Source organism: Carassius auratus, chromosome 7, assembly GCF_003368295.1.
Source record: "Carassius auratus strain Wakin chromosome 7, ASM336829v1, whole genome shotgun sequence".
Classification (NCBI taxonomy): domain Eukaryota; kingdom Metazoa; phylum Chordata; class Actinopteri; order Cypriniformes; family Cyprinidae; genus Carassius; species Carassius auratus.
Window position 1 is genome coordinate 11,109,831 of NC_039249.1, and position 63,024 is coordinate 11,172,854.

The 63,024-nt window shown below is 38.5% G+C and overlaps 4 protein-coding genes and 5 non-coding genes across 12 annotated transcripts; 2 read left to right on the forward strand and 7 right to left on the reverse strand.

The window, feature by feature from the left end:
- The first annotated feature begins 8,232 nt into the window (after positions 1-8,232).
- Positions 8,233-28,696, forward strand: LOC113105863 (fragile X mental retardation syndrome-related protein 1-like). 3 transcript variants are annotated; one of them, XM_026267218.1, is made up of 17 exons: positions 8,233-8,817; positions 11,625-11,677; positions 13,217-13,310; positions 14,357-14,428; positions 15,679-15,827; positions 16,310-16,403; positions 16,490-16,606; positions 16,933-17,103; positions 17,193-17,271; positions 17,391-17,548; positions 17,748-17,834; positions 18,716-18,935; positions 19,234-19,413; positions 19,702-19,905; positions 24,348-24,443; positions 26,167-26,261; positions 27,176-28,696. In XM_026267218.1, exons 1-17 carry the CDS (start codon positions 8,767-8,769, stop codon positions 27,284-27,286), a joined length of 2,031 nt encoding a protein of 676 aa, XP_026123003.1. In that variant the 5' UTR covers positions 8,233-8,766; the 3' UTR covers positions 27,287-28,696. The 3 variants fall into 3 exon arrangements, with proteins under 3 accessions (XP_026123003.1, XP_026123002.1, XP_026123004.1); XM_026267217.1 differs by having other exon boundaries at positions 8,234-8,817; positions 24,345-24,443; XM_026267219.1 differs by lacking the exon at positions 24,348-24,443 and having other exon boundaries at positions 8,234-8,817.
- Positions 28,697-30,174: 1,478 nt separating this feature from the next.
- LOC113105895 (cornifelin homolog) lies at positions 30,175-32,831 on the forward strand. Its single transcript, XM_026267271.1, has 4 exons — positions 30,175-30,274; positions 31,376-31,498; positions 31,618-31,778; positions 32,575-32,831. The coding sequence occupies exons 2-4, from the start codon at positions 31,387-31,389 to the stop codon at positions 32,782-32,784; spliced, it is 483 nt and encodes a 160-aa protein (XP_026123056.1). The 5' UTR covers positions 30,175-30,274; positions 31,376-31,386; the 3' UTR covers positions 32,785-32,831.
- A 1,250-nt stretch (positions 32,832-34,081) lies between these two features.
- On the reverse strand, positions 34,082-34,153 carry trnan-guu (transfer RNA asparagine (anticodon GUU)). Its single transcript has one exon. It is a non-coding gene; the product is annotated as a tRNA-Asn (tRNA).
- A 1,306-nt stretch (positions 34,154-35,459) lies between these two features.
- LOC113105877 (uncharacterized) lies at positions 35,460-37,041 on the reverse strand. The gene is made up of 2 exons (XM_026267245.1): positions 36,868-37,041; positions 35,460-36,757 (listed from the first exon to the last, which is right to left on the reverse strand). The coding sequence occupies exons 1-2, from the start codon at positions 37,018-37,020 to the stop codon at positions 35,789-35,791; spliced, it is 1,122 nt and encodes a 373-aa protein (XP_026123030.1). The 5' UTR covers positions 37,021-37,041; the 3' UTR covers positions 35,460-35,788.
- Positions 37,042-40,207: 3,166 nt separating this feature from the next.
- Positions 40,208-41,837, reverse strand: LOC113105884 (vegetative cell wall protein gp1-like). Of its 2 annotated transcripts, XM_026267253.1 has the most exons (3): positions 41,574-41,837; positions 41,122-41,430; positions 40,208-41,034 (listed from the first exon to the last, which is right to left on the reverse strand). In XM_026267253.1, exons 1-3 carry the CDS (start codon positions 41,574-41,576, stop codon positions 40,558-40,560), a joined length of 789 nt encoding a protein of 262 aa, XP_026123038.1. In that variant the 5' UTR covers positions 41,577-41,837; the 3' UTR covers positions 40,208-40,557. The 2 variants fall into 2 exon arrangements, with proteins under 2 accessions (XP_026123038.1, XP_026123039.1); XM_026267254.1 differs by having other exon boundaries at positions 41,122-41,837.
- A 1,846-nt stretch (positions 41,838-43,683) lies between these two features.
- trnak-cuu (transfer RNA lysine (anticodon CUU)) lies at positions 43,684-43,756 on the reverse strand. The gene has a single exon. It is a non-coding gene; the product is annotated as a tRNA-Lys (tRNA).
- Positions 43,757-46,380: 2,624 nt separating this feature from the next.
- trnan-guu (transfer RNA asparagine (anticodon GUU)) lies at positions 46,381-46,454 on the reverse strand. Its single transcript has one exon. It is a non-coding gene; the product is annotated as a tRNA-Asn (tRNA).
- Positions 46,455-46,530: 76 nt separating this feature from the next.
- On the reverse strand, positions 46,531-46,603 carry trnak-cuu (transfer RNA lysine (anticodon CUU)). Its single transcript has one exon. It is a non-coding gene; the product is annotated as a tRNA-Lys (tRNA).
- Positions 46,604-47,671: 1,068 nt separating this feature from the next.
- trnak-cuu (transfer RNA lysine (anticodon CUU)) lies at positions 47,672-47,744 on the reverse strand. The gene has a single exon. It is a non-coding gene; the product is annotated as a tRNA-Lys (tRNA).
- Positions 47,745-63,024: the final 15,280 nt, after the last annotated feature.

The following is a 63,024-nucleotide window of genomic DNA, read 5'->3' on the forward strand; positions in this document are numbered from 1 at the left end:
TCTGAAGGAGAAAGGCTTCAGGATGTTGCTGCTCAAAAACAGTAGAAGTGACCTCGTGCTGGAGAAAATGATCAAAAAGCCCCTGGTCGGACAAGGCAGAACTTTCCGCTCTAATGTATACACAGGTTCATGCACATGTGCTGGAGCTGGACATGCAGAAGACACTCTCCAGACCTACACGAGGGGAGAATATTTATCATGGGCGGCAGTGGCTCATGTAGGTTATCTTCAAACCTGAAGGTTGGTCATTCAATCCCTGGCTCCACCTGACTAAGTGTCGAAGTGTCCTTGAGCAAGACACCTAACCCCAGCTGCTCCTGACGAGCTGGATGGCGCCTTGAATGGCTGACACCGCAGTCTGGCAACTTGTAAAGCGCTTTGGATGGCCATGGGGTCTGTTGAAAGCGCTATATAATTGCAGTCCATTTACCATTACCTTTTTAAGGAATATAAGCACAGGTTCTGGAACAACCGGTGTTTTGTCTGGTAATTGCTGTGGAGTCTCATGACAGACATTTATTTCATAGTTAAAACGGTATCGTGTGACATCTACTCAGGTTGCTTAACCATTGTCTGAGGTTGCTGGGAGGAGTGGTTAGATTGAACATGTATAATGAACATTTAGAAGATTCAAATGTCGTGGACGAGACATGCTTCTGAGTAAGTCAACATCCATCTATATGTCAAAGAACAACTGGAGATGAAAAGTATAATATTTTTGTCTGATGTTGAGTTTTCTCATGTTATGTTTGATATTAATATTTAGTATGGTTTGTCTGAATAAAAAAAAAATAAGTGAATTTAAACATTACAACATAAAAAAAATACAAAATATGTTTTTGAAGTAATTGTTATTGCATTTATTTGCTGTATTTATATGATTAAAATACAGTAATTTATTCCTGTGATGGCAAAGCTAAATACTTCAGTCGTCAGTGTCTCATGATTCAGGCTGATTTGCTGCTCAATAAACATTTCTTTTCTATATTTAGTTTTTCTTTATAAAATTTATGTTATGAATGTTAAAAAACAGCTGTTTAATCCATTTGGAAAACATAATTGTTTTATTTATTTATTAATTTTATTCTTTGATGTATAAAATGTTATATATACACAACATTTAATTGAAATAGAAATCTTTGGTAACAATGTACAAGTCTTTAATATCACTTCTGATTATTTTGAAAAGTATTATTATTTTTTTTTTAAAGTCTTACTGACCCCAAACTTGTGAGTGGTAGAGTATATTAATTTATTAAACATAACATTTTAAATGTTGTTAAATTCTTAGTGTTTTCAAAGATTCACTCTGTGTGTTAGATGATGGCAAAGGTAATGTCTTCTCAATGTACCAAAGTGATCATTTTTTCATTCGATGATAAATTGATAATAATAAATCATAAATCCGTTAGTCGTGACTGTCAGGGCTGCGCTTTACGAATCAGCTCACGTGATGCGCGCGTCCGTCAAACGATTCCGAACAGAAGCGATGCGCGCGACTCGATGAAGGAGAGGAAGCGCCCAGAAGAAACAGTGACCAGTAGCAACATCAGTGACCAGTTCAGGGCTTCAGGTGCGGGTCAGGTCCATCTGGAAATACGCTAAACACTGCTCTTATACATTGTATCAGATAAATGCAGGCTTTGTGAGCAGAAGATAAAAAAATGTTGTCTGAATATTTGTATGAAATATAAGTTTATTAAATCTAGGGTATTTAAGTAATTTTAAGATAAATAACCTTCTTTGCTAACAGATTGAAATGTAGACCTGCTGGTGAAGAAGTGACAGGAAAGAAAATTACAATTTCTTTAAAAATGCAGTTCACTTGTGCATTGCACCTCTTCTACATTGAGCATGTTTTTAACTTCTAAATAAAATGTATTTATATTTTTATGGGGGGCAGGGGGTAATGAGGTCAATCTCGGGCGATGCTAGTCTCAGCCTCAGACATCAAACACATGGATCATTGGCTAAACATCTGATGCATACGGCACACTTTACTGGAAACACTTCAGGAGTTTCAAAGTCCTCATCTGATTGGTTGAATTCCACAGAATTTCCAGGAGACGTGTGCTGCATTTATTAACCGTCCACCTGGAAACAAAGATGCCAATGGCACCAAACCCCCTCTAATGGAAGAACAAAGCCATCATGTTTATAACTGTGTCAGTGAGCATTTATCAGGATCTACCAAACGCTAGATTAGTATGTGAGAAATGTCAAGATTGTGGCTTAGAGATTTACACACTGGTCTGTTATTGTGACATTTCCACGCCCATAAACATGACGTGGCACAAAATGAAATGTGATTGGTTGCATATGGCCTCTCGGGGCGGTCCTTGGCCATTTAAAGCAGCCAGGGTTCCCAGAGCTTTTGCCGTCAGACATATATTAAATCGTTCATTTTATTATTATTTCTTAGAAATGTATGAATATTATTAATCAGCCAAATCAATCTGGTGCAACCAAAAAAAAAAAAAAAAAACTAAAACTAAAACAGGAAGTGATATCACAGGGAGGGCATCTGCTGACCCCGTGTGTCAATGTCAACAAGTCTTTTAAAATAACAACTTAATGACAAGATAGGGATAGTTCGGGTTGTAAAATGATGTATATGTATAAATAATTTATCATTTAAAAAATATTTTAAAATGGTTTTAAAAATAAGAAATGCACATGTATTATGCATTCATGGTGTAAAGTATATATTTTCATATTTTACTTCTGTATTTGATGTGTGTGTGTGTGTGTGTGTGTGTGTGCGCGTGTGTGTGTGTGTGTGTGTGTGTGTGTGTGTGTGTGTGTGTGTGTGTGTGTGTGTGTGTGTGTTTGTGTGTGTGTGTGTGTGTGTGTGTGTGTGTGTTTGTGTGTGTGTGTGTGTGTGTGTGTGTGTGTGTGTGTGTTTGTGTGTGTGTGTGTGTGTGTGTGTGCTCTTGCTCTTGTGTCATATCAGGACACAACTCTGTATAATGACATGGGTATGACACAGGTATTACAAGAAGAGGGTGACTTATGAGGACATAACCCATGCCCCCATTTTTCAAAACGCTTATAAATCATACAGAATGAGTTTTTTTGAGAAAGTAAAAATGCATAAAGTTTCCTGTGAGGGTTAGGGTTAGGTGTAGGGCCATAGAATATACAGTTTCTACAGTATAAAAACCATTACACCTATGGGATGAACCCACTTTTCACAAAAACAAATGTGTGTGTGTGTGTGTGTGTGTGTGTGTGTGTGTGTGTGGTTTTAAATTTATAGTATAAGATAAATAAAAAGTTTTTGAAACCCTATGAAACCAACATGAATACTGAGAGTACAAGTACATTTCTGAGAACTTGGCACGTGTGATTTGAATCTTTATTATCGCTGACGCTCTAATTTGTCATTGACTCCACCTGCATTGTTTACCTTAGAAAAACTTTTAACCAGCCCGTATTTATTGGCACATTAGTAACATGCTGTCTCAGCACACAGGCCTAGGAATGAATTAGTATGCCATGAAAAATGCCACTGCACAGATGACAAACACTGATACAACGTCTGTCTCTTTAAAGGAATGTACTGTAAACACAATCATAACTAAACCATGCATAACCTTTTGGCCTTTCTGTCCCCTTATTGACAGTCAGGTACACCTCTGCTTGAATCGGACTGACTCTATACGAAACTCCCCGTCTGTCGCAGATCATGAACGCCGCAGGAATCTCACAACCCTGGTCATCATCACAGTCATCTTCATTGTCATTTTTGGTTTCTATCACCTGGTGGTCGGCTACAGATTTGTTGAAAAGTGAACAAGATCAGTGTGCGGTGGAAATGTCCCTCTACCTTTACTATCAGATCTTCTACGGACTCAACACCCTTCTAGACCCTCTTTTCTACATCTTTCTTTGTTACGATGCTCGTCAAGGGCTTCTCTGCCCGTGCACCAGGGATCACGAATAACATCTTGTCCCAAAAGTCGCCTCAACCGCAGTGCAGATGTGTTGCTGTCTCATACAGATGCTAATCAGAGTTGGAGTCTTTGTTAATGTCTTATCAGGCTGAGATTTGACAAATGATCTGTCTCCTCTATGACAACATCAGTGATGTCCTTAAGACACGGCTGGTATGAAGCAGTGGCACTGTCAGTAAGAACCACACGTGTAAGAGCCTCAGCATCTCCCAGACGGCCTGAGGAGATTCTAATGCATTCTCTGTATTGCTTAAAATGCTGATGCATCTGATGAAAAAAATACAGTAAAAACAACAATATTGTAAGAAAAACTTCTATTTAAAAAAAAAAAAAGTCTATTTTAATGTATTTTCGTTTATGTCTGTGTTTGCAAAGCTGAATTTTCAGCAGCCGTTACTCCATGTGTCACATGATCCTTTAGAAACTGTCCTAATATGCTGATTTGGTGATCAAGAAACTTTTTTTTATTGTTATTGTAAATGTTAAAAACAGTTTTGCTGCTTAATATTTTTGTGGAAACCACGATGGTCAGTTTTCAGGATAATTTGATTAATGTGTGTTTAACCTGTTAACTGTCACTCACATTTTGAACATAGACTTGAATGTGCATGATCCAAACCTACATTTTTATAAATCATGACGGAAAACATTTTGTAACATGATTTTGATGGTAATGCAATGTCTGATTTTAAAATGGGATTCAAAGGATGAATTTTGAGATTTTAAGTTTTCAAGTGATATATAATTTCTGATGATTTCTAAAGTGTGATAGAGAAAAAGGCAACAAAGAAGACTTATTTTATGACAGAGGTCAGAACTCCTGTTATGATCTAGGTTTTTGAGGTGCACTCTTGCCATAAATAATCTATTACTTTTCCTACATAATTTTTCACAATAAAGATTGGTAAAATATCTATTTCGGAGTCTTAGACATCTCCAACGAGATATAGTTTGTCATGATTAAATTAGGATTTAATTGTAATATAGTGAAGTATAGGTACAGTGACAGTTAATAGGTTAAAAAGACAATGTTTATCTGCAATAGAAATGTATTGTAACATTGTAAAAGTCTTTACTTGCTTGTTTCCACATTGGGAGAAAAAAAGGAAATTGCCACTTATCTCATATTTCATACTTTTTTCTCAAAATCTTGAGTTTAAATCTCACAATTTACAGTCGGAAGTGTTAGATTAAAAGTTGCAATACCTTTTTATTTTTATTCTGTGGCTGAAACAAGCAAAAGGAACTGCGAAATATAAAATCAAGAGAAAAATCTGAAATTGTGAGAAAGAGTTGTAACTTGTATTTCGGACTTCTCTTACCTGTGAAATCTGAAAAAGTCAGAATTGTAAGATAAAAAATTAGGATAAATAATAATTTAAAAAAAAATCCTTAACAGCCAAAGATCCCGGATCACAGCCATAGACAGTAAAAGTCAGAGACCAGAGCAAAGGAAAAACTCTTCTGAAATGGTTTTAAGCATTTCCAAAACAGGTCTGACACCTACTGGAGGATATATGCAAAGGCGGGATTTGATCAGATTCTGCTTTGACTTTATGAATGTAACTACATGCCTACAGTGAGACTGCATGTGCTTGCTTTGGATGCATTTATACCAGTGGGCTGAAATGTATGCAGCTATCATACGTTCACCTCCGCAAGAAACTGTCTATATTCAGAATAGAAGAATGATGTACTGCTTACTGTGCAGTGTATGGCGCCTACTCTTTTTAAAATAGATTGTCAAACAGTACACAGTATGAGAATACAACAATAAGCACTAATAAACAGGAGTGTGCTGCATTGTTTTATACACTTCTGGTTCGATTGTCACACTGAAAATGAAAGCTCACATTAGATGCATAAGTGCATAGTATAGTGAAGTAAATGTTTTCAGTTCCCAGTTAATAAGGGGCATTTTACATTATAAATGCACATATTGAAAGGATTTATGTGCATTCTTATGACGTTATCTAACAATACAAGAATGATGTTTTTCTGTGCCTCTGGAAAGATTAGTCCCATGCCATTTACAGCCCAAATAACTGGCTCAAAACAAAAACCTGATGGCAGACATTAAGGAAATTTGACAGATTTCCAAATCAGTGTCTGCTGTATATACAATAATAACACTGAGTACCTTAAAAATATGTACTGTATAATACAATCTTTTCAATTTATATGTTCCTTGCAAAAAAAAAAAAAATATATTTAAATTTTGTCACAGCTGGTTTTAATATACAGCTATTGAATGGATGTCAATAGAGAAATATGCTATTTAGACCCAGATGGTATAGTTACTATTGAAAAACCTCTTCAAAGCTGTACCTAATTGCAAGACCACTTGACCAAATCAACAAGCATTGATTAATCCTTCATTTATAGATGCACTCAATGCTGATGCTCGGTGGATGAAAAAGGATGTCATTCAATTTGATTGATTCTACTTAAGCTCAAGATATTTTCTCTAGTTTCTACTATTATCACCATCCAAGACCTTGTGAGAACACACATATGGACATTGTGGGCTACATTGCCCTCTGCTGGTGGTGAAATGTCTCTACATATGAGTGTGTTTACTACTGAGAGTTGTTTTCTTTGGCTGAGCATCACAGTTTATGTCTGACTGTGTTTTCTTGCACCTGTTGGGCAGACTGACTGCGGTGTCATGTAAAATGATAAATCTGCCCCAGTGGGAAAGTTCTGTCATCAGCCTTTCGTGTACAAACCTTTTTGCTTGACTAATGCTTTGGGATCATCAAAATGTTTTTTGTTTTTTTTGTTTTTTTTCCCGTTGGAAAACTTACATGAAGTCTCTTATGCTAAGAAAGTTGCATTTATTTGATGAAAAAAAACTAAAAATAAAAAAAACAATTAAAATAGCAATATTGTGAAATAAATGGTTTTTTTTTAAATATCAGTGTTAAAAGCAATGAAGCTTAACAGTTTTTCAGCATTCTTTGGTTAATAAAACGTTCAAAAGAACATAATTTAATCAAAATAGAAATGTTTTTGTATCTTTTTTGATAAATCTTTTGATAAATGATGTATTTATTTTAATATAGTCTTTTCTGTTACTTTTGATCAGTTTAATGAACCAATGTTAAATAAAAACATAACATTTTTTTCTTTTTTTAAAGGCTGGTTTCTTGAGCACAAATTCATCATATTACACTGATTTCTGACGGATCGTGTGCAAAATGTATCTTATAAAACATTATTAGAAAAAAAAATCCACATTCACTTTATATCCTTGGCAAATGCACTGACTTAAATCTGTCGAAAAGTCCTCACATCCTCTGTTTTTTGACCCATGTCCTCCAGCATCTGCTGTCTTCAGCTGTTATAAGTCTTTAACCCCTTACTGAGTTTCCTCTTCCTCTCATTTGGTCAAACTGTTTGACGTGTCATTTCTCACCCATCAATAACTGACATCAAATCAGCCAACATCCTGACATTCACACCTTCCACAACTGTTGTTAGAATCCCAACATCCCGTGGACATCTGCTTATTCATGTATTCATCTATTTACCTTATTGATACCTTTGTTCCCTTTTATATCAGATATCAGTTTGGTGAAAATGTCATAGCAAGTGCAAGATAATAATAAAAAAATACATTAGTGTCCCTGTCGTGAAACAGATTTCATGATCCAACATCTGTTACACAAAAGTATTTTGGGAATATATTAGTGGTTATTCCATGTTGTTTGATTACAAATTGCATGGTATTGAAATGTTGCCACAAGGTACTTCAGCAAGGTACTTCAGTTTCATGCATTTTATTTCAGGTCTTGAGTCAAAAAGAAATATGCAGGATATTTGACATAAAAAATCAGTCAGTTCTGCCTGATGAATCAAAGCATATAAAGTGAAACCAGTGTGTTTCAAATTCAGTACCATTCATGATTATTTATCATGCGGTTGCACAGTGTTTGAGATTATGAAAGGCCCCAAAGCATCTGTTCCAAAAAAATCTGCGTAATATACATTTTCTCCCTAAGGTATGATATCGGTATACATAAAAAGAGAGCGTTTGGAAACTCGTCTTTCTTTACATAACATGCATCACAGTTTTTGTGAATCATTGGGTCTCCTCAAAAACAAGAGCCACCCAAATATAGCAACTACAAACCGGGCGAACCAAGAGCCGCGAGCGTTGGGTCCGTGTCGAGCGTCCCCCGACGGTTCCGCCAATCACAGCGCGAGGCTGTGTGTGAGTGACAACGCACTGGACCAATCACGGGGCGTGAAATGACGAGGGGTGGGGAAATCAGGATCATTCACAGTCTGGCTGCTCCACTCTGACGGCGTGTGTTGGAGGTAGCGCAGCGCTACAGTCATATTAAACAACAGACGTCCTAAACAACAGCGTTTTCAGACAAAGCACAGAGGACTCTCACGAAACACCCCGATATATGCAGGAACAACCGTGAGTTCAAGTGCTAGAAGGTGTCGGTGACCGTTGATTAGCGGCTGCGCTAGCTGTTTTGCTAACACCTCGTTCACATTCACCGTCTTCAGACAGCATCACTCCCGCTCCAGAGTTGCCTCTAACGGCTTCTCTCACGCTCGAGGCAGTCGTTATTGAGTTATTGACTGGTCCCGCTGGAATTGGCGTCGGAGCTGAACCCCTCCTTGTGGCTCCTGTGCTCCCCTGTTACCTTTGCCCCCTCTCCCACCCGAAACACTGGACACACACAAGCGGCCGGAGAAAGGCGAGAGGCCCGTGAAGCTGGGGGTGGCACCGGACTCGCACGCTGTCGGAGCGCCTGAAGAGAGGCACAGTCGTGGGGACGCGCCGGAGAACATGGACGGGCTGGCGGTGGAGGTGCGCGGCTCTAACGGGGCCTTCTACAAGGTAACTTCATTAGAAAAACAACAATATTACACCATAAGGGTCTGGTGTACGCGTGCATTGATGCATCAGGACAGCTGAGGTGTGATGCAGCGATATGTACATCTCTTTCAAAGAGGCCCGAGACGTAAGCGAGCTCTGTTGTTTGGACCTGCTCGCTAGTTTTATTTTATTTTAGCTGGAGAACCGCCGAGTACTGTTAGCAAATGAGTCTGTTCTAGTGAGATCTAGTGTGCTAACGTACCCTACATAGGCAGGATGGGATAAGCGCACTTTGTTTTGAGACACACAAGGAATTTTTAGGCAGAAACGAAATCTCTGACATTTATCATCCTTGTGTTGTTCAGAAGCCCTGCTTGCTTCTGTGGGCCACAAAAGGAGATTTAAGAGACTGACATACTACTTTTTTTTTTTTGCATTCTTTCAAGACATTGAAAGTCAATAGTGTCTGACATAGTAGTTCTCAATCATTTTTACGAAACTAAGGTTGTGAGCTTGTATATCAAAGTGCCAGGCTTATTCCATGCAAAATAACAGTAGTGCAATGATATTTTTATAGAAATAGTTTACTGTGCTTTGTACAGTAACAACCTTAGATTACAGTGTAGTAGTTTGAACAATGTGCAGTCTGTGCAAAATATGAGTAGTGCAATACATGCATGTAAAGTATAAATTATATTGTTTAATATGTGCATATGGGAAATGTGGTGCCACTGGTTGTGTATTCACAAGCCTGTCCTCTTTGTTTGGTCAGCTTGAGTTTAGATTAGACTGAGGGAAACCACTCAGTCCGGCTTTTGTGATTAGAAAACATGATGATATTTATGAAGAGAGAGCTGTATCAACTAAATGTGCTATCTGGACCAAACACTCATTTCTGAACCGCTGTGTTGCCTGTGAAGGTGAATTTGTTCAGATTGAGATCGGTCCCATGTTTAGATGTTGTAGTTTTTGACCCTCCAGAATTATCAAACTACAGCTGCAAAGTCATAAACCATAACCAATGTTTCACAAGTTGAATCCAACGCTGTGGAAGTGTGAACTCCTCAGCTAAAAAATAAAAATCACATCCCATATATATATATATATATATATCTGCAAGTTCAGTTTTTTATTTAGGGATGTACTATTTTGCAGTAAGGTGACAGTGACGGCTGTCTCGAGCTGTTAAAATCTGAGGGACCGAAGCAGGTGTGAGAGGAACAGGTGATCTCGTTGCTGACATCCAACACTTTTCAACCCCCACCAAATACTATTACGACCTCTCTCCTCTCTAGATATATCCCTTTCTCTCTCTACTTTTTCCCTTTCACGACCCCTCCTTGTAATGTTATGTAAAAGAGGAATTCTTGCCAATTTAGTCTCTCCTCTCTTCTGTTTATACACACCTCCTGCATTCTTCGCTGTTTATATTAGCAGGTGTGTTCTTTCAAGTCTGTATTGACTATTTAACAAATGCTGACGATCTGAAGTGTTCGCTCTTTCTCCTGTAAATATCTGGGGTGAGTTTCCCAAAACCATAATTGCTAACCTGTTAGCAACTTGGTTGGGAATGGGAAATTGCATTGCAACCAACAAAGTTGCTAACTTGGTTAGCAACTACGGTTTTGGGAAACTCACCCCTGGTCGAGAGTTTAAGGAGTGCAACATGTTTCCAAAGTCTTAGTGTTGTTACCAGGATAGGAGTGGATGAAAACTTTTAGCATGTTTACAACTCTTTGGACAACAAGTAGTATTAAAAAGGGAAGTCTGCCCCATTATATACAGTAATCAGCTATATGTGCTGATTCTTAAATGATTATATTTGATCCTGTCTTGAGTGTGTATTTCCATTCTTGTGGTCCCTTTAATAAATGGACGCTTTATTAAAATTAGACATAATTCTGAAGTCCTAGCTCTTTGATTAACCGTTCCCTTCAAACGGGGCAATGAATGGAGGACGCAGATGGCCAAGAGTCTCCGTCATAGATAGTTATTTGCCACTCTTCCCATTGGGTCCTGCGTGTCTGTAGTGTCACATTCCCAAAATTGGCACCCTAACGTAAGACTGTGCCTCTCCTGGTCATAGACGTCAGCAGACACTGGAGCATGTGACTTCACAATCTAGTATGTTGGAAAGGATTCAATACAGGACAGTCTATATTAAAAGCCTGCCCAGTTGCTCTCAGGATCCTTTGCTGACTTGTAAATTGGCAGGCTTTTAAAATCATATATAATATATTCACTTTTTTTTCTGGTTCAGTGCCATGCCCTTTAGACATATAGTAAAGAATACTGTAGAAGCCCCTCTCAGTTGGATAATGTGGATTTGAGAACCGTGATGTGTTGTATGTGAATTTAATATGCCTTGTGGAATAGACACTAGTTTCTTTCCAGCAGGTTACACACTGGCACTCGCTCTGTCGAATTTCCTCTCTTTCTCCCATCTCAGTCTCTCCATCCCATATTAGGCATTGTCTGTATGTAGCTAAGCTATGATGGGGTGGAGACTGGAGTAATCGTTTTATGGCAGATCTGATAGATTTGTGGAAGGAGGAGGAGGAGTGACGGATGAGGAACAGATTTTAAGGAGGGGACATTAGGTGCCTCCTCCTCTCAACTGCCCAATTACGTCTTGCATTCACAAGCTAGCACATACTACACCTGTGACATACGGAAAATATATACTTTCACGTGTAAAAGCACATGCTTTTGTACCACCTTTGCATTTCGCACAGATATTGCAAGCAATGTAACTCCCTCAACAACAGATGCTAACTTCCTTCCATGTAAAGCACATATGCTGAACATATCTTCTCTCCTTTTTTTAGGGTTTCATCAAGGATGTACACGAGGACTCCCTCACAATAGTCTTTGAAAACAAGTAAGTTGGCGGGACATGCTCTTTCCTAAACGCTCTGCCTGTTTGACAAGGTTTTGTTTGGGATGCGTGTTCACACTCTGCCACCTACACAACCAGCAAAAATAAAGGTTGGCCAAGACCAGAAGAGTTTTAGCCTGTTAAAATACAATATATATATATATATGCCTCTACGGTTTTTAACGGGGTATTTAAGCAGTGGTACTGCAGCCAGTCCATCGGTTGTATTGATTTGATATCAAAATCTATGTATATCTTTGTATGTGTGAGAGATATATTTTTATATAGGTCCAAAAGGGTCCACTTTTTGGAAGGTATCCAGTCATGTTATATAAAAAAAATAAAGAGGTTTATCATAGAAGATACAAGAAACACTGTCTAGGACAGTTATGCATCCGTCCCCTTCAAAGGGGTTTTAGTTTTGGGAAAACAAAGAAGCCGCTGGACGCCAAGTCTGAGCTTTATATTAAAACTTCAAAGTTTTTATTTATTATACATGCATATAAAACGCACAATATGTTCAATAGCTTGGGGTCAGTAGATTTAAAAAAATACTTTTATTCAGCAAGGATGCATTAAATGACAGTCAAGTCATTTAATTAAGTCAATTCAATTAAGTGACATTTATGTTACAAAATTGCGCTGTCATATAATTGCTGATGGATCTTATTACACTAAAGGCTGGAGTAATGGAAATTCAGCCTTGCCATCACAGGAATGAATGACATTTGAAAATGCATCATAGTAGAAAACATTTTTTTTTTTTAATTGTAGTAAAATATCACAAGATAATATAGCTGTTTTTACTGTATTTTTGTTCAAATAAATGGAGCCTTGGTGAAAATAAAAGTTATTTCCAGAAACCTTTTTTAAATAATCTCAGTGACCCCAAACTTTTGAACGGCATTTGTGTATATATTAAATAATGAAAAGAAAAGTGGATGCATTTATTTTATTAAACCCATAATAGTACAGCACATGAAGTTGAATGCATTGTAACTATACAGATATTATAGACATTCACTCTTTTTAAATGCTTTTTGTGTAAAGTGGATTTATCTCACAGTCAGCTTGTTTTCTTTAGAGCTGAACTGATAGATCACTTCCACTTTTCCTTCAGCAATGTGCTCCAGTTCGTCTCTCTCAGCGTCTGTGCTAACTCTCTCGGACAGCTCTTTATAGTTCTCCTGTCCCCCCTCCATGTCTCCCTGCTCCTGGCTTTTTTCTTTCTGTCCTTCTCTCACTCCCCGTTTCGGGCTGAGTTAGATCCATTAATAGCCCGATGAGGTTTGCAGGCAGGGGAGTACGAGACAGTGACCGCTCTGCTGACCAATGAACAACCACAAGAGCACGGTCATCTCTCTGAGACCATGTGCTTGCAGTCTTGTTAGATTTGTGTGTAATAGAAATAAAATACAGGGACATGAGTGTGTTAGGCCATTGAGCCCATGGTTTTTGGAAGTGGGGTGTCGAGTTATACCTGTCCTGTCATTAGAAAGCTGACTGACAACTGTGTGTCTGTGTGTGTCTTCTTTCCACAAGCTGGCAACCAGAGAGACAGCTGCCGTTCAGTGACGTGAGGTTGCCACCCCCAGCCGAGTACCACAAGGACATCTGTGAGGGAGATGAGGTGGAGGTAGGGGTACATTCACTCCGAAACACCCGGAGCACTCCTCAGATCAGCACCCTGAAACAGATGAATCATCGCTGGAGAAATAGCCCTTTGAAATCTAAAACATATTTAAGATTCTCATCTTACGCCACTTTCCATAGCGCTAAACACGGGTCATTCTTTAAAACAACATGAAGGTTTTTAAAACACATTGAACTTGAGAGAAATCTGATTTGATTGGATTTAGAAATATAAACGGGTGTTATCTTCCCACTGCCGCTGTGACATTTATGCGAGAAGTCATTTCAGAGATTAAAATGATGTATTTTGATGAAAGCATGTGAGAGACAACTTATATTTTCTTCAATTTCTGTTTGTTCAATCTAGATTTCTCCTGTGTGTCAAACACAGTATCTTGCTAACACGTGCATAACTTGAATCACATGAATACAATTAGTAATAAACAGATTATTCTTTTGATATTTGGCCATTTCGGAGTGAAATGCAATATGTCTGTCAATGGCTGATATTAGTGATTGTGATGCCTAAATTGCATTTTATTAAAAAATTTTTGACCATGCCGTATAAAATTCTGGTGTCTGTTAGTACTATTTATTATTGATCATAACATGAAAATTCTTGTCATTATTAGTATCAGCCAGTATCTTAATTCTGGTGCAACTATAGTTTCTTTGAAATTGCCCAAATGACCAGTTAACATCACTGAGATGGATCCAAAACCAAACAAAACTGTTGATGAATAATGCAGCACTGTTGATGAATTATGCTTTATTAATGCATGCATTGTTTTTAAGTGGATTGACTAAATATTTTGAGAATTTACATTTCAGCAACTGTATAGAGCAAGTCTTATTTGCTTTTATTAAATCTTACAAATATATGCATCGTAATCTCAGTATTGCCAATTTCTAGTCGATCACTGGATACAAGCATTCACACACACACTCCTATTATAATACGAAGTCATTTCTTGCTTTCTGTTAAACACAGAGACACATTTCTTTTAGTGTTTTCATGCACAATCACCTGAGCTGGTCTTTTCCCTTCAGGTTTACTCCAGAGCCAACGAGCAGGAGCCCTGCGGCTGGTGGTTAGCGAGGGTGAGGATGATGAAGGGAGAGGTAAGTCGGGTCCAGGTGTGCAAGCGACCTCTGCGCACATGTTTGATCAGATGTGGGTCACGGGGTCTGCATTTCAAGCGATCTGTCTCTTGTTATTTACTCTGAAGTGGAGTCCAAAGTGAATATATGAATATCGATTGAGGGTCTTTCAGGGACTCCAGTAGGCCTTTAACACACACACACACACATCTGCAGCACTGACCCAGTTACCCATAAACACGAGAGCGATCTCATTTATTGAGTCAGACTGATCCCCCTGGTGATCTAATAGCGGATCGCCTTAAGCTTTATAATATGCATAAGCTAGATCTATAACGATCCTGGTCTAATGTGTTGCTCGGTTTAAAATGAAAGTTCAGTAATGTACACCCTTTTTAATTCTGAGGAAGATATCTAAATTATTTAATGTGGTAATCAACATCATATGGTAGAGCTTTGCTTCTATTGAACCTGGAACATAATTGTAAGGTCACAGTAAAATACTGACATTTACAATAAAGTCTTATGATGCACAAATTGTAGTTTTCTTAACACTGATTAAAAATGTAAGTGCTTATGTCTGCCATGAAGTGTTTCCTGGCATAAGCTCCCGTTTAAACCTGTCTCCACACACACTTTTTGGTTAATTAGGTTAAGGTAGCACATGAGTTGGCAGGCAGACCTCTCACTGGGGAACTGTGTTCTCCCTCTTGCACACATTCATTCTGATACTGGGGCAGTCGAATAATAGGACGAATTTAGACTTGACTCTTGAATGCATTCTAGGTCAGCGAGTGTAATCGTGTGTTACTGCTGATATGAGACGTGGCCGCTCTGTTATTACAGGGGCTGTTCTCAGATTATCTTCAATCGATTTTACTGTGTTACAGGCAGTAGATACTTAATGTTAGCTTAATGCTTCTGTCTCGCACAACAAAACCGTCTTTGAGCAGCTTCGGTCTGTTTGCTGTGTCTTTAAAGTGGTGAGGTTGTGAAAGAAGCTATTGTGACCCGTGATCACGCTTGTTTCATGCGTACTTGCCAGATAAAACTGGTTTGGGGTTTAATGGTTTTATTATATGGTCAGTTTTACATCTTAACAGTCTTGACTCAAGAATGCAATGTTTATTCAATAAAAAATATTCAAGAGCGTAATAATCCGGTTTAAGTACATAAGCTATTAGCCATGTGCAGCATGCATTGATTATTTTTTTTTTTTGTTGAATGTGTGGTGGGCATTGTAACATTATTATTATTTTTTCTCTGTTCAGTTCTATGTGATCGAATATGCAGCATGCGACGCCACATACAACGAAATTGTCACATCGGAGCGAATCCGGCCGGTCAATCCCAACAGCCCCTCGTCTGAAAACTCCTTTTACAAAGTCCCCATCGCTGTTCCCGAGGATCTCCGAGACATGTAAGACACACATGCAGCGTTCACTTCACTTTTTAGTTCACAGATTGTGTCCACTCAGACTAAATGTGCATGCAAGTTGTTTTTAGCTAACCAAATTAAGCCAATGTTGACCTCAACAAATTGTGTGTGTGATGGGGCTTTGCAATAAACAATAATAATAACAACAATAATCGTTTTAAGGAATATTGTACAGTTGTGTTGTGCTGTATCTTATTTGATGTTTGATGAAGTTGTAAATTGTTTTATTTTCGTATGACTTCATTTTAAAAGATTAAGTTGGTAAAGTGTTATTCATTTATTTCCGTTGACTCAATTTTTAATGAAAAAAATAAAAATAAAATAGATAACACTGCATTTAGGGAAAAAGAAAATCGATTTCATGGTTCTCTAAAAAGAAGCTCACTCTAATTGTGAAAAAACACATACATTTTTAATGTATTTTGGAAGAATTGAATGTATTTTTTCTTTTGTGAACGATGCAGCTGTTTGACTGAGAACATTCACAAAGACTTCAGGAAAGCAATCGGAGCCAACTGCATCTTCTACAACACCTTTACACACCAACTCATAGTCCTGGTCAGTGTTTAATTTGGTTTACTCTCTCGTTATGATACTGAAACATACAGAGTTGTGTCTGAACGTGTCTGTCTGTGTCTCCTCAGTCCACGAGCGAGTGCACGGTGAAACGAGCAGCTCTACTGAGTGACATGCACTTCAGGAGCATTCGCACCAAACTCATGCTGATGTCCCGCAACGAGGAGGCCACCAAACACTTAGAGGTGCACAAACTGTTGTTTAATTTGTTACATGCTAAATAGGTTAGCTAGTCATGACAGCGAAAGCCATCATGTGGAGATATAACTGCTTAATTTGAGTCACTTTTACAATATTTCCTGCATATACAAATTTGTCATCTGTGCTTTTTATTTTTTTGCCTTCAAGCTCCACGTTCATGGAATGAATTCCTCTGCAGTTCAGATTTCTAATTATAAAGTTGTTAGTGCAATTGTTTCTGTGTTGTTGTTGTTTTGCTTGTCATTATATGCATGCTCCTGTAAAAGTGATTCTGGTCGTGCTGGTTAAACTGTTTTTTTGTGTGCCGCAGACAAGTAAACAGCTGGCGTCTGCGTATCAGGAGGAAGTGAGGGTGCGTGAGGATCTAATGGGTCTGGCCATCGGTTCTCACGGTGCCAACATCCAGCAGGCCCGAAAAGTTCCCGGCATCACTGCCATTGAGCTGGAGGAAGAGAGCTGTACATTCAGGATCTACGGAGAGGTGCTTGTCTTTCCTTTCAGTTCATCTGGTGTTATTGACAACGATAAGTGACAGCAGTGATTTTGATGCGTTGTTCTTTTGGACTCGAGACCCCAGAGGCTGTGAAGCAGGCCAGGACGTATCTGGAGTTCATGGAGGATTCCTTCCCGGTTCCCAGGAACCTTGTAGGCGAGTTGGTTTTCTGCTTGTTAGACTGAATGCAGTTCAGACATTGGCAAAGCATCATTTCTGAAAATCTGCCAAAGCCCAAGTGCTCTTACCCAATGATTCTCTCTCGTCCACAACAGGCAAAGTCATTGGCAAAAACGGCAAAATAATCCAGGAGATAGTAGACAAATCGGGCGTGGTTCGAGTGCGGATCGAAGGGGACAATGATAAAAAGCTGCCCAGGGAGGAGGTAGGCAGGCAGGGGGCTGGCAGAGACAACACTGTGAGCAGCCAAGAGGTGAATGAGCCGCCCACATCATAAAACAAACCTCTCACTGTTACAGCTAAATCCATCCTCAGTCAGGAAAACAGCACAAACTTAGTAACAAACCCTTTATTTTCATGCAAGCGCACACATTATGAGTGTTTAGTCTCTGAGATAGCTTTTGATTTTACTAACATCAGAAATGTTGTTCCTCTTTGTCTTTGCTATCCAGGGAACGGTTCCCTTCATCTTTGTTGGAACCAAGGAGAACATCAGTAACGCCCAGGCCTTGCTCGAGTACCACGTGGCCTACCTTCAGGTCAGTCGCTGTGCGTAAAGGGTGTCATTCAGCTTCTGAACTGATCGTGTTTTTTCCGTTTTTGTTCAAGACTCAAAAGTTCAATTCAATTCATTGTAACTTACAAAAGACGAGCTTTTGAAATAAACTGTTCTCTCTTAACTGATCTCATGGAAAGCTGTTGGTCGAACATAACCACTGATGCTAAAAATACCCCCATTGGGGGTGTATTTGGCGGGGGAGGGGGCAAAGTGTGGATTACATGCCACCTACCCAGGCGCCTCTCAAAATAGCTGTTTCCCCTGTCCATCCCAGCCCAGATCTAGCACATTGCCCTCCTCTGTCAGCGTTCAGCTGCTGTTTCAAACCCCCAGCTGTCACATTCTGATCTGACACCTTCACACACGTTAACAGACATGTTGCATCTAGTGAAAACCCACTGCAATAAAGGCTGTCTGTGCAGATCATCCAGCTTGAGACATGCTATGAAGAACCTCAAAGCCGATCATTTCATCAGCCTCCGAGAGGTTTAATTTCTGTGTCTAATAAACTAAATTGTGAAAACTCTTTGCACTTAAAGAAAAAAAAATTCTAAATTTTCATGCATTATAATATTGTGATTTTTTTTTTTTTTAGACACCAATGCATATATTCTATCTTCTGATCCTTATTATATTATTGCAATAAAATATATTGTATCTTATGTGTTGTGTGACATTGCATTTATTTTATTACATATTGCATATGATCTTATATAGCGTCATTGATAATAATAGCATAATTAGCATTGCTATTACAACAAAACCAGAAATGATTGCATTATATTACTTTTGTTAGATCTGTAACTCTGCGTGTGGTTTAACAGCAGTAACAGCAGTGCTTTCTCTCTCTGTATCTGACAGGAGGTGGAGCAGCTGCGTCTTGAGCGCCTACAGATCGATGAACAGCTCCGTCAGATTGGGGTGGGATACCGCGCACCCCCCAGCCGCTCCGGTTCAGGGGTCACCGGCGAGCGTGAAAGAGGTTACCTCACGGACGACAGCACCAACTCCCTGCAGACCACACGCACCTATGGAGGAAGAGGACGAGGACGCAAACCGAACAATGCATACTCTGGCTATGGTGAGAGTCAACTCTATACATTTGAATTATATCTATTTCATGGTTTAATGTAGGTTGAATTAAGATTGCAGGTGCAACAAGGTTAAGACAACCACTAGATGGCGCAAAAACCCACCACATCCCTTTTCTAAAACTTTTCATTAGAGATACATTAATAGACTTAAAAAAAAAACGTGGTGTTTATCGACTGAGTGCATGTTGCATTTAACTGAAAATAGATTTTAATCTGAACAAAATCTTTCTGTGGCTGCCAGCTGCATAACACACTCTTCTTTCTGTATCCTTGTCTTCTCTGCAGGAACAAACTCTGAATTGTCAAATGCATCAGAGACAGAAGAGATAGCAGAGCGAGAGCTCAGGCCTAAAGGTGTTGGAGGAGATGACAGAGGCTCAAAGCGAGGAGGACGGGGCCGTGGCACCAGTGCAAGCAGAGGCCGTGGAGGACCAGGGCCACGAAACACCAACACTATCAGCTCAGGTATGAACTGACTGCAATTAATTAAAACTACATTTTAAAGAGTGCTATTTTTTTTTTTTTTTCTAGTTATGATGTAAAATACTTAATTAGAGAGAAATGGCTTTGCTGGGAAATACTAAATTGTTGTACAGTAAAGCATAACAGTCTTAAGTCATAAACTAAATTGTCAAACTATGTGGGAACCATGTTTTTTTTGTTTTGTTTTTTTTATCATTTATTAATAATGCAATAATGCACATGCAAAAACTCCTGCGTCCTGCTGAACATCTGTGTTTTTGTGTGTTTCAGTGCTCCGAGATCCTGACAGTAACCCGTACTCTCTCCTGGAGGGAGAAGCTGAATTAGGCGCTGACACAGATGCCAGTGAAAGCATGGGCGGCACTGACCGTAGGAGACGTTCACGCCGTCGGAGAAACGACCAGGAACCCAGCCTTATAGATGCAGCCGCTAATGAATCTGACAGTCAGGCAGCCGCCAGTGAGAACGGACTGGGTATGAGACACTTTCAGTTTATTTTGATGCACACTGATTGATTTAAAAAGAACGTTTGGGACCCTGGACCACAAAACACAGTCAATAGCATGAGTATATTTGTAGCAATGGCCAGGATTACATTTTTCTTTTATTCTGAAAATCATTAGGATAGTAAGTAAAGATCATGTTCCATGAAGATATTTTCTAAGTATAAATATATATATACCGAAACTTAATTTTAGATTAGTAATGTGCATTGATAAGGACTTCATTTGGAAAAATTTCAAGGCAAATATGTTTTGCACCCTCAGATTTTCAAATAGTTGTATCTCGGCCACTGTTTTTTTTTTTTTTTGCATAGCGGTTTTACAACTTCTTAACAGCTTCCTCTTGTTTCATTTCAAATGAAATATGCTCTTATGACATCAAGGGGTGTCAAGGTGCAACTGTAAGAAATGCTTCATCTCTGCATTTCACGTTGTTGTTCTATTCTGTGGTTACTCACTGGGTGTCTGCTCAACACCTTTTTTTTTCTTTTCTTTTTTTAACTGATTATTTGGAAGGAAAGTGGTGAAGTTATGATGCTGTTGTGGTCAGATGGCCTAGTTTTGCTTGTTTTGGATTGGTGAGATTGTTTATCAAGATGTTTTGCTCATCCTCTTATGCTAGCCAAAGCTGCTTTGAGATATTACAATTTTTAATAACCGTTTTCAGTTATAATATAGTTTATAAATATTTTTTCATAAATGTCTTAATATTTTTGTGGGATTTTATTATTTTATTTATTAATATTATTATGCATTATTCATTTAAAATGTTCCTGTCTCCAAACTTTTGAACAGTACTGTACATCCTCTGTAAGGTAGGGCTGGGTAAAAAATACCGATATCTCGATATTAATTGGTTCTCATTTTAACAGAACGATTAATATCGTTTCCTTAAATCAGCTTAGATAGCTGTCGGCAGTCCAATTTTTCCAGTCCAGAAAAATCAGCAGCTTTGTCATAGACAATAGTATACATAGGACCCTCATAGGACCCTGGGGTCAGGAGTTGTAGCACATACCCATGTTCATTGACAACAGAACATGGGTACAAGTAATGGTGACCAGTAGGTTATTATGTGTGTCAGCCTGCGACCTGATCATGAAGCAGTGGGGGCAATAATTAAAGGTGCACGAAGCCATTTTTGCCAAACGATGTTGATTATTTGAAACCACCCAAAGAAACAGGCCCATACCCCAGCGGGACATCGCCCCAGAGCCGTTGAGAAACAGAGTTGCGACACTCCTTTAGACTTCTATAAAAACAGCAGGGACACTCTCGTTTTCATAGAAAAAGAAGAATGTGGAAGTAAAGCGTGTAATAGAGCAGCCAATTGTTCATCATTTATTTCAGTGTTTTGGCACTCTCGCTAGAGAGTTGAGGAAATTACAATAGTTTTTACCATTTTAACGCATTCGTTTTTTCTCTCGGAAATCTGGCCACTAGTTGTATTTTATGAAACGTTTTATAGTTCATGTTTCGTTTTAGATAATAGGCAGTTATACTATATTTGCAGTGAAACCGCTTAATAGGGAATTAAATTAAATGATGCTTTTTTTCCAAAGCTACTTAGTGCATTCATGCTAACAGTTTTTACCTAACATGTGTTCCCAACAATTTGAATGAGTTTCAGCCAAGACTGCCCATTAAAAGAAAACAAGAAAGAGTTTCGGAATGCAGTTGGTTGCCTAGTTTTGTTGGTTGTTTTTTGTTGTTGTTGTTTTTTGTTACGTTACATTTATTTTAATTTTTTATTCGGTTAAATTCCATATTTGCTTGTCACAGACCTACGTCACCAGACTATTTGCCTAATCTTCCCGGTACTTTACACCGCAGTGGAAATGCAGAAAGCAACAGGTCTGGGGGTGAAATAGTTCCTGGGGAAAAAAGTTCCTGGTACAATTGTTCCGGTTAATTTCTGTGGAAAAGCGGCAAATGTTCTCCATTATAGATCAGTGCTCGCAACTCTGTATCTCAACGGCTCTGCTCACCACTATTTTGAAATCTCCACCCCAAGCATAAGTATGCAACCATGGCAATGTTTATCGCGAAAACAAGTGAAGATGACACACAAGCATATTCAGTTGTGTGAAACAAAAAAGCGAAGTCAACGTTACTCTCCTATCAAAAAGAAACCGAACCACCTTGGCGCCTGATTAGAGCCCTTCCCACTCCTTGAGTTTCTCTCCACTGCTAGAAAGCTACTCCGATATTGAGTGTGTGTGTGTGTGTATATACAAAATAATATTGAATCAAATCGCAAGTTTGTGAATGAAAATCTAATCGAATCTTGAAATTTGTAGGGCTTGACCAGGATATTTGAATATTCAGTCAGTGGGTTGGCACTCGATATTCAATTTTGAGATTCTAATTTATTTTATTTTTTTAAGCAGCTGCCATCCCCCGCAAAACGGTCTTCATTCGCGCTTGCATATAGTCATATCACATCATAGACTGTAGTATCACATACACAGAACTGTAACGGTACGGTAACCCGTCAAAATAAAAGTCTGGTTTAGTTTAAAGACAAGTATTTGCCAGAAATCTATTACTATTGTTCAGCAGAATGTACATAGCCCACTACTACTACTATTAAAATTAAACAAATATAATTTAAGGAATAACCACACAGCATTTCTTCAATGTTTTTTTAATAGTAAATCCCCTTTGCTCACCAAAAGTTGGTTTAATTTTCAATAATTAAAAGATAAATTAAATGAATGTTTTATGCCTTCATTTGATAACCAGAAAAATGTAAATACACAGAATTTCAGAGGGGAAAAAACATTTCACATTTAAATAATAACACTAAGTTCAAACACAGAATTAGGTACCAATAAAACATATGGTGAAGAAAAAAATTAAACATTTCATAGGCACCTAAACATGTAATGTTTGGCATATTTGTTTTTGCAGTAGTTTTGAGGGGTTATTTTTCCTGTAAAAATATCGAGATATATATCGTATATCGAGATATATTTTTTTGCTCCATATCGCCCAGCCCTAATCTCCAGTTAAACAGCCGTGCTGTTAGAGTGCGTGTGCTTGACTTGAATGCAGAAGACCTCAGCTGTGTGGGAGTTCTGTAAGTAGTATACCTAGTAGGCTGAATCGCCCTAATGTGGGACATTTGGTTTAATTCTGTGACACATTGCGTTGTGTAGCCAAAACATGAAATCCACACCCAATACCATTTTAAAAACCCCAGGATGTGTCCTAAATAAATAACAAGAGAAAATGCAGATACCTTATTGATAAAATAAATCATAGACACATGAGTGATCTTAGTGCAAGTCGTCTGATATAATTCCTGACTGTTCTCTAGTTCAACAAACACAACCACAGCAGGCATAACCTAGGCCTTTCTGAAGGCCAAATATACTACAGTTGAGGCTTTAGGTTAAGTTATGCTTAACTTTAGGCTAGATCAGGCTTGGTTCAGAATTCATTAAGGTGCAGTGAACTGCTGTTAAAAACATTTGACCAATTTGCCTAATGCTTTCTCTTTTGCTAAACAAACACATAGAATCATAACTGTCTATTTGAAAACCTCTAGCCTGCACAAACCTTGAGAACAACCTTAATAAAAAACCTCTCTGAAAACAAGCAGTCCTTTGCATCTCAAGACACCACCATTATCATCATCATCTATAATCGCATCTGCAATAACAGCATTCTAATATTGCATAACAACACTAAAACCCTGTAATCATCATTTTGCGCAAAAAAACAAGCCCCTACACATTTTTGACTGCAGTACTGTCCCACATTTAGCTTATCATACTGCCCCATTTTTCGAAACCATATTTCCTAAAGTATTAAAAATATAGTTTGTACACACACACACACATTCTCCAACCAGCCTAATAACAATTTGTCAATATTTATTGCTTTTATCAGACCTGTGTTTTTTATATCACTAGTGCAGTGTCCGTTCCAGCTGCTTCCGGCTCGCGTGTTGATTCAGTGTTGATTACTACCGAAGCTTTGAAGCTCAAAAAAGGATATTCGGATCAGCCTTAGAAATTTGTCAACCCAGCCCTACCTAAAGATTTCAGTTTTTTTTTATCTTTTTTTTTTTTTTTTTTTTTTTTTTTTTTAGCTCAATGAGCTAAAATTGTCTCAGGAAGAGTAAGAGCATTACGTTTATTTCCAAGGTAATGGCAACTGAAAGCCACTCCTGCACAAGAGAGCCTTTGATCAGATTTTAAGCAACAAGTTACATTTGTTAAACAACGGTATCCGTATTCTTCAGAAAAGATTAGGAAGAATAGGAAAGCCTTGGGGTCATAAAGAATCATCAAAGAACATTGTTTGATGGCAATTTCGTAGAAATGCCTCAGATGATAAATTTAAAAATAAATCGATCCCGTTGCATCTCATGCCTTCTCTGTCTTGGCTCATTTCCCTCAGAAGAGGAGGGCAGGCCCCAGCGCCGCAATAGAAGCCGCCGGCGTCGCACCCGAGGCAGTCGTCCTGAAGGGGGCTCCACCAGCCGCGACAGACAGCCAAGTGAGAGAGTGTTATAGTTGAGAGAATTATTAACGTAACTTTAGAAAACTGAATGTAACTTTTTCAGAAACTATCAAAAATATGCCATTACAAAAGAAGAAAAATAGAATGAGAATGAAAAAAAACAAATTTAACAGGCTCTTCAAATATGCTTCATCCTTGTGTTGATGTTTTTCAAAGATTCGATTTCACTAATCGTGGATTCTGAATGCATTGTTACAGATTATGTTTAGTGTTTTGACCCGAACCTCTCGTGGGGGCGGGCTCAACAGTGATCTACTCTGATTGGATAGTGAGCTTTTGATTGACAGATGCTCTCCGACCGGGAAGTACAGACGTCACTCAGTGGCACGCATTTGGAAAGCTCTCGCGGTGATTGGTATGCAATACTTTGTGCTTTGTATTACTAAATATGTAAATAATATTTGACCTTCGATCGTCTCAGTCTGTAAAGATGAGCTCTCAGGGGAGACACGGAGCAGCATCGTCTTCCTCCTCCGCTTGATGTAAACTTGTGCTACTGAAGTAACCAATAACATTGATACAAGTTTTATTCATGTTACAGCGTGCAACAGTTCGTTGCGGGTTATTATTGTTATTCACAAGGAGAAAGATGATGCCACTCCATGTCTCTCCTGAGAGCTCATCTTTCCAATATGCGCGCAACTGAGTGACGCCTGTACATCCAGGTCGAGAGCACCTGTCCATCAAAAGCTCACTATCCAATCAGAGTAGATCACTGATAAGCCCCTCCCACAAGAAGTTTGTGTCAAAACGCCAAACGAAAATCTTTTTTCTTCTTTTGTATTAGCATATTTTAGATCTTTTCTTAAAAAGCTACGTTCAGTTTAATAAAGTTACGTAATTTTTTTTTTTTTAATCAAATATAAATCCATAGAGAAGGAGAAAAAAAATCCAAGTACACCCAGCTGCAGCCTGCACGTGTAGCCCCGCCCCTTACCTAATCTGATTGGTTCAATCGTCTTTCATAGGCAAACATGATAGGAAACTTGTGCGTAGTTGATGTAGGACGGGGTATGTTGTTTAAAAAGCTAAAAACTTTAACAAGTTTCACAAATCCTTCATTATAATGCACTGTTGTTTACTGTTATCTTGACTCATTATGTCTGATTTATTGAATCACGAGATGTTAGCTGCTGCAAGTTTAATCCTAATCCTCCCACTGTGGACAATCAACCCAATTAATTTATTAAATGCAGTGGGTTGTTCGTCTGTTAGTCTAAAGATCAGCTTAATTTAACAAAACAATCATTTCATGGACATGGAGTGTTACAGACTGTTTTTTTTTCTTCTTCTGTGCATTATAATGAAGGCTTTGTAAAACTGTACAGCGTTTTTAGCTTTTTAAACAACATACTCTGTCCTACACCAACTATTGGATTTCCTATCGCTTCTCAAACTGACAGCAAGGGACTACAGAGAGAGAACATTTATTACAACTTTTAAGGCTATTTTCCTTTGTTATTCAGCATTTGTAGAGAGCGACAGGAAGTAATTGTTGAGAGAGAGAAGGGGCTGGGTGGGATTGTTGCTGACCGGATTCAAACTAGATTAATTTCACAGTCTACAGAAGGTGTAAGATATAAATCTGACCCAAAGAGCTGTTTTCTTGCTCTGGGTTATAGGATTTTTCCACTTGTTTGATCAGATGCTGCTCGTTTCCCCCTCGACCTGACTGCTGTGGCTCTCTGTGTTTTTATAGTTACCGTTGCTGACTTCATCTCTCGTGCTGATTCCCAGAGCAGACAGAATCTCCCGGTGAAGAACGAGGTGATCCAGCACACGTCCCATCCCAAGGTCTGCAAACACTACATTTACATTTACATTCAGCCATGTAGCAGACGCTTTTATCCGAAGCGACCTACAAATGAGGACCGTGCAAGCAATCAAAAACAACAAAAAGAGCAATGATATATAAGTGCTATAACAAGTCTCAGTTAGCTTAACACAGTACACGTAGCATGGGCTTTTAAATAATAGAATAAATAAAAAGAAAACAGATAGAATAGAAAAAGATTAGAGCAAGCTAGTATTAGGGGGTCTTTTTTTTATAATTATATAATGAAAAGAAAACGGATAGAATACAAAGTTTTTATTTTTTATTTATTTATAGAATTAAAATAGTGAGTGCTAAAGTTAGAGGGTCAAATAAAGATGGAAACATGGGTTTTAAGCCGATTCGTGAAGATTTAAATATCGTTTAAATATTTAAATTTTTGAGAGGAGAAAAAAGCTTTAGGCTTGTAGAACTGCAAAATTTGGCCAACATTTTGTGATTTATATATCAATGAGACTAAGAAATAATTATAATTATCATTTATGGTGGTTATCATTCTGCTTAATATTACATTTTTGTTTTTGCATGTATTTTGTACTACTTAATGTTATTAAAGAAATTTAAAGAAACACACACTAATATTTTGCTGTAAAAGCATTTGCAAATTGATAATTGCAATATTGTACCCAGATTGCATTTTTCAATTTATTTCAATGAATCATCAGCCTTAGCTGAATAAATCATAAGTTAAATATTAGTTCAGTTTTTAGTTTTTCGTCTATGTCTTTTCTCTTTTTAATAAATTAGTAATAGGTCAGTGTGCGTGTAAAGTCACTGTACCATCATCATTTGTTTTAAGGCTTAGCTTTGGGTAAAAGAACAGTTTTAGGTTCAGAACAATGTTTTAAACTGCATTTGGTTGTCTGTTCTTCAGGAAAACGGGACTAGCGTGAGACAGGAAGAGTGCACTGCTCCGAAGCGCTCCCCTAGCAATGGCGTAGCTTCGCCCGGGGAGGCTCTAGCCCTGGTGAATGGGGTCTCGTAAAAAGTCATCTCGCCCCCTCAAGACCCACGTCTACAGCGAGACACCACGGCGAACTCTGTAACCTGCTTGCATTCACGTAAACCTTTAAACTGACGAATGAGAAATCGACTTAAATCCTTGAAGTCTATGAGAAGTAAATGATACAAAAAAAAAAAAAAAAAAAAAGATGAACGAATCTACTTTAAACCACACGTAATAGTGTATGTTTATCTTCTCTATCAGTACTTAGTGCTTATCTACCACAAGCTTGCCAAAAATTAGCTGAAGGATGTGACTTAAATCTCTGACATAACTGAAAACAGGACGTGACTTTTTGGGCGTTTTTTTTTTTTTTTTTTTTTTTTTTTTCGGTTGTTGTTGTTGTTGTTGTTATTGTCATGGTCATTGTTCGTTTTTGATTGTTTGTACTCACTGGTGTGGGATTGTGAAACACTCCCGAACAGACGCATCTCTTAAACAGTGTTAGCTAAAAGAGGGCGGGGCTAGCAGAGAGGCGATGGGCTGAAGGCGGAGCCTCTTATGAGTGATTGACAGTTCAATCTGTGGTACTCTGAATTTAAGGGCAAAAAGAGGAAACCGAGAGACATTGTGCCTTGAATTTGAAAAAAACTTGAGTATTTTCTTTTTCTTTCTTTCTTAATATTTGCGTTGTTCATGGGATTAAGTAGATGGTTCCTGTCGGAGGATTAAGAGGGGTTCGGATTAGGGTGGTGGGGGGTGGATCAAATAATTAATGCCAAACATGAAATTAGGATGTTTGTCCAAGGACAGGTCATTATATGAAAGGCGTTTAATCTGTGTGTGTACAAGTGTGTGTCCTGTTGGTGAGACATGCAGCAAGAGCATAAAAATGGGGAGGAACGTTACATATCCAAGAGGAATCCCGGATGGATTCGGTCTCTTCAGGGCAGAAAGCAGCACGAGTGTCGGTGGGCGGAGCTAGAAAGAGACGTTAATGAACGGACAGGTTCATAGTGTTGGTAATCTTCAGTATTTCAGCATCTCTTTCCTCGCTGTACGTGGAAGGAAGTGGGGAGGAAAGCTTCCGGCCCACAGCCACAGGACAGGCAAGAGGGGACTGGTGACCCTCTGGGGTCCATGATTGGTTTTGATGGTCTAGAAGGCACAGTGAAACTTTATTAAGATAAAGCCAGAAACACTGAGACGGATTCGTACACACACACACACACACACGTGCATCTAAAGAGCATTGTAATACACTGCAGTTTTAGCCTCTTCTGTCTCTGCTGGGAGATCTGAAGGTGATGGAGCGTTTTCTCACTTTGTAACGGTCATCTTGGTTCCTGCCCTCAAATATTATTTTTCTTCTTCTCTTTTTGGTTCTTTCCACATCATAGAAAAACAAAAAAGATTAAAATGAAAGTGAAATAAATTATTTCTGGAATGACACCTGTGTGTAGCTTGGTTTCTTTTCTTCAGTCTGGTTTCAGTTTGTCTGCACTTTGTGTGAAGTTGGTGCAGAACAGGATGTGAAACTATAGTGGATATGAATTAAAAAAAAAATCTATATATATTGCATGTTTCCTAGTAAATGTATAGTAAGACAAAAGAAATAGTCAAGCAAATGATTTAACTATTATAAGGGCTGCTTCACCCAAAATCAAAAAAAGTTATCATGGTTATCTCGCCCTTATTCCATCTCCGTCTCTATTTTTTTCATTCACAGAAGAAAGTCAAATAGAAATGACAGCACGAGGGTGAATAAATGAGACCGCTCATGTTTGGGTGGAGTCTATTGGGTGTGTTTTCTTAATTTTGTAGTAGAGTAAAAATCATCAGGGTTATGCACTAATTGTTGAATATGGTTGTGTGAAACTACCTGGGTTTTTATTCTAGATTAATGTTTGTTAATTGTTTTTCTTACCACAAACAAAACATTGAAGTCAGCCTCCTATATATTTTTCTCCTTTATTACCAACCTAGGGAAATCATGTTTTGCTAACCACTTCTAAATAATACTGGCTATTTCATCAGTATGCTTGAGTCAAACTATGTTCATGTGAGAGTGCATCATACACTCTAGATTCTCAAATCATCACATTTTTTGTATTGCTCAACTTTATAAAGAAGCTGAGTGCAGAGTTCATTTTACTGGATTGATTGGTCAACACTGCACTGTAAAACTGGTTGTGTTTGCTTTTGTTCATTAAACTAAACGCAGAGCTTTAGAACCTGATCCCAGGTTCAGATGTCATGGAAAACAAGACGTGCAAATGGAAATGCATTTAGCTAGCAGAGTTTAACTGAGCACATTTCAGAGTTTACGCTGTGCATTCAGCGAAGCTTTATTCTGCTCGCTGCTTCCAGACCGGTTTTATTCCTGGATGTATTACATAATAAGGGTTACAGCGCAAATAAGATTTTGTAAAGGTTTATTAATACTATCATGCCACCTTTAACAAGTGGTTTATAACCGGGTTATTACAGGGAACTAACTATATACTCACTGCTATATATATATATATATATATATATATTTTTTTTTTTTTTAATTTTTTTTATTTATTTATTTATTTTTTTCAAATTGTGAAAGCTAATTATATATATAATTATTTTTTTTTTAATTTCAAATTGTGAAAGCTAATATATATATATATATATATAATATACAAAAAAATGACAAAAGAACTACTAAAACTAATGAAAATAGAAGTTGTAAATATGAAGGGGTAAAAAAGCCCTGAATCTAAAAGTGTAATGGTATCTCAAGGATACTAAAATGATGAATATGACTAATGAAATCCAGTGGGTGTTTTCTCTGCATTGATCACAATGGAAATACACCTGCTTTTCTGTGTTTAGTCTGCATTGATGTAGTGTGGGGTAGGGTTTGAGTGACGTCCTCATCTCTGTTGTACCCTCCTGTGGTCACAGACTGGCGCTCCACCTAAAGCGATGGCTTTTTTCAGTTCCTCCCTCTGAATCGACACACACACAACTTCACACCCTCAGGAGAGCAGGCTTCAGGCAAGTACACCGCGTGCTAGACTCGTTAAATAATATGCATCTGTCGCTTCTTCTGCAGTATTCAATTTCTGCACTGTTCCTAGATCTGTTGGATTTGATATATGATTATAAAAAAAATAAAAATCTGATGATTTAGGATTATCTTTTAAATGGATTTTAAACTGGTGGCACAGCAACAAATTTGTCTAGAAAAGTACGTTGGTGTTTTGTTACTCAAATTCTCGAGCATGTCGATTAAAATTTGCAAATGTAAATGACTTTAGTTGCACCTCTAGATTTGAAAAATCTTTTTCTCACAATCTTCACTTTCAAATGCATTGAATTTCAAACTTTATTTTTATTTTTTCATCCATGAAACAAGATGCCAGAAGCAATTTACAAGTAAAATGAGTTGGAAAATATGAAAAACCAGTTCTCTGACATCACTTACATGCTTTCATTTCAAATTTGTTCTGTGGACACTGGTATATTTGCATGTGTCTCTGTGTGCTGAGCTGAGACTGGACCTGCAGGTCGAGAAGGCATTCTTCTTTTTCAGACCGGATCAGGTTTCACTGCCATATAGGAGATGCTCGATCTTTGCAAACTCTTTTAACTGTCTTTTTTTTAAGTGATGCAATGCAAACGCTCTTTTTCCAGCTCAGGAAGTGCATAGACCTCAACCTAAGATACAGACTCAGAAAGGCTAAAAAAATAAAAAGTGCCTCACTTTTTAAGTCTAACATCTCCAGGTTGTGTGTGTTTGTGTGTGTGTACTTGTTTTTCTATTCTGGTGGGGACTTAAACCTGAATACACACAGACTCATGGGGACTCGTGTCACGGTGGGGACCTAAATTGAGGTCCCCACGGGTAAACAAGCTAATAAATTACACAGAATGAAGTTTCTTGAAAATCTAACAATGCAGAAAGTTTCCTGTGAGGGTTAGGGTTAGGGGTAGGGTTGGTGAAGGGCGATAGAAGATACGGTCTGTACAGTATAAAAACCATTACACCTATGGAGAGTCCCCACAAGGATAGCTGACCAGACATGTGTGTGTGTGTGTGTGTGTGTGTGTGGTGTTCACTCTGATTTGTCTGGATTTTTAAATGTGTTTTCTCAGGTCAGTTCATCATGGCACATACAGCTGTAAGTGTCCAGCCAGGGATGATGGTGAGCACGACTAACATGACTTCGACCCTGTGGAGCACCGGATTGTGTGACTGCTGTGATGACATAGGCATCTGTAAGTGTGGGGTGGAGAGAAGCGGGAAACATACACCACAGACTATTCTAATGTAATAATAAGAATAAACGGTGATTGAGGATGTGAGCTGTTGCACGCCATCTGTTTTCCTGTGGCAGGCTGCTGTGGGCTTTGGTGTCCATACTGCCTCATGTGTAGAACCAGTGAAGAATTTGGAGAGTGTCTGTGTCTCCCCCTGCTGGAGATATGCTTTGGTGGCATGTTGCATCCCATTACACTCTCAATGAGGAGCGCCATGAGAGAGAGATTCCACATTAAAGTAAATACAGCATCACTATACACTTAATAACTGGTTTCTATTGTGATATGTTTTAAACTGTCATTTATTCCTGTGATGCAAAGCTGAATTTTCAGCATCTTCATTGTCACATGATCGTTCAGAAATCATTCTATGCTGATATAGTGCTAAAGAAACATTTATTATTATCATCATCAGTGTTGATAACAGCTGTGCTTCTTAAACTTTTTGTGGAAACCCCAATACATTATCCTGAACAGATTTTATTTTAAATGAAAAGATTTATAGCGAAGTACAAGTCTTTTCCACTTTTGATGAATTTAATTTAATTTGACAGACAAGTGATTATAATAATAATAAAGTAAAAAAAAAAAAATTGGAATTCTAGTGGTACAGTTTTCGATTTGTTTAGGGACCTAGGTTAAAATACTAACTAAATATATATTTATAAACAGTTCAACTACTACAAAAAATATTCTGGTGCTTATATAAACTCATGTATTTAAAATAAACACTGAATTCAGCATCTACATTTGAGGTTTGACTGTATTTTAAGTTATACCGAAGAACAACATATTTAAGTCTATTGGAGTAATGTTAACCACACACCTTATTTTGCCAACTGAAATTCCTCAAAAACTCAAATTCTCCTCCGGTTTAAGAACTACAAACTGATTTTTTTAGATGTTGCACGGCTCAGAAATAGTCCCAGGTTTGAATGGCCAATGCTTCCAAGGCCCTCCGCTTAATGACTACTCAGTTTCATGTTTTATTTGTTAGTTTGACTAGTTTTGCTGTTCTTTTGTCTTTGATGAAGGGCTCGATACAGGATGACTGCTGTACAGTGTTCTGCTGCTCTCTGTGCGTCTGGTGTCAGATGGCCAGAGAGCTGAAGGCTCGACGAAACCCTATGGTGGTCGTTAACACGGTTAACATGGTTCACCATCAGCCGCAAGCTTACAACCAGCCAACTCAATCCATCGATCCATCCTGCCAGCCTCTGAACCCCGGCAATTCTCCCTACTGACGGCCTCGGTGCATATGAGCACAGCTGCCTTGCTTTAACCTCAAACTCCCCAAAGAGCTAAATCTGCTGTTTTGTTGAAATTACAGGAAATCTGTCCAGATGTAATAGCTTACCTGTTTAACGATGCCACTATTTTTTACTAATCACATTTTTTACACATTTATCACTATTTTCTATAGACAAATTGTAGACAAAATGTAGTTATGAATATATATATATATATATATATATATATATATATATATATATATATATATATATATTTAGAAAATAAATATTGGGTGTAGCTACACCTGTTTAAGTAAATAAATGATATTTCCTCATAAGACTGGGTATTTCTCATGTGTGCATCAACATTGTCATTTTCAGTATAACATGCTAAAAAAACAGACTTGTGGATGTACCAGGTTAACATGACTGTGTGTGTGTGTGTGTGTGTGTGTGAGTGATTGGGCTGTTAGCTTGTGTTGTGTCAACACAGAACTCAGGTGGAGAGTTTAATGAGAGTAATAGGGGCTAATATGCAGAAAACAACTGATATGTAGCCAACATGTAATTGCAGTAACAAGCAAATCCTCTCAGCCACACATGGTGTTAAATAATAACACTCCCACTTATTTCTGGGAAAACTCTGCAAACAGTAAGATTATCCTTTTCATCTCCAGCATTTACTAATTATTACTGTGTACTCATCTGGCAAAGAGCACGGATGATAAAACAGCGACCAGTAACTGGTAGCCTAATATATATATTTTTTTAATTAAAGCCATTAAGTTTTTAACTATTAACTATTTTTGTGTGAACTGTCCCTTTAAGGTAATATTTTATATCGTCCACTAGAGAGCGGTCATGTAACGCCAATAAATTTCTTGTATCAGGTATAGACTTTGAATTAAAATACGTTGTAGCTTATCTGACTTAAAATATAAGATATAAAAATAATTGTAGTATTACTCATTTTAAATAAATATTTTTAAATTAAAATATTGAGAAGGGACTTCATAATTTAATGTAAACTACAAAATCGTAACATACGAGGTAATAGGCACATTGGCCACCACTAGGCTTATTTCCATAGACAGTAAAAGCTTATTTCTCTATTGCGTGCGCAATTTTCAGGAATATTCATCATTCATTTCGAAAAACAACTTTCGTCCCTGGGTGCGACGACGATGACGTGTGTTGTGATTGTAGTCCATTTATTAGACTACTAGATGGCAGTCGTATAAAACAAACACATTTGTCTCTGTTGGTTCACACCGCTAGGTGGCAGTGATATGAAGCATAAAGACAGACGTCCCTGGGTGGGCTCGAACCACCAACCTTTCGGTTAACAGCCGAACGCGCTAACCGATTGCGCCAAAGCTGGGGAACAATAGTCTGTTAAGGGGGGGGAAGAAATGGAAGGAGAAAAAGGGGAAAAAATGAGGGAAAAAGAGGAAAAAAATGAGGAAAAAGGGAAGGAAAGGGAATTTTATGCCTCTACCATCAAAAGTGATGTTTTAGGAAGTGTTTGCTTGCAATCAATTATTTTTAAAACATTTTTTCATCTATTTTCCTATACATTTCAATGGGAGAAAGGTTGATCACCAGGTCGCCGGTTCGAATCCCACTGTTGCCAGAAATCGAAGTTGTAACTTAATGCTGTAAATCGCCATTTTTCATCAGTAAAAGTCACACAAAGCATGTCCACATTAATGAAATTAGTTATGAAATGACAAATGAGCATTTTATTAATTCTATATCACTGACTGTGGATATTATATTCACTTTTCTGAGCTTTGGCACATTTAGTTTGAATATATTTCTGCTCCAATAATTTTCTAAAAAAGTAAAAAATAGTAAATTTATTTCTGAAAGAATCCTCAAATTTCTCAACATTTTCAAAGTGCCTATGACCTTTGAATGATACTGTATAAAAGTAAAACATACAAAAAATGTGTTATTCATGACAAAACTTTTATTTTTCAATTTCAAGTCATAGCCAATTATTGTAATTCCTTGAATCACTCACATTTTTTTTCTTCAAGTTATAATGTTGCATATGCAAAAGAACAGAAAACAGATAAATACAATACAAATACAAATAAAATAATATTTAAGACTTGTGCATTCATTGCAAGTGCAAAAGAACGGAAAGCACAGACCATTAAACAAATATAAAGCTTTAAAATGTACATGGCTATTGTTTAGGCTGTGAGTGCAAAATAACAGAGAACACAAATACAAACAATACACATGATTAAATCTTTAAAATATGAATGACTCTTGTGAATTCTTTAAAAAATGCAAAAGCACAAAAAAAACCTATACACATAAATAAAATGTTATAAAACTTTTTAAATGTCAATGGCTCTTTTACATTAAATAAATAAAGCTCAAGTTCCTATGTCTCTTGTGCAAAAAAAATAAATAATAAAAAACCTTTTGGGAAAGGAACTATATACATATATAAATCTTTAAAATATTAATGACTACTCTTGTGCATTCTTTGAAAGTGCAAAAGCACAACAACAACAACAAAAAACTACACACATAAATAAAACATAATAAAACTTTCCACGTCAATTGCTTTGTGCAAAGAAAAACAAACAAAAAATGTGAAAAGAACTATATACATATATAAATTTTAAAAATATTAATGACTACTCTTGTGCATTCTTTGAAAGTGCAAAATGCAAAAGCACAAAAAAACTACACGCATAAATAAAACGTAATAAAACTTTCCACATGTCAATGGCTTTGTGCAAAGAAAAACAAACAAAAAAATGGGAAAAGAACTATATACATATATAAATCTTAAAAATATTAATGACTACTCTTGTGCATTCTTTGAAAGTGCAAAAGCACAAAAAAACTATATACATAAATAAAACGTAATAAAACTTTTCACACGTCAATGGCTTTGTAAAAAACAACCACAACAACAACAACAAAATATGGGAAAATAACTATATACATATATAAATCTTAAAATCAAAGATCAGTTTCTCTTTTTTTTTTTTCATTTAGTTTTTTTTATATCCTCCAACCACTGCTCCTTTGGCACAGTCTCTACAGAGGGGCAGTAAATAATGCCCTTGTATTGGCTATGCCCAGTCTCCGCTGTCCTGAACTGCCCGCATTTTTTGCACGTGTTGTGCTGTACTTTGCGTGTCAGCTTCCGTACTGGGGCAGCAGGAGGGGCAGAAGGGAGGATGGTCATAGGCGCCTGTGGAGCAGCAACTAGGAATGGCCCTGTAAGTCCCTGAGAGGCCATTGGCGTCAGCCACACCAGTTGAGCACCTGGAGGTGGAGCAGGAAAGAGTTGCCGCTGGGTTTGAGGTCTCTCAGCTGGCGGTGACAAAACCGCTGGGGCTGGAAGTACTTTCCTCTTCCTCTTTGTTTGTGCCTGGCCCACGGTGCTACTGGGCAGGTGGTATTGGTGAGCTGGGCCTGGTTGGGGGGGTGCAGACGGGGGACGCACATTGGCAGGTAGCAGAGGGTCAGCCGCCACAGACAAGCGGCTAGGCAGTTGAAGCCCTTGCATTAATACTGCACTGTCCTGCCTTTTAACTCTTTTATTGTGCCACTGAACCAGTGTTGTGTGGCTTACATCCACCAGCTGCAGGGTGGTCTGCTGCATAACAGCAGCATTGGCCAGAATGCGCTGCCTGATTTTCTTGTAGTCCTCCAAGATGAGGACCCACCTGGACACTGTGCTTGTCCCCTTCTTTTTTGGGCTTTTATGGATGGCACAGAGCTTAACAAAAATGGTCTCTATCAGGCGACAACAATCTGGCCACTGGGCAAGTGGTGCTGTGGTGGTGAGTGCGTGCCTCTTCACACTTTCCACCCCTGGAGTGAACTCCTGCCTCTTTTTGGGGGACCTGAACCTCCCTGTGTCCAGCCTGCTCTGGTGTCTGGCAGCAAACACCACCCTTTGCTTATCAAAATCAAGCAGGTTCTGCCAAAGAGCAACTATATTGCTCACCTATGTAGAGAGAACAGATAATACATGGCATATGAGAAAACAAAATATGTGCAAGTGTTAACATATAACAGGTCAAGGAGGGAAAGTAGAGAAACTTGAATGTTCCATACCTGCTGGTTGGTGAGGACGAGAGAGGGCTGGTCCCTAAGCTCCACCAGATACTCTGCTAGGCTGTCGACTCTGTCCATGCCTGGCAGACCAACACTATCCAAAGCCTGAAAAAATACAAGCAAAACAAAATCAAAAATCAAAATGTGCAACATTACGAGGACGGTTAAGTGGGGAAAAAAAATAACAAATACATATATACATATTTCTTTTTGTTGAGAAGCATAAACTGCAAGTTAAGTTTTATGTGTATGTCTTACAAAACAATCTGTTCTCAGATTTTATAAGAATCATTTTGATATTTGTAATACAAAACTAATATTCACTGCTCCTTTATTTTTTTCAGCAAAATATAAATACGTTGATTCAGTAAAATCAGATGATTTCCTGTTCAAAAGAATGTGACTGAATATTAGGGAATTGTGGCTCTGTTTACTTATGGTGTCATTAGCAATCCAGTCACATATATAAATCAGTATTAATGCACATATAACAAGGTATTTACATACCACAGACTCATCAGGAGATGCTGATGCACCTGGTGTGGAGGAGGCAGCAGCCAGGCTGGAGGAAGCAGCAGGCTGGATGGAGGAGGCAGCCAGGGTGGAGGAGGCAGCAGGCTGAGTGGAGACAGCAGCCAGGGTGGAGGAGGCAGCAGGCTGAGTGGAGACAGCAGCCAGGGTGGAGGAGGCAGCAGGCTGGGTGAAGGCAGCAGCCAGGGTGGAGGAGGCAGCAGGCTGAGTGGAGACAGCAGCCAGGGTGGAGGAGGCAGCAGGCTGGGTGAAGGCAGCAGCCAGGGTGGAGGAGGCAGCAGGCTGAGTGGAGACAGCAGCCAGGGTGGAGGAGGCAGCAGGCTGGGTGAAGGCAGCAGCCAGGGTGGAGGAGGCAGCAGGCTGGGTGAAGGAGGCAGCAGGCTGGATGGAGGCAGCAGCCAGGGTGGAGGAGGCAGCAGGCTGGGTGAAGGCAGCAGCCAGGGTGGAGGAGGCAGCAGGCTGGGTGAAGGAGGCAGCAGGCTGGATGGAGGCAGCAGCCAGGGTGGAGGAGGCAGCAGGCTGGGTGGAGGCAGCAGCCAGGGTGGAGGAGGCAGCAGGCTGGGTGAAGGAGGCAGCAGGCTGGATGGAGGCAGCAGCCAGGGTGGAGGAGGCAGCAGGCTGGGTGGAGGCAGCAGCCAGGGTGGAGGAGGCAGCAGGCTGGATGGAGGCAGCAGCCAGGGTGGAGGAGGCAGCAGGCAGGGTGGAGGAGAGAGACTCAGAGGAGGGCACAAAATGGGAGGAGACAGAGAAGCTTGGGTCATCGGTAAGACTTGACACAGTAATGTCATGGTCTTCCCCGAAGCCCTCATCTTCTTCATCCTCGCCTTCATCCACATCCTCCAGCATGTTCTCTGTCTCTTCTGAGTCAGGGTCCACCACCAGGGGCTGTCCGGTCTGACTCAGCAGGTAGTCAACACCAAGCAGCTCTCCTATTGAAAAAAATATAAGGACAAACAAACATACAGGGCTTGTCAAAAATTACACATTACTGTTTTTCATGTTTTTGAAAGAAGACTCTTATGCTCATCAATCCTGCATTTATTCAATTAAATAAAAAAATACAGTAAACAACAGTTATACTGTGAAATGGTACTACGGCTTAAAATAGCTCTTTTCTATTTTAATATACCTTAAAATGTAATTTATTTCTGTGATTGAATTTTCAGCATGATTACTCCAGTCTTCAGAGTCACAGGATCCTTCAAAAATCAGTCTAATTTGCTGATTTATTATCAATGTTGAAAACACTTGTGCTGCTTTTTATATAATATGTGCTACTTTCTTGAATATTCATTAATTAAAAAAAGTTAAATAAAGAACAGCAGTAGAAATGCATTATAGCATTATAAAGTACCGTTCAAAAGTTTGTGGTGAGTACATTTGTGTTCTTTTTTTTTTTGTTTTTAAGAAATTAATACTGGTATTCAGCAAGGATGTTAGATAAATGATGTTCTTTTTAAAAGTTTATTCAGCAATGAACAATGAAAAACATAATAAAAAAAATATATAAAGGGATGACATACCAGTGTATTCAGCAGGTGGCCTGAAAGTTGGCACAAAAGGCCGACCAAACACCTTCAGGCTGTTGGTGTTGACGCAGTGGGCCATATCCCCGGAGTAGGTGAGAAGGGATGCTGGTTTGCTGGTCACTGATGCAGCCGCCCGATCCTGATTCCACCTATTCAAGCCTTCTAGCAGGTAAAGCTGGAAATTCAGTGCATTTGCACTGGTTCCTAGAAGGAGAAAAAAATATACCAATAAAAATTACAAGCCTCGCGATATGAATAACAGAAGTTGAAATTATTTCAAGCATCATACATGTGAGACACCAACCTGGAATGAACCTGTTTAGGTGGCAGTGAAAAGACTCCAGGGATGTGGACCCTCTGGCACACCGATATTTAGTCAGGGTGACCCCTGCCTTTGTGGTGGTGCCTACCTCAGTGTATAGAGGCACACCAGGTACATCCTGGATGCACTTGACATGGCGTTTCTGCACACGCCAGATGTGCTCCATGCGCACCTCTTCCAGCAGTGGGACACCCATAAGGTCCCTCCCATTTGCACCACCCAGCTCCTGCAGCAGTCTCTCAATGAGTTGGATGGTGGCCTCCTCACCTCGTGTCCTCCTGCGGCAGTAAAGACTTAGCTCCTTTTTACTGATGCTCTTGTCCACCAGGTTGTCAGTCAGAGCTGGCACACCCTCCTGCATCAGCTGTTTTTTCTTTGCCTGCCGCAACAGGCTGAGGTCTTCAGCATCCCACTCAAAGATGCAGGCAGACAGGCATCCCATGAAGGTGGGGTAGAGGGGATGGGCATCGGTGGTGCAGCCCACGGCCATCCTCCTCATGAAGTGCCAGATGTCCAGACGTATCTGAAGGTCTGGCCACTTGCCGAACCTGGTCTGCAGCTTGCTTGTTGCTCCCTCACTCACACAGCAGCCACAGTCCACATAAAGCAGCACCGGTGGTGGAATGGCAGCCTGGCGGTACCGCTCCATTACACCGGTCACCATCCTGTCCAGTCCCGGCCCTTCTTGCACTGACAGCACACTGGTCACTATCTGGCCAACCTCATTTCCAATGGAGGTTAACCAGAGTGCTGTCCCCCGTCCATGGCCAGCCAGCTTCTTTGTGATCTGGAATTTACAAATGTAATAAGACATTTGTGGTGTAACGTTAGCAATAACAATAATATTAATGTCTATCAGACGGTATTTATGAACATTACAGAACAGTTAAATATTTTTTTTTACCTTTTTTGTGGAATCTATCTTTAAGATTTTGCCATAGATGGATGTGATGCTGGCCTTTATGTGTCCAATTCTGGAGAGGATATCCCTGCCGTACACTGAGAGCAGCCAACGACTGGTGGGGATCTCAATTGGCTCTGGAGGCTCCTGGCAGACCACCGGAGAAAGGCTGGGTCGATCGACAAAGTCAGCACACTCCCCAAGATAGTGTGCCAACCGATTTAACCATTCCTCCCCATGGTTCTCTTTCAACTGCCGCACCAAACGAGCTGGGCTGTTGCCCAGTGTCCGGTCCCGAAGCAGCCTAATGACACGGATGTCACAGGCATACCTGAAATCGCACATTGTTGCTGTGATCAGTTAAATGTTCTTTAGTCCTCACAATAACCATCTTTAGACTACTCTACTCACTTGCGGGTCAGGATCAGCCGGAACATTTTCTGGTGCGGCAGGTCAAGCTGGTCCCGGACAGTCTGGCTAGTGGACAGATAGTTCAGAGAACACACAGTGCACCTGAGTGTCTCTGTCACCATGACATAGTACCTATCGATGTCCAGAACCTTCCGTGCTCTTTTATGGACACCATAGCCTGTCAGGTTCTTGCCACAAGCTGGACAGAAAACATTCACCTTCCACAGGTGGTAGGGCATCCACACCATCAACCGATGGGTGAAGAACCGGTCAGGTGTAGGTGTCTGGTGATAAATGAGAGCTGGGACAGGCGGCTCGTACCACAGCTTCAAATCTGGCCGCAGCTTGCCAGCGTGGAAAATAGTGCTGGCAATCCACCTCTGGTCCTGCACAGGGATGGTCTTGGGCCATTCACCTGGCAGCCAGAAAGAAGCTGGGGCCCCACTGGCTGGCTGGACTCCTCCAGGCTCCTCCTGTATGGAAGACAAGTTGTTATTCCATTAAATGTTGCACTACTTTATATCATAGCCTGTTCTATAAATAGAAGCCGCTGCACTCACAGAGGATGGAGATGGGCTGGGGGTCATCACAAAGGATGGAGCGGGAGAGGTGCTGGGAGGAGAAGGCCTAGCTGTTCCTTCAGAGGACGGAGGAGAGGGACTGGTGGTCTTCACAGAAGACAGAGAAGGGGTGGAGCTCCTCACAGAGGATAGAGGGGTGGAGGCAGTCCTCACTGATGAAGGAGGAGAGGGGCTGGGAAGAGAAGATGAGGATGCAGAGGGTGTAGGAGAGGGGCTGGGGGTCCTCCGATCCACTAAGTTGGGTTTAAGCATTGTCGACTTTGACCCACCAAAGCGTGACTTATTGAACTTAAAAAGAAAAAACAAAGTTAATTGATATCATGTTCATTACATAATTTTTTCTAGCCCAAACATATACATAAATCTATCCTATCAAACAAATACACAACGATTCTAATTAGACATTAATTGATTAAAGAGAAAATATTCACCATAGTCAAATTTAGAGGAGGCCTCAGGAATGAGGGTTGGGCAGAAGCAGCCGCTTCAGGAGCCGTATCAGAAGCAGCAGGAGGTGGAGCAGAAGAGTGAGTGGCAGTGGCAGTGGCAGACTGCTAATACAACCACCAAAGGGCATAAAATATAGTGAAATGGCATAACAACATTTTAATGGATATGTGATGATACATCAAATGTCATTACCTTATTAATGTGGAATCCACAATTGCAGGCCATGGAGCCTCCAAAGAGGGTGGTCTGCCCATGGGCCTGCATGGGGCATTTCTCAATCTGAAAAGATAATAATCATTGTTTACTTTACTAACTTGTCTGAACTATTGTCAGGTGATCTGCATACTACATACTATATAATGAATGAATGATAACTTTGCTTTACCTTCTGGTAGAGGTCATACCACTTGCGTTGCCTTGGGGCTGGTCTGTTGCCTTCTCCAGAAGGCCAAACCCCACAGCGGGCAAAAGTCCTCAACCTGGCCATCCACTCGCCGTCTCCCATGGCCTTGTGGCTTTTTGGCTTAGTGCTCATCTACACACAAAATGGTTTCATTCATAATTCCTATTTAAATGTTAGGTTGGCATAAGTGATTGTTAAAAAGAGAGGCTCGAATACTTGGAAAAAATAAGGGTGTGCAATAAGTCCTAAATCTAACTTCAGGATTTGAGAAATTATTTCACAACAGCTACATATGTCAATATAGTTATTTTTGTTATTTGATTATAATTTAAATGAGAACAAAGAAGTAAATTACAAATAATAGGACAAATACATTAGTAACAAATACAGCAGTAATAATAATAATACAACAATGTAATAAGAAATACTTAGTTTCCATCTACACACACAATGTAAAAACATGGATTTCATTCATAATGTTTATTTAAAATAAATAAATAAATGTATGTAATGTTAGGTTAGCATCAGTGATTGTAAAAAAAAGAGACACTCAAATACTAGGAAAATTTAAGCAATTATTTCACAACAGCTACATATCTTAATATAGTTATTTTTGTTATTTGATTTTTATTTAAATAGAAAAAGAAGACAATTACAAACAAGAGGACAAATACATTAGTAATAATAATAGAACAATAAGAAATACTAGAGAAATTGCATAAAATGTCAAATTAAAACACTGCATAGTCTTCACTCTCTCAGATATGAACTGTTCCTTTTTAAAGCAGTAAGCGTTTTTATTTTTATTCTTCTTTGTTTTAAATGAATGACAGACAGGGACTAAATTAGGCTGCCGCACTGAATGCACGGACCCAATTTACTGATACACATCCGGTTTTCAAACAAAAGATTTATTTAAGTCTATTTATTATATTCATTTATTCAACACGTAAACACAGTTGGGTATTTTGACGTAATGGTGTGTCTTTTTGACCATTCAAGTGCAATAAACCGTCACAGAAAAACAGAATTCGCGAACAAAAGCGGAGCGTGCGTGCGCGCGCATGCGCGCGCGCCGCCGCTCCTTTCTTATTCTCTGCATACTGCGCTTTATAACTTAATTTGACATCAAGCAAGCAAATTCCGTTCTTTATTTATATTCATTAATACACATTCAATCTTACATTATGTGCCAATAACTGTAAGCGGTAATAATGCATACAGCGAAATAAACGATTGAACAAAATCCCTAACGGTCCACTCGTTATATCATCGTTAAGATATAAGTCATCATATCGCCCACAACAACGACCAATTAAGCACACGGTAAACGGAAACAAAGAAAAAATATTACTTACATTGTTCGATGAGAAGAAATACTATCTATCAAATTGCTCGATGATAATTTTGAAGTGCGCGCTCGTCCGAATAGACTCCGTCACCAGTGTCGTCACCCAAACTGACAGAGCAGCGATTGGCTCTCATAGCTCACTATGGAGAGCGGCACAGCGATTGGTGCCTGAAAGCTCACAATGGCGAGCGAGCTCAGCGATTGGCTCTCTTCCAGTCTGACAATGACAGCCGATCCTGATCCAGGTAGCGCCACAGAGACGGCGTTGCGCCCTTTGGTGACGTCATAACCATTTATTGGTTATCTTGTGCCTCAAACTAAGAAATGAAAAGTATTGCGCCCAACGTGGGGCTCGAACCCACGACCCTGAGATTAAGAGTCTCAAGCTCTACCGACTGAGCTAGCCGGGCTTGCAACATGGTTAATAAATGGTAAAAAAAAAAATAAAAAAATAGACTCCCAATGCACACTTTACTGTTACTCAAACGTATTATATAGAACGTACGTCTACATTTCTACTAATGCACTTGAACATCCAAATTAATGCTAGCGTTCATTATTCATATTAATTCAATTATTCTTACCTGAGACCCAGACATACAAACATAATTAAGAAAAGTTGTCAAAGGAAAAGTAAACTGTCGTAGCAGTGAAAAAATATAGTAAAGATTAGATCTTTTATATCTTAATGTCACAGTCGCCTACACATTTAACACGTTACAGCAACTATAGGCTACACCTCACCGCTACTTTCAAATGTCGTACAATATAGTTCTCAAAACTTCAATTACAGTCACGGATTAACTGTATTTTGTGGGTTAAACAACAATAAACCCCTCTAGAACCTTCCCTGCCAATCAGATGTTTTTAAGTTGTAAAATCACCATAAATTTCGCCCTGTAGACAATGGCATTTAAGAAAGAATCAACTATCAAAATAAAATAAATAAAAAATTAATTGTCCATCGTGCCAGTTAAAATGCATTTCCAAAAAAAAAGAAAGAAAAAAAAACGAAAAGGGAGATTTATCTTGTAAACAACAAACACGTGGTAACCATACTTACCATACTATCCATAGTCCGTCTCTGGATCAGGATCGGCTGTTAATGCGAGATTGGACGACAGCCAATCACTGAGCTCGCGCTCCACTGCGAGATTGGACGAGTTATGAATGAATGAAACGCCTTTAGTCTGTCTCCACTCCGTCTCGAATCACGCACGGAAAGCGCTTGAGAAACGTCTCTTCCGTGGGTCTGTACGCTTTCAAGTTTTATTTTTTTTTTGGCTCCAGCTAGAGACAGTATGACATCCACGTTATGTGATTTGATATATTTTTACGTAGAAAGGCCGACAGCGCACAGCATAAACTTAAATAAATATTCATGTTTTTTTATAACTTTTGAAAGTTTAAAAAGAAACAGTTCATATCTGAGAGTGAAGACTATGCAGTTTTTAATTGTACACTTTATACAACATATGTAGTATTTTCTTAGTAATTCCATGATAAACCTGTAACTGTAAAACTTATTTAATATTTGTTCGACTGTATTTGTCCTGTTGTTTGTCATTTAATTATTTATTCTCAGTTTAATAAAAATATTAAAACAAAAATAATTATACTGAAATTTTATGTTGTTGCTATGAAATAATCTGGAAAAATATTGTGAAATCTCTGAAATCCTGAAATTATATTTTGTGGTCATATCGCCCACCCCTAATTGGTCATATATGTTATGTCTCTTATTTCTTTCTAACAATCACTAATGCTAACCTAGCATCACATGCATTTATTTAATTATTTTAAAAAATAATTTTGCATGAATAGCTCCACCAATCAAAGCTGTAATAGCTTGTTGATGAAACAGATTTGGCAAAGATCCACTGCATATTTGTGTTTGCACTGTGAAGAGTGACAAAGGTTTTTATTTCAAATGTGTTATTGCAGAGTTCAGTTATGTAGCCAATCACAGAGATAGCAGATAATTTCATTGGTTAAAGTAAGGGTGTGGGGTAGGGTTAGAGGTAAAGATTGGTTGTAGCATTGCAGCATTTAAAGGGTTAGTTCGCCCAAAAATGAAAATTATGTCATTAATAACTCACCCTTATGCTGTTCCAAACATGTAAGGCCTCCTTTTATCTTCGGAACACAGTTTAAGATATTTAAGATTTAGTCCGAGAGCTCTCAGTCCCTCCATTGAAGCTGTGTGTACGGTATACTGTACATGTCCAGAAAGGTAAGAAAAACATCATCAAAGTAGTCCATGTGACATCAGAGGGTCCGTTGGAATTTTTTGAAGCATCGAAAATACATTTTGGTCCAAAGATAGCAAAAACGAGTCAGTCTATTGTTCGTTATCTGGCTCGGCTCGGTGTTCATCACAGCAGTTCAGTCAGTGTACTGTTTGAGTGCATGAATTACTCCGGGATATTGGTTTGTTTGAACTCAGAGGGAGTGTCAGCCACATTAAAAAAGTTAACAGCTTAAGTCATTTGTGGATTAATGCGTATTAGAGATGCGAACCGTTTAAAACGATTCAGTTCGATTTGGTGAACTGAATGATCCGTTAGCGAACCGGAAATCCAGCTGCTTTGATTTGAACTCTCTCTCACACAGACACGGAAGAGAAGACAATGCTGAATAAAGTCGTCGTTTTTGCTATTTTTGGACCAAAATGTATTTTCGATGCTTCAAAAAATTCCAACGGACCCTCTGATGTCACATGGACTACTTTGATGATGTTTTTCTTACCTTTCTGGACATGGACAGTATACCGTACACACAGCTTCAATGGAGGGACAGAGCTCCTGGACTAAATCTAAAATATCTTAAACTGTGTTCCGAAGATAAAAGGAGGCATTACATGTTTGGAACAGCATAAGGGTGAGTTATTAATGACATAATTTTCATTTTTGTGCGAACTAACCCTTTAAGAAGAATCAACTCACTGGTCGAAACTCTTTCTAATGAAATTTAATGCGCAAAACTTTGTTGGATCACACCGCTAGGTGGCAGTGATATGAAGCATAAAGACAGACGTCCCTGGGTGGGCTCGAACCACCAACCTTTCGGTTAACAGCCGAACGCGCTAACCGATTGCGCCACAGAGACGGCGTTGCGCCCTTTGGTGACGTCATAACCATTTATTGGTTATCTTGTGTCTCAAACTAAGAAATGAAAAGTATTGCGCCCAACGTGGGGCTCGAACCCACGACCCTGAGATTAAGAGTCTCATGCTCTACCGACTGAGCTAGCCGGGCTTGCAACATGGTTAATAAATGGTAAAAAAAAAATAAAAAAATAGACTCCCAATGCACACTTTACTGTTACTCAAACGTATTATATATAACGTACGTCTACATTTCTACTAATGCACTTGAACATCCAAATTAATGCTAGCGTTCATTATTCATATTAATTCAATTATTCTTACCTGAGACCCAGACATACAAACATAATTGAGAAAAGTTGTCAAAGGAAAAGTAAACTGTCGTAGCAGTGAAAAAATATAGTAAAGATTAGATCTTTTATATCTTAATGTCACAGTCGCCTACACATTTAACACGTTACAGCAACTATAGGCTACACCTCACCGCTACTTTCAAATGTCGTACAATATAGTTCTCAAAACTTCAATTACAGTCACGGATTAACTGTATTTTGTGGGTTAAACAACAATAAACCCCTCTAGAACCTTCCCTGCCAATCAGATGTTTTTAAGTTGTAAAATCACCATAAATTTCGCCCTGCAGACAATGGCATTTAAAAAAGAATCAACTATCAAAATAAAATAAATAAAAAATTAATTGTCCATCGTGCAAGTTAAAATACATTTCCAAAAAAAAGAAAGAAAAAAAAACGAAAAGGGAGATTTATCTTGTAAACAACAAACACGTGGTAACCATACTGGTTTATTAATGCTATTATAGTTCCAGCAATCATTCTGACTGAAATCCAAAATCTGTTCATCCCTGGGTGGGCTCGAACCATCAATCCTTACGGTTAACAGCACGTCTCTGGATCAGGATCGTCTGTTAATGCGAGATTGGACGACAGCCAATCACTGAGCTCGCGCTCCACTGTGAGATTGGACGAGTTATGAATGAATGAAACGCCTTTAGTCTGTCTCCACTCCGTCTCGAATCACGCACGGAAAGCGCTTGAGAAACGTCTTTTCCGTGGCTCTGTAAACTTTCAAGGTTTTTTTATTTTATTTATTTTTTATTTTTTTTTTTTTCTCCAGCAAGAGACTGTATGACATCCACGTTATGTGATCATAGCGCCTTATTTGTTATCTTGTGCCTCAAACTAAGAAATGAAAAGTATTGCGCCCAACGTGGGGCTCGAACCCACGACCCTGAGATTAAGAGTCTCATGCTCTACCGACTGAGCTAGCCAGGCTTGCAACACAGTTAATAAATGATTAAAAAAACCATGGCACACTTAACTGTTACTCCAACTTATTTTATATAACGTACGTCTACATTTCCACTAATGCACTTAAACATCCAAATTAATGCTAGCGTTCGTTATTCATATTAATTCAGTTATTCCTAACTGAGACCCAGACATACAAACATAAATGATAAAAGTTGTTAAAGGAAAAGTAATCTGTCCTAGCAGTGAAAAAATCTAGTAAAGATGAGATCTTTTATATCTTAATGTCATAGTCACCTACACATTTAACAAGTTACAGTAAATGCATAGGCTACACCTCACCGCTACTTTCAAATGTCGTACAATATAGTTCTCAAAACTTCTTCAATTACAGTCACGGATTAACAGTATTTTGAGTGTTAAACAACAATAAACTACCGGATGAAAAACACCGTATTGATGCAAGTGCAGACGACACAAACTGATCTCAAACGGGGTAAAACCACTAAAACAGCAGCAAAGATGCATGCACTGACCTGAAGGATATGTTTCAGAGAAAGTGAAAGAGACATGGCCTGCATTCAGAATAAATATGAGTTCTTAATCGATTGCCATTTCACAGCTAATTAAGCACGTAAATTGCTTACAGTCATTTTTAACCAGAACATAATTTCCACCGTAAATGGTAGGCATACTGCATTTATTTATTTATTCCTACTTTTAGCTCAACCAATCAAAGCTGTAATAGCTTGTTGACGAAACAGATTTGGCAAAGATCGACTGCATAGAGTTCAGTGATGTAGATCACAGACATCTGTTGAGTTCTTTAACGCAATGTCCAATCAGATGTGTTTAAGTTGCAAAATCACCATAAATCTCGCACTGCAGGCAATGGCATTTTAAGAAAAATCAACTAATAAAATCAAAAAAATAATTTAATTGTGCATCGTGCCAGTTAAATTGTATTTCCAAAAAAAGACAAAAAAAAAGAAAAGGGAGATTTATCTTGTAAACAACAAACAACATAGGCTACTTGGTTAATTAATGCTATTATAGTTCCAGCAATCATTCTGACTGAAATCCAAAATCTGTTCATCCCTGGGGGGGCTCGAACCATCAATCCTTACGGTTAACAGTCCGTCTCTGGATCAGGATCGGCTGTTAATGCGAGATTGGACGACAGCCAATCACTGAGCTCGCGCTCCACTGCGAGATTGGACGAGTTATGAATGAATGAAACGCCTTTAGTCTGTCTCCACTCCGTCTCGAATCACGCACGGAAAGCGCTTGAGAAACGTCTCTTCCGTGGCTCTGTACGCTTTCAAGTTTTTTTTTTTTTTTGGCTCCAGCTAGAGACAGTATGACATCCACGTTATGTGATTTGACATATTTTTACGTAGAAAAGCGACAGCGCACAGCATAAACTTAAATAAATATTCATGTTTTTTTTTTATAACTTTTGAATGTTTAAAAAGAAACAGTTCATATCTGAGGGTGAAGACTATGCAGTTTTTAATTGTACACTTTATACAACATATGTAGTATTTTCTTTTTAATTTAACTCTTTATTCTCAGTTGAATAAAATAATCTGGAAAAATATTGTGAAATCTCTGAAATCCTGAAATTATATTTTGTGGTCATATCGCCCACCCCTAATTGGTCATATATGTTATGTCTCTTATTTCTTTCTAACAATCACTAATGCTAACTTAGCATCACATACATTTATTTAATTAATTTAAAGAATAATTTTGCATGAATAGCTCCACCAATCAAAGCTGTAATAGCTTGTTGATGAAACAGATTTGGCAAAGATCCACTGCATATTTGTGTTTGCACTGTGAAGAGTGACGAATGTTTTTATTTCAAATGTGTTATTGCAGAGTTCAGTGATGTAGCCAGTCACAGACATAGACATTTGTTGATTTCTTTAACGCAATGTCCAATCAGATGTGTTTAAGTTGCAAAATCACCATAAATCTCACCCCGCAGACAATTTAATTGGTTAAAGTAAGGGTGTGGGTTAGGGTTAGAGGTAAAGACTAGTTATAGCATTGCAGCATTTAAGAAGAATCAACTCTCTGGTAAAAACGTATTTCTGAAAAAGTTTAATGGACAAAACTAAAAGTGAGTTGTAAAAAGGACATGACCTTTATACAGTGTGTGATATAAACCAATTTACCAACTGATATTAGACAGTGTACAAACTCTGTGCAGTTTAAATTACATTTGAAAAGATTTTTAAAAGGCAAGTCAGGTTTGTGATCATTGATTATACAAGGTAATGACTTTTGAATATGTTTTAATACTTCTTGTATTTTACCGTGTTTAATTTCTATGTTATTGATAATTTGGTGTACTCCTGCCCAGTGACAGCAGATGAAATTTAGCTCTGTAGCTAATTCTGGGGTAATACTTTATTGTCCATTGTCCCTGTCTAATAAAGAATAAATAAATAAATAAGACTTCAAGTCTATCGCTCACAGGCTCTTTTCATCCGTTTATTGTTTGATTGCAGCTCATAGGATGTCAACACTGGGTTTGTACATGTTCCTGGATAATATCCTTGTTGATCCTGGAACAACATTCCAATTTCCATTCCAACCAATCAGAAAACACATAGAAAACCAAGTGAAAGTAAAACCTGTCTGCCGTTGTAACAGTCTTAGTCTTCCAAATGAGTCATCAATTTGTTTAAGAATGTTCAAATTTTTCAAGTCATTTACAAACATAGATTAGGTTTTATTTGAATTTGGAAAACAAGACAGATTATCCTTGGCTAACTGCTTGGTCAGTCTATTTCTTAAGACTGAAGCTATATCCCAAATAACACACTCATACATGTTGTACTCATGCAATATGTACTCAACCATGTAGTGTATGAATTATACAAACCCGATTACAAAAAAGATGGGATACTGTACAAATTGTGAGTAAAAAAAGGAATGGAATAATTTACAAATCTCATAAACTTATTTTATTCGCAATAGAATATAGATCACATATCAAATGTTGAGAGTGGTGAGACATTTAGAAATGTCATGCCAAATATTGGCTCATTTTGGATTTCATGAGAGCTACACATTCTAAAAAAAGTTGGGACAGGTAGCAATAAGAGGCTGGAAAAGTTAAATGTACATATAAGGAACAGCTGGAGGACCAATTTGCAACTTATTAGGTCTACTGGCAACATGATTGGGTATAAAAAGAGCCTCTCAGAGGGCAGTGTCTCTCAGAAGTCAAGATGGGCAGAGGATCACCAATTCCCCCAATTCTGCAGCAAAAAATATAGTGGAGCAATATCAGAAAGGAGTTTCTCAGAGAAAAATTGCAAAGAGTTTGAAGTTATCATCATCTACAGTGCATAATATCATCCAAAGATTCAGAGAATCTGGAACAATCTCTGTGTGTAAGGGTCAAGGCCGGAAAACCATACTGGATTCCCCTGATCTTCAGGTCCTTAGACAGCACTGCATCACATACAGGAATGATACTGTGATGGAAATCACAACACGGGCTCAGGAATACTTTCAGAAAACATTGTCGTGAACACAATCCACCGTGCCATTCGCCGTTGCTGGCTAAAACTATATAAGTAAAAAAAGAAGCCATCCTAAACATGATCCAGAAGCGCAGGCGTTTTCTCTGGGCCAAGGCTCATTTAAAATGAACTGTGGCAAAGTGGAAAACTGTTCTGTGGTCAGACGAATCAAAATTTGTAGTTCTTTTTGGAAAACTAGAGCAACTAGAAGCCTGTATTAGATAAGAATGGGACAACATTCCTATTCGTAAACTTGAGCAACTTGTCTCCTCAGTCCCCAGACGTTTGCAGACTGTTATAAAAAGAAGAAGGGATGACACACAGTCGTAAAAATTGCTTTGTCCCAACTTTATTTAGATGTTTTGATGTGTTGACATTTGATAAGTCATCTATGTTGTATTCTGAATAAAATATTGAAATTGCAACTTCCACATCATTGCATTCTGTTTTTATTCACAATTTGTACAGTGTCCCAACTTTCTTGGAATCGGGTTTTTATAAGGTTCTTTTGTCATTCATAATAGCTGAGTCTGATAGTCCCTCCCCCTTCCTTATGTAATTAAAGATGTGACTATTGAGTGCATGAAGTGTCCAACAATTCACACTTCATGATTTCGGTTATTTAAGTGCACCACCCAGCGCTGGAGCAAACACATGTACATATGAGTAGACCCTACAGAGGAGAAATGCACAGACAAGAACTTTTATACACAGGATAATTACCAAACCCAGGTGCACAGAATGACTAATTAACCAAACGAGGAAAGGAACATTATAATGGAACACAGGAACAGAAATGGGCACAACACAACAAAACAAGTCCGTGATCCTGCCACTGAGGTGTTTTAGCTGAGGTATCACTGCTAAACCTAAAGTGATTTCCAAAGGACTGTCGTGCCCTCCCAGTTAAACACATTGAATAATGTTTTGGAGTTTCTGTTGTATTTTAATAATGTATAAATGCATGTTATTTGTGGCAGGGCGTCTCTGTATATCAAACATCGAGAGCATCTGAAATAGGAATTATTTATTTAGCTAAATAAATTGACATTTTTATCATGGTGACATATTGTAAGTATTTAATCTAAGTACTTTATGTTGTTTTTACTTAAATACAAGTCAACCACCTAAAGCTGTCAATTAACATTTAACATGGAACATTAAAGATTATTAATATAAGAACAAGACAAAAATAACCAATATTATGGTACAGAAGCAACAGGCTGTGATGTATTGAAATTAAAATAGCAACTGCATTCTCTGGAGGTGAAGCATGCACACGTGCTTATGTAAAAGCTGCATTATTTGGAAACTACTTCATTACAATTACAACTAAAATGTTGGCCTGTTCCTCAGACAAACCTGTCGATTGAATACAATTAAAATCACATTGTATTGGACATTTATGTGTAATAAAACTAAATAGAAATACAAACACGTGACTTGTTTGCTTAGGGATCTAGTGTTGGCTCCAGAGGTGTTTTTATTAGAGCAAAAAGCTAGGGAATTTCTAAAGGAATGCTTGTGGGTGGGGGGCTAATAAGAGAAAGAAAGCAAAAGTAAGATGCAGTGGGAATATATTGAGCAGTTTTAAAGCAGTGAGCATTAAAAGCGAACAGTGGAAACAACTGACAAGACATGGATATTGTATTCAGATATCCCACTGCTCTGGTAAGTTACTCCAAATGAATCTTGAAAATTTGGTAGAATGTGTAAACAGTGCTGAGAGTATACAGTGGTAGCTAAAAGCATGATCAGATTAGCTAAAAAATGTTAACATTTTACCTTTTATTTTAATATTTATTTGAATAGAAAAGTGTAGAGAGGTCAGGAAGCAAGATCTGACATCATTTTACCTTTTAATTACAAAACAAAACAATCTTAAAGAAATAACACCTATCTTGAAGGAACAAAAGTCATTTTGGGTCACTTGTTAACTATAAGCGTTTCCCTCAATAAACTCCTAATAACTTGAATAATATTGATATTAATAAGGTAGTTGTCAAATATGGTCATGCAGAATAAGACATTAATATGCACTTTTTAAGTACTATTAAAAATCCAGTATGTTAGTAATATGCTTGCTACTAAGCAACTAGTTAAAAGTGAATAGTATTTAAAATGACAGATTATGAAAACCATATTTAAACATCTTCAAACTTATAGCAATTACAGTATAATAAGGAAAAATAAATACGGGTTGTGGGAATGTGTAGAATTTAATGAACACTACTACAATTGGGGTTATGTGTAAAGAAATTCTGTAACTTTATAATTTGCTTTAAAGGTGCAGAAGATCTACTCTGTCTTCTGGTGGACAACAGCAAATCAGAATCAGACCGAGCCATCAGATAGTGGAAATGAAAGTATGACGAACATCTAGCTTATCCAGTTCATCCACTTGTAACTCAATGTGTTTAGTGGTTGTGTTGTACATATGTAACTGGGCGACAGAAATGTGAGACATGCGGATCCATCTGGATGCCTTTAGTTAAAGACGTGGTCATGAAACAGGCATGAGTCGATACACAGCAAACCGTAAGACGAAGAGTAATCCAAAGGCTATCATGAGCCTGGGATCGGGCAAACAAAGTACAGAGAACTAGGTAAAAGAAGAATCCAAGACAGGCAGGAGATCAGGAAACAGACAGTAGCCTCTTTCACACAGTAGCCTAATACCAGTAAATTGCCGTAAAATTACCAGAACGACTTTACCGGTAAATTCAAAAATGCGCTGTTCACAAAGTCAACGACATTCCGTCTTTTTTCCGGAAAAGCTCCATTCACACATCCATTCCAAAATACCGGTAATTCTGTGACGTCATTAATCTCTAAAAGCTGCGCTTGTATTTTTAAACATGGAGGGTAATACATGGTCAGTTTTTCTGTTGATGATTTCATTTTTGGTTTTCAAACTTTATTATTCATGCAACTGCTTTTGTTACAGAGACATCATAATAGACAACTGCTTTGAATAATTATACTCACCATTAATAAAACACCCGATGCTGTCAGGAGCTGACCAATTTAGTGAAAATCGGTTTGAAAGGATTAATAGCACAATGAAGTTGCAAAAGTAAATTGCAGCCTGTAAGACCCGCGACATCGCTGAAAAGGTGCGTTCACAAATGTAACCTATGCTGATCCAAATTAATATCAAATAGTCTATCAGCACAAATAAACAGTTCTGCGTTAACATAGAGTTCAAAAGATGTCCCAAAGCACCAGAAAAAGTAATTACCATGAATGAGGGAAATAGTAAAAATATATTTGAATAATTTACTAATAGACTAGTGTTTTCTGAGTCTGTGTCCCAAGGATGAAGTTGCCTGACTCATCATCTCCTCATTAGATGCGCCTCCTCAACGAATTATGATTGTATTGAGATTTTTTGTTGTCTGTTTTTATTATTTCGTTAAGTAGTAATTTAAAGCTTTCTATAGATATATTTATCATGTCTGTGAGGCATGTATTCGCTGAGTTTTGGTTTATTTTTGTAAGCTCTCTTGTTCAAGACGAGATGGCAGAAAGCATGTTTGTTTTCTTTATTTTATATTTATTTATTTTATGATGAGTTATATTATGATCGCAATGGCTCCTATGTCTCAAAAAAGCGTGCTTTATCTTGCACTCTCCGCACAAAATATAGTGCACATTTATATGGGTTTAACGTTAAAACATTGTTACTTGCTTGCATCGTTACTGTTTTATATCTTTAGATTTTATTTTAGACAATTCGTGATGATTTGAGAAGGCTAAACTGATTAAACATAGGATTAAACTCTCTCTCTGTGCTGGCCGCTTTAAAAACAAAACTTATAGGCCTGTTTAACGATCAAAGCCTGCTCCAAACATACAAAACTGAACTATTTTAATAGCTGAAGCAGTAGTATAAGCGGTTTTGGGAGAATTGGAGAAATAGACGTGCTGAACATCCTCAAGTGAGTTGCGGGGGAAACCGAAAGTTGATGCCGAATGTCCAGCACTCTTCTTCACTGCTCCGACTTCTCGTTTGTACCCTATGTGTTTTTCCCCTATGTAAAAAACTAAAATAAGTTTAAAAAAAAAAAACATATTATTATTTTTTATTGTGTTCGGCATGGTGGGCCGCAAGTGATTTCATGACGTGCCGCGGGTTGAGGTCCACTGGTTTAGAGCTCCAGGATTTGTGGAGTAGCAGAACGTAGCAGGCCCGGAGGAGACGTCTTATGTCACTGCGTTCTGAACTCGTACGTGCTCATACCGGTAATTTTCCTTCTGCGTTCACACCAGGCGGCAAGGAAGTCGACCGGAAGTTGAAGTCGGCCGGTTGCCGCCATCTTGTAGAACTTCACTTGCGTTAGCATCCCATTGACCTCCTATTCATTTTGGCGTCCCTTTGACAGCAAATAACTTTACATCTGAGGCGTTTAAAGACTCCAGTTGTCTATTATTTATTTCTAAAGATACACGACAATGTATAAAGGGCTCCATTACCTTCTATGTTACATTATGGCCCCGTATAAACAGTGTTTGTAAAAATAGGCTAACAATTGCGTCATAACCACGTGACTCTCTGTCGCATTACCGTACAGACAGGTGGAGAAGCTCACAAGTAATTAACTTAATATGGCGTACTGGCGTTACATTTTAAAATACTATACAAAATAATTAATCAGAATACTTACTCCTGCTCACTCACGACAAAGAACTCCCCGCTCAAGCTCGCCGTCTCTGCAAGATTAACGATGACAGTTTGCACGCACAGCTACTAGAAGATTTACATCTGGCAGACAGGTTGCTGACGTCATCAAGCTTAGTTTGAGTCTGCGCGTCAGAAACAGAAGTGCTAAAAGAGCTAAAAAAACGGGCTTCACTTGTCTCAATTGAGTTCCAATGGGGTCGCTGTGTCCATTTCTTTTACTGTCTATGGTTCACACCGAGCAGCAACCTCGCGCTCTCTTTCGTGAAGCCAATAAGGAAGTGACTAAAACTGCAATTCATCGACTGGCCGCTTGAGGCTGGCTGCAGAAGAGAGTCAGTCCCATAGACTCCCCATGTTAAAATGCCCAAATTTACAGCAGAAAAAAATATGTTTACAGCCTGGTTCAAAAAATGATTTTGGTCTATATTGTTAATTTTGCCCTTCATGACAATGGTGAGGGGGGTGAAATTATTTATAACTCATCCATTTAAATTATATTAAGCCTTAAAGTTCTGCATAATTAAGGGTGTGGCCACTTGAGTGACAGGTGGATTGCCCCTGCTGCCAATGCCGTCGCGCTAGGTGGGCGTGGCTTCAGCAATCAGCTCCCGCCTTTTTGCCCATTTTCGATTATCCGGGAGAGTCGCACGATTACACGCTGCCAAGATGGCGACGGCCCGTTCTGCACACTTTAGGCTTCAAAACCGCGATTGAGGAGTCTATGGATGACGTCACGGACACTACGTCCATATTTTTTTACAGTCTATGGTTCACACACAGCAGAATTTCGGCAATTTTCTGGTAATGTTACAACTTCTCATACCCGTAAATTGCCAGAACGAATTTACCGGTATTTTTGAAAAGATCCTGTTCACACATGATCTCTTTACAGCAATTTACCAGTAATTTTCCGGAAATGTCTGTATGTGTGAAAGGGCTGAGTGAGGCACAAAACTTCACGTGATTCACTGGACTAGACAAAACTCGGAAATGGCTCTGTAACCTTGCTTTCAGAGATGAGGTGATAAGCGCAAACAATACTCATCAGTGTGAGAGAGAGGAAGTCCATGGCTTATGCAGGGTGTGTGATGCAGCTGTGTGTTTGTGTGTGTGTGTGTGTGTGTGTGTGTGTGTGTGTGTGTAAGAGAGAGAGTGTGTGTGTGTGTGTGTGTGTGTGCAATGGATGCTGGGATATGTAGTCCCGGATGACATGCAACAGCTTGTGTAGTGTGAGAGTAAGTGTAATGGAAGTATTTTTTGAATAGAATCATTCTATAATTTATTGCAGTCTGAAACTTTAATATAATATTGAAGTTAGTCAACATGAAACCCTGTACTTTCTTAATACTAATGGTCTTAATGTGCACAAATCAGTGTATTTTAATTAACACAAAACAAGTTTGGCTTTAATCAAAAAGCATTACCTTGATCTTTTTAGATGACATCCCAGTCACAAATCCTCCGGAAATACGGGTGTCTGAGGACCATGAGGGGAGCAGTCCTGTACAAACCACTGTAAACTCACATTCAGGTCATTATGGTATGTAACTAACCCTATAAAATCAATTCCCAATCACTAAAATCAGCTCAAGTTTTTGTGATCTTGACATTATTTAATTAGTTTTACTCGGTTATTTCAGATCATCCACACATCTCGCCACAGTATTCAAAATCATTCAGTGATCCTAATGAACCTGCGGAAGTGGACAAGATCAATGTCATTGTCAAATGTGCTGGACGGACCATGCAAATCGACATGTTCCCACTGGAAAGAATCTCAGTTTTACTAAAGGAGGCCTGTGACCAGGCAGGGAAGAAACCGGAGAAAATGTCACTGGTTTATGAAGGTAAACAAAGCATTGATTCATTGTTCTTGATGTTAACCTGATGCACACCATGTCATTTGTAATGAGTCATGAAATGTATTGACATGGAAATGTGAACAACAAAAGCAACAGCTAATAACTTTTATGTAGTAGATCCATGAGTGGGCCTGCAAATCATTAATTGCTAGCCTTATTTATTTTCAGGAAACTGTCTGGATGTGAACAAGACAGTGAGCAAGTATAGACTTCGAAGAGGAACCACTGTACATTTGATTCATGTCTAGAAATCATGTCTCAGGAAAAAGTTTATATTTACCATCTACAAATACACTACATAAACATTGTCTGAACTCTGTAACTGTATTTTTATTATTAGTAGTAGTAGTAGTAGTAGTATTCAGTCTCATGGTTTGATTGTTAAAGCTGTGCACAGACTTAAATACATTATGTAAATACAACTAATTCTACACTGTAACCCCTGTAATGTTATTTTAACGAAATTTTTAACTTTACTTAAAAAATATATAAACATATTTTGAAAAATAAAAACGATATAAAACTGACTGAAAAACATACTGACTCATGTGACACTTGACCACAAAACCAGTCTTAAGACTCTTTGTCTGGGTCAAAATGATATATTTTTCTTTTATGCCAAAAATCACTAGGATATTAAGTACATATCATGTTCTATGAAGATATTTAGAAAATTTGCTACCGTAAATATATCAAAACTTAATTTTTGATTAGTAATATGCATTGGACTTCATTGGAGCAACTTCAAAGGTGAATTTCTCAATACTAGGGGTGGGCTTTATCTCGATATTTAAAATATATCGAGATATTATTCAAACACGATATGGATTTTGACATATCATATATATATATCGATATATTGTTTATATTTCATTCTGATTGATCCACTTTGTTGTTTGCCTTCTCTGTGCTGTGCTTGCCCCCGCCTCCTTAATTTTGTTCCCCCTCCTCTCGCATGTTGTCTCATTGAACATGGCGTCGTCCGCAACCAGCCCGGAGGCTACAGAACTAGTCTAAACAAAAGGACTGGCTCCATTATATGGTGATATTTCAGTTTTAAGGCATCAGACGAACAGCAGACAGATGTCTACTGTAGGGCGCTATGATTTCCACGATGCAGAAAACGCAGACGGAATCCAGTCATAAAAACGGAATTTACAGTTTAACGTGGAATGTCACGGAATTTGTCAAATTTTGAATGAATTAATCAAAAGTCGGTCATTGCTCTCACATCAAATCACGATATGAATTAATATCTTTAAATATTAAGCCGGAAAAGTCTATTTAAATATGAATCCTGCGTGTCTCTGTTAATGAATGGTGAAGAAGCACGGCTTCATTAATTACACACTGAAGCGCGCGTGACGCTCGTGGTGATTTCATCATCTTCTGTCGTCTCACTAAATTAGGACATAAACACATGAAGAACATCTCCAGAACTGCTCTGAGAGTCACTTCATGAGCATCTGACCGTTTGATTTGAGTAAAACTAGCATCATATCACATCATAGACTGTAGTATCACATACACAGAACTGTAACGGTACGGTAACCCGTCAAAATAAAAGTCTGGTTTAGTTTAAAGACAAGTATTTGCCAGACATCTATTACTATTGTTCAGCAGAATGTACATAGCCCACTACTACTACTATTAAAATTAAACAAATATAATTTAAGGAATAAATCACACAACATTTCTTCCATGTTTTAATTTTTAATAATAAGTCCCCAAAAAATGAAGTTTGCTTAATTTTCAATAATTAAAAGATAAATTAAATAAATGTTTTATGCCTTCTTTTGATAACCAGAAAAATTTAAATACACAGAATTTCAGAGGGGAAAAAAACATTTCATAAGGCTATTTTAAGGGGAAAAAATTATCAAATTAAGTTGTTTTTATGCATTTCAATAATTACATATGCTAAAACACAGAATTAGGTAACAATAAAACATGATGAAGAAAAAATAACATTTCATAGGGCCCTAAACATGTAATATTTGGCATATTTGTTTTTGCAGTAGTTTTTGGGGGGTTATTTTTCCTGTAAAGAACACTTAAGGGGTCCCGGATCACATATGAGTTCATTCAGACACAGTATTTTTTACTTATATTGAGACACTTTATGGCAAGTAACATATTAGTGTAAAGGTCTAACAATGACATCTCAGTAAACCACATTTTATGCATTTTATTCCACTATGCAGTGGAAAAAACATAGTCTGGGTGAATGTACTGTACATTAATTAAAATGAGTTAATTGTTAAAGGTTGGGTAAGTGATTTCTGGTAGCCACTGTTGACATTTAAAATCACCAAAACAAACATGCCCCTACACCAAATGGGTCTGATATACATATCTATGGTCTACACTGGATGCAACGCAGCACGACATCACAAATCCCTGACATAAAACTGCTGCTGCGTTCTATTTATGATGTATTTACACATTTCAAATGATTTTCAATGGTCACTTTGTGGCATCCAGTGTACTAGACAGACTTTAGCTGTTGCAGCACAGACACGGTGTTACTCACCTATCGAGAACAAACATGATCCCAGGCCTTCCGCTCCTTGAGTTATCTCAGAGACCTTTTATAAGAGACATGTCACTTCCTCAATCCTCAATATGAGGAAAACCCGTAATGGCAAACATGGCGGTTGTGTGCACATGTCCCGTCCCTCCCGCTGGAAAGCCAATCATCTGCTTTTAACAGTCATGCGCACAGTTGAGGAACCCTTGCACATTGCGTAGTAAAGGTATAACCTGTGGGGAAAAAGGCGTTTTAAACCTTATTTTGTGGCAAAGTCATCAATTTTTTTCAGCGATTTTTATCATGCAGTTTTTATGTCCCGGTGACCTGTGAAAGTGCAGTTTTGGCTCTCTGACCATTCATTTAGATAGGAGCTGGTCTTGTTATTCTGAAATAGCTGCCCGGAGGCGTTGCCAAGATGGCGACCGAGTGGCACGACTTGCCTGAAAGGACTTTGGTTATCTCCAGCGCTGGAACGCTGATCCGATATTTACACGGTTCTTACTTATTGCCTTAACCCTTCTTTTGTTTTTTTGTTTTTTATCTGCCATCTCTATCTTTCACGGCTCAGCTCATGTCATTCCTGCGCACTGAGCTCTCTCTCGTCCGTAGACACGAGTTTGTTTTACTACTCGGTCCGAATCAGTTTTCTAAAGTGTTTTTGAAAAAATGTCTTGCCCCTCCTTTAAAAATGTTATGAAATAAGATGGAATTTAGTTTAGATCAGGGGTTTTCAAAGTGTGGGGCGCGCCTCCCCTGGGGGGCGCCAGAGCATGTCAGGGGAGGCGCGGGAAAAATTATAATACATTAAAAATATAATTGAGTTTAATTATTATAAGTATTATTTATTATATTTGAATGTTTTTACTTAAATGATACTAAAAAAATAAAAAAATATGAGAAACATTTTTCACCCAGAAGGCCGTAGCTTTGAATTTGCAATTCATACACTATTTTTCCAACGAGACAATCCAGCACGAGTGGATTCGCGATCCATTCAAATTCAAGCCAGCAGAAAGTGACGCACTGTCTATAGAAGATGAAGAGGCTTTTATTGATCTGACTAGTAATCATTACTGGAGCAAATGATTGGACATTTCTGGATCTCTATTCAAAATGAATATCCTGAACTTACACAAAGGGCACTGAGGAAAATTTTACCATTCGTTTCAACGTATTTGTGCGAATCAGGATTTTCTGTTCTGACATTCATCAAGAACAAATATCGTTCACGTCTTCAAGTGGAGGATGACCTTCGTCTGTTTCTGACGTCTCTGCAACGACGTCTGAATTAGTCTTCTCTGGGCAGCAAGGAAACACATGCATACCGCTCACTAAGGTAGGGATATAATTATGTAAGCACATTCATCAGTAGTAGAGATGTTTACATTTTGGCGTTGTTTAAAGTTCTTTCCACACTCTGTTACAGGTAATCTGACTGTTTTGACTGGGGTGGACAGTTATTGCAATTTTAAATTGCTAAAAAAATATCCATCGTGGTTTTTGTTTCATATCCTAGTTTTAAAAACGTTATATTAACCTACTTGTTATTACTCTAAAAATAACTGCACATGTGCAATGTTAACACAAATAATAATAAAAGCGAGTAAACAGTCTGTCATTGTGTGTTTATCTTTGTGTGTGTGTGTGTGTGTGTGTGTTTTGGGTGGGGGGGGGGGCGCCACTGGGTAAGATGTGTCAAAAGGGAGGCCCTCTGTCTTAGACTTTGAAAACCCCTGGTTTAGATTGATCGCTTTCAGTCACGTGACTGGCTTGAAGACCCTGGAGGGCATAATTAGGGAAATTAACTTTTTTGTCCACCGGCCACTGTGTCTGGTGGATTTCAAAATCTACCAGCCACTCAATGTTTTTAACCGACAATGTGTAACTGCATGTGAAAATTAAAACTATAAGATCCACAATACTTAAGCAGTTTATTTTATCTCAAGTCTCAATGAAATAATGACATTTTCTCTTTCAGTGATGCTCAAAAACGCTGCATATATAGGTTTTGAAACAGCCGGCTCGCTGAAGTAGCTCATTCTCTCTTCTCCGTATGTTATAGCTAGAGATGCGCCGAACGAGGCTTTTGAAGCAGTGAGGCTTTTACAACAAACTGCGCTGATGCTTCGAAGCTTTTGACTCCGTTCTCTTCCCCCGCCGCCATCTGGTGCTCAATACAAATTATTGCACCAACTGTATCATTTAGATGTTTTGTTCATTGGGATGTCATTGTAAGGTTTAATTGTCTATATTAATAAGCATTTGTGTCATAACAAGGCGGCATGTGTGTGTGCAGATGAATTGCTAGAACACTAAACCCCAATCTCTGAACCAAATTCTTAAACCAATGTGTCGAATAAAGCACTCTTTCTGTTGAACCTTGAACACAGGCAGTTAGGCTCTATTTGCAAATCTCATGCCCTCCTTTGTAAAACTCTAAACACATTCTCTTTCACTTAAACACTTATTACACTGATGCATTTGTGCAACAAAATTCTAAAAACAATCGGGAAAAGTTAAACGCAACTAAAGCACATTGTCATCGTTTACACACAATGATTCATAATTGTTCAGACTTGCTTCAAATGATGTGATCAAACCAGCTGTACAAAATATAAGTCATGACTGAATGATGATATGAACAATAGATAGACACGATCTGAGAAGGAGAGGAGGAAGAGTA

What these genes read in the sequence shown, in the direction of transcription:
- LOC113105863 (XM_026267217.1), top strand. Translation starts at nt 8,767, where the DNA reads ATGGACGGGCTGGCGGTGGAGGTGCGCGGCTCTAACGGGGCCTTCTAC. An exon ending in CCCGAGGATCTCCGAGACAT is followed by an intron (nt 15,828 to 16,309) that starts GTAAGACACACA and finishes TGAACGATGCAG; the next exon opens with CTGTTTGACTGAGAACATTC. An exon ending in CAGCCGCGACAGACAGCCAA is followed by an intron (nt 24,444 to 26,166) that starts GTGAGAGAGTGT and finishes GTGTTTTTATAG; the next exon opens with TTACCGTTGCTGACTTCATC.
- LOC113105895 (XM_026267271.1), top strand. Translation starts at nt 31,387, where the DNA reads ATGGCACATACAGCTGTAAGTGTCCAGCCAGGGATGATGGTGAGCACG. An exon ending in CTGTGATGACATAGGCATCT is followed by an intron (nt 31,499 to 31,617) that starts GTAAGTGTGGGG and finishes TTCCTGTGGCAG; the next exon opens with GCTGCTGTGGGCTTTGGTGT. An exon ending in GAGAGAGATTCCACATTAAA is followed by an intron (nt 31,779 to 32,574) that starts GTAAATACAGCA and finishes TCTTTGATGAAG; the next exon opens with GGCTCGATACAGGATGACTG.
- LOC113105877 (XM_026267245.1), bottom strand. Translation starts at nt 37,020, where the DNA reads ATGTTGCACATTTTGATTTTTGATTTTGTTTTGCTTGTATTTTTTCAG. An exon ending in TCGTCCTCACCAACCAGCAG is followed by an intron (nt 36,758 to 36,867) that starts GTATGGAACATT and finishes CTCTCTACATAG; the next exon opens with GTGAGCAATATAGTTGCTCT.
- LOC113105884 (XM_026267253.1), bottom strand. An exon ending in CCAGCCCATCTCCATCCTCT is followed by an intron (nt 41,035 to 41,121) that starts GTGAGTGCAGCG and finishes TCTTCCATACAG; the next exon opens with GAGGAGCCTGGAGGAGTCCA.